This window comes from Talpa occidentalis, unplaced genomic scaffold (assembly GCF_014898055.3).
Source record: "Talpa occidentalis isolate TD23 unplaced genomic scaffold, MPIMG_talOcc4v2.1 talOcc4.3, whole genome shotgun sequence".
Classification (NCBI taxonomy): Eukaryota; Metazoa; Chordata; class Mammalia; order Eulipotyphla; family Talpidae; genus Talpa; species Talpa occidentalis.
The window spans coordinates 35324768-35396856 of NW_023603184.1; the positions used below are offsets into that span (position 1 = coordinate 35324768).

Genomic DNA, 72089 nt, shown 5'->3' on the forward strand with positions numbered 1-72089 from the left:
TCATGATGTTGCATGTCAATTTATCTCAATAAATTTGGAAAACCTGGGGCCTTCCTGGTGGTAAAAATGGTTAAGCACAGCATTATAAAGCAATCTGCAGCCTCTGCAGCACAAGTTCAATGCCCCGCCAGACAGGGAGCTACCCACATGGCGCAGCAGACCTCTCCTGTCTTGCCCACTGCTCCCCTCAGCAGTGTATTTCAGTCAATTCTATTCCCCACTGTCTCTGGCAAATCCTCTCATCCCCAACACACACCTGGCCTGTACCCCAGTTCTAGTATACATCAATAAATAAATATTAAAAAAAATAAATTTGGAAAACCCACCATGAAATATAACTTTATCCCTGTGAGAATGGCCCATATCAAAAAGAATGGAAACAAATATTGGGGACTATGTGGAGAAAAAGAACTCTCCTCCCCTGTTGGTTGGAAAGCAAGTTCATACTGGTTCTATGGAAAAAGGTGTGCAGACATCTTACAAAAATAAAAATGCAAAACTTCCATATGACCCAACGGTATCTCTGCTTAGTAGTTATCCAAAGAATAAGAAAAATCTAATCTGAAAAGATTCATGTCCCCCTATGTTCACAGTGGCACTAAAAACAACAGAACCAAGCTAAGTGCCCATTGACAACGATTTTATAAAGAAATTGTGCAATATATATTTAATGGAATACTACCCAACTATTAAAAACAATGAAATAGTGTCCTTTGAGACAAAATAGGTGGAACTTGAGGTCATTATGTTAAGTGAAATAAGTCAGAAAATGAAAGACGGATATCAGGTGGTTTCACTTATCTGTGAAATATAAATAATAAAAAACATACTGGAATAAACAAACCTTAGATTTAGTAAAAAATTACTGGCTACCAGAGTGAACAGGGGCTGGGGGCGGGGGCAGGGAAGAGGAGTTGGGGGAAGGAACAGAACAAGGCATTGGCACAGGGGCTTTGGTGGAGAGTGGGTGAAACGTGCATCAATGAAGGAGTAAGAACCAACCCCAAAGTTATATAGACATCTGAACAACTGATAAATTCAATAGAAGGAAAAAGGGAAGTCAATCAGACTTTTTTTTTTAATAGTAGAGTCCTGCCTGTGTATTTTATTAATTAGAAGAGTAAATAATGAGAATGGAACACTTGAATTCTAACATTGAAATGTAACTTCTGATCTATTTCTTAATATTTGCTGTATCTGTTTTTGAAAGAAAAAATTCTTGGATAATAACATATGAAACAAATTCTGCCATTTTCTATTGATATATAACAAGCACATTTAAACAGGACTATTCAGTACTATTATGATGAAAAAAAATTACTTCATATACATTTATAGATATTTTAGCATTTTTCCTAGTCTTAGAAATATGTGTTCTTTTGTTTTAAAGAATATGATACAATAAAAATCGAGAACACTTTTTGCACTCATTTAGCACACTAATATTTTTTGCTGATGTGAAATTCACATGCCATAACATTGTCCATTTAAACCATCTAAAAAATATGCCTGAATGACCTTTAGGATACCCACAATGATGTTCAATCATTAGCACTTTGTAATTCCAGAAAATATCCATGTTCTCAAAAAGAAAATCTATTACCTATAATCAATCAATCAATATCGACCTGTCCCTACACCCCCAAGAAATAACTAATTTCTTTTCTGAAACAGTGGATTTACTTATTCTGAGCATTCCATACAAATGCAATCATACAACATGTATCTTTTGGGTCTGATATTTTTCATTCAGCAGAACCGTTCTTAAGTACAGCCATATAACGCACATATCAGTACTTCATCCCTTTCATGTATGAATGATAATTGCTTGTATGGATATGTCTCAATTAGTTATTCATTCAGCAACTCATTTTAGTATTTTTCCTAGTCTTAGAAATACATGTTCTTTTGTTTTAAAGGATATGATACAATAAACATCGAGAACAATAAACATCATCTGGGTTCGTTCCCTTTTTTTGGCTGATAATACTATTATGAACATTTGTGTACAAGTCTTTTTTTGTAATATCTTCTTTCAATTATTTGAGGAATATATACGTAGAAGTTGAATTGCTGGTCACATGGTAACTAGTTTAAACATTTCTGGTACTAGCCAAGCAGTACTCCTGTAATATTTTAAATGTATAATATATACCAGCAACCTACAAGGAGTCCATTACATGCAAAATAGGGTCTTTTATTGTGGTTTTGATTTTAATTTCTGCAATGATGTTTAGCATTTCTTCATGTGCCTGCTTGCCATTGGACTCTCCTTTAAAGAAATGCTTACTCAAGGTCTTTATTTTAAAAAGACATGACACATTAGAAAGCAAAAGGCAAATGAAGCAAGTCCTGTACTTTCAGTAATTACATCAATGTACATGGATTAACTCTCTAATTAAAAAGAAGAGACTGGCAGGCCTCCCTGGAGGCGCAACCTATGAAGCTGTCTGCAGCCACCGCAGCACGAGTCCGATCCCCGGCCAGCCAGAGAGCAACCCACATGGCGCAGCAGACCTCTCCTAACTCTACTGCTACTCCCTTCAGCAGTGTATTTCAGTCAATCTGCTTATTCTGTCTCTGGTGACTCCTCTCACTCCCCACATCTCTGGCCTGTACCCCAGTTCTTGTATGCATAAATAAATCCTAAAAGAAAAAAAAGAGACTGGCAGATATACACCCTAATAATCTCTGTTCACCATTGTCTGGAAGGTTCAGCAAATGTAAATTAGGTAGAAATGATAAGAGTTTTCCATTTGTCCTTCCTCTAATTCCTTGAGACAAGAGGCATCACTGTATTTTCTTTTTGATGATGATCTTTCTTATCAACGATGATTACAAACAGTAATTTCATCACTTTTCTGAAGTTTCCTTTTTTTTTTTTTTGCCACAGATTCCTTACACTCTTTGAAAAGCTGCCCCGATGTCCATGTTCCTTAGTTCTTCTGCCATTTGCAATCATTAAGGAGTATATTGGATAATATGTGAGGATATTACAAAAGTGAACAGCTTCACTATGTTAGTCGCCCTTGGTGTTTAGCTTCAGAATTTTATACAAACCCTGCCTGAGCTCCTTGTTTTTGAGTGCATACACCATGGGGTTAAGAGCAGGAGGAATGACATTGTGTAGCACATTGAGGAGAACTGGGACCAGGGGCACTGTCATTGATGCACTATGAGTGATGGAAATGACAACAAGGACAGTGTAAAAGAAAAAGATTAGGATGAGGTGGGATGTACAGGTACTAAGGGCCTTGGATGCTGCTTCTGTTGACTTCAGCTTCAGCACAGAGTGAAGTATCAAAGCATATGATAAAATTATCAAACCGAGGTCACTTCCCATGATTGTCCAGGCCAGAAGTATCTGGTAGATGCTGTTGATTTTCCTGTCATCACAAGATAGGCTAGTGACTCCAAGATTAGAGCATAGACAGTGCTCAATTTGGTTCTGGAAGCAGTAATGTCTCTGAGCAGCCAACACAGGCACCGGAATGGTAAACAAACTATTCCTGATTGTCATGAGCGTGGCTGCTTTGACCACGAAAGATACGGTTATTATAGATGGATAGTGTAGTGGTCTACAAATGGCTACATATCTATCTATAGCCATGCAGACAAAGATACCTGACTCCATGCCCACAAAACAATGTATGACATATATCTGAGCAAAGCACTCCGGGAGACTGATGGCCTTAGCATTGAACCATAAAATGGCCAAGATCTTGGGCATGATGGTGGTAGCCAGGCCCATGTCTACCACGGCCAGGATGGCTAGGAAATGGTACATAGGCTGGTGCAGTGCTGCTTCTTGACTGATGATAATCAGGATAAGGATGTTGGCACTGAGAGCTAAGAGGTAGAGCAGAGCCAGGGGCAGGGAGAGCCAGTGCTGCCAGCTGTGAATGCCTGGAAATCCCATCAGAATGAATTCAGAAAACTGGAAATTAGAGCTGTTGGAATCTCTAAGATCCTGGAACATCCTTTAATAAAAAGAAAAATATTCAAGTGTATAATTCTTGACAATCTCTCTGACATAGTTTAAAAATATGTGAACCTGGTCCATGTTTAAAGAGGGAGATTCTTCATTAGTTTCATCTCTCCACTAACATTAATCAGATATTTCTAAGGAAGCTTGAACTGTGGGGGCACATACTATGTGTTAACTCAGTTCATCCTCACGAAAACTCTATAAGGCAAGTCAAATTCTCTATTCTATTTTGTGCCTTCCCATACTTACTTCAATTATCAACTTCTTCAGGAACAATCCAATTCTTGTTAGAGAGGATAAAGAGCCTTACTTGAAATTTTCTTAATATGGTGTAATTGGAAAAGTGACAATCTTTGTTGGTAAAGATGGGCCTTTTTTCAATATAGCATCATGTTATAAAAACCTATTTATATTATCGAATAAAGCATAGCTTAACCAAATATTTAATATTTGGGTTTATTTATATGTGTATTTGCAGTGTGTAGGAAGACATCATCCATTTATTAGCTATTAATAGATGTTACTGAGTGGATGAACTCAGTATGAAATTAATGAATAAGTGAATCAGTTTAATAATAGGTTTCAAGGATTGTTACACTATATTCCAAATATCATTTTTTTGTAAAGCATAAAGGAACTACCAGAAGAAACAAAACTATACCTATTTTATAAATCAAAATAAAACTTAAGTTTCTATAAGAAAAAACATCTTTTATCATAAAATAGAAAAATTTAGCTCACTCCAATTTAGCTTACTACTAATACTAACAATGAAAACCCTGTCGCTAGTCCCACTTTTTATATCTTTAATACCTTAGTTTCTTGATACAAAACAGTGAACTGCATATAATGGGGTCCAGATATTCTGGATTTTGGTCCAAAAAATCACAAGTCGACTATATGAAACATACACTTATGCATACACTTACATAGCGTCCAGTCTCTAAATCCGTCGATATTTGTACTACTGAAGAGAGATCTTTAATAAAAAGTGTGCCTTATGTATCCCAAGGGAATATTGCACAACATTGCAGACACAGATGTGGGTGTGTAATCAACTTAGTCCCTATGGAGGAGGAAAATGAGTGAGAGCTCATTCTTACCACCTGTAAAGACATATTTAAGAGAATCATTTCATATAAATGTATCTATGTCTGCGTCTTTGCATGCAAGCAAGTATATACAGAGACAAGAGTGAGCACCACAATATTTAATAAATATTAGCAGTTAGGACTCTTTATTGAAGAGTTTGGTTTCTTTCTGTCAGTTTCTGAAGAGACAAGTTAAAAGTACTTATAAAGACTCATAATGTTTCAATCACTCTCAAAAATATTCATCCATATGTTCCTTTATTTGGTTATTTAGTTTTTCATGTGAGAATGATGAATATATTGACATTGTAGAATTTCAAGTTTATTTTGTATATATATTGAGTTAGGAATATCTGGGACCCCAAATTTTGAGCTAATTATAGTGGTGATAATAACAATAGTAATAGTAAAAAACAAACAAGCACAATTAGTGAGTTTAGTTTTATATTCCTTTATTATATAATAAACATGATGTCTACATATTTTTAGTAATTTAAAAATAAAAATGAGCTTTGAAAATGATAAATTGAACCTTTAAATAAAAAAGGGTTAAACAACTACATATACTTCACATATATTTTCTATATGTTTTTGAAAAGTTTGGACAATACCATATTAAAACATAAATTCTGCAATTCTCAACTGACATTATACAATAAGTACATTTAAATCATATGATTAGTGATATCATTTTCAACCACATCAAAAAGAATGAAACACCTAGGAAGAAACTTAAATACACAGCACAAAATAAAACATGAAACTGATCATAAGCATAGCCAGGAATGTTCATAACCAGCAGTGTCAACCCAGTGAAACAGCCAAATTTAGTATATTAACTAAACCTGTTGCTAAAGCACTATTAGACAAAATTCAGGCATAGGCCAAATGGTTCGATGCAAGGCCCACTTAGACTCCATAGTTCTCTGATCTATGCTTTAGTTCTCTGATTTAACTATATCCCTTTAGTTCACAGATCTCTGACAACATGAGAATAAAAAAACAAATTAAGAAAATTAAATCCAAAAATTATTTGGTGTTTTCCAGGGATGGGGATAGGAAGCAAAGGGAAGTCTTTCAGTGGATCTAGAGTGTCAGTTGCAAGATGAAAAGTTCTAAAACTGTTCCACACCAGTGTGAATATAATTAACTATTATACCGCATACTTAAAAAGTTAATATGGGGCCTCCCGGGTGGCGCAGCGGTTGAGCGCTAGGTTGCGAAGCTGCCCAAAGCCTCTGCGGCGCCGGTTCGATCCCCAGCTGCTCCCCAGTCACCAGAGGAGGGTCCCACATGGCGTGCAGACCTCTCCTGCCGCCCGCTGCTCCCCTCAGCAGTGTACTTCAGTCCTTCTGCCTGCTCTGCTCCCCGCTCTGGCTCTGGTGAATTCTCTCACCCTCCCGCCCTTCTGACTATACCCAGCGCTTGTATAAATAAATAAATAAATCTTTTTTAAAAAGTAGTTAATATGGTAATTTTTATGTTATTCTTTTTTTTAATGCTTAATAGACTTTTCCAATGAAACTACCTTACTGTGAAGAGTGCATTTTTAAGTAAAAATTCCCTTTTAAGACTATTCAGATTATATCTCTCCCTTGAGTAATTTGTGGTAGTTTTTATTTTCTGAGGAATTGGTTCACTGCATCTTAGTTATCAAATGTTTTTGGTTCGAGTCTTCCATAGTATTCTTTTATTATTTTTTCATGTCTTCATAGTCCAATATGACATTCCATTTCATTCCCAGTATCATTAATTTGTTTTTACTCTTTTTTCCTTGTTGCTATTGCTAGAGGTTCTAATAATTTTTTGAAATAACACGCTCTAAGCTTTAAGGTTTTCTCTTTAGTTTTCCATTCTCAATTTCATTGATTTCTGCCCTATTCTTTATTTTGTCCTTCTTTTACTAGCTTTGTGTTTATTTTCTCATTTTTCCCAAGATTTCTTAGGTAGGAGTTTAGATTATTGCTTGGAGACTTTCTTTCTTTTCTAATATATGTAGTCAATTCTCTAAAGTACTCTTTCAACAATACTTTAGTGTGTTCCAGAATTTTTCATGTATTTATTTTTATTCAGTCAGTGTATCTTTTATTTCCTTTAAGACTTGCTCTTTGATTCATTTTGATCTATTTATAGTGTTTTTACAGTGTATTTCTTTGCACAGATTCTTCAGGAGTTGTGCTATATCTCATATTTATATCCATAACTTATTGAGGTCTCCTGAAATCATTAATTTTCCAGTGCGAGTGATGTATGAAAACTGTATCCTCTGATATATCTTTTCATTCTATCTCATTTGCAGTTCTCTTAAATCTTTCAACATACATTGGAGCCATATCAGCAGTTATACTTATGCTCCTTCAATAGTAAAACATGACTTAGAAAATTGAAAATGAGAAGAAAACTTCCTTTTCTTTATCCACTTCTTATTGCTTACTATTTCTCTTCTTTCTAGATCCCAAGCTTTCTTCTTCTTTTTCTTTTTTAAGATTTATTTATTTATTAATACAAGAACTGGGGTACAGGCCAGATTCGTGGGAGGGTGAGAGGACTCACCAGAGACAGAGCGGAGAACAGAACAGGCAGACTGACAAAATACACTGCCGAGGGGAGCAGTGGGCAAGACAGGAGAGGTCTGCCGTGCCATGTGGGACCCTCGCCCGCCAGCCAGGATCAAACCCGCCCTGCAGAGCCTGCGGACAGCTTCACAGCGCTGTGCTCAACCACCTGCGCCAGCAGGGGAGGCCCACCAAGTTTTCTTCTTTTATCCATTGACTGTTTATACAATTTCCCTTGACCATGTAAGCAGTTCTCTAAAGGAAACATGGCCAGATGACTAACCTATATGCAAATTACAATCCTGAGACTGAAACCTAATTAGATTAATGACCTCATGGGGTATTCACTAGCTTCTCCACAAAGAAAATGATACTGAGAAATTAGAGAAATTTTGGTAATATAGCCATATTTTCCAGAGAAAAGTAACAATTGTCTTTCAGACTGAAAATTTCAATCACTATTTGGAATAAAAAAACAAACAAGTGAAAATGTGACAACAGATAATTTCTTTCTGGTTTGTTCTTTTTTTTATGATTTACTCAGTTTCTGATTATTATTATTTATTCTGGAAACTTGCATTAATGATGAGACTTAGTCCACAGGGATGAGGAGGATAGAAGAAAATTCACAGAGAGATTTGGGGCAGGGGCATGTCCATGATTTGGGGAATCTGAAGACACTGAATGCCCCGTTCAACACCTTCCATTGTGCTGAGCAAAATGAGTCTCTTGAAAAGGCATCACTACTTGGCTATTATGAATAATGTGCTATGAACTTAGGAGTACATAAATCTTTTCATATTAGTATTTTTTATTCTGTAGGTAGTAAATACCTAACAGTAGTGTTGCTGGATCATATGGTATTTCAATTTTTTTTTTTTGAGGAATCTTCATGACACTTTCTATAGTGGCTCCACCAAATTACATTCCAAGCAAAAATTGGTGGGTGAGCAAGCCATGTACACATAAGGAGCTGTGCAGTGGTCCTCCCAACATTGCATGGTTATGGAGACTAGTGGCAAATCATTAAAACTTAAAAAAAAAAAAGGCATCCTTAGACTCTTATAAGATAGGCAATAGAAATATTACCTTTTCTTTTCCATTTCTTCCCTGGAAATTATTCTTGTCATGTACTACGTGATTTTATATCCTTAGAACCAGAAAGCATTCTTATGATACAATCACGTATCTGCTTGGTTTTAACTCCATAGACAATAGGATTCATAGTGGGAGGCAAGAGAAGATAAATATTGGCCACGATGATGTGGCAAGATGGAGGGATTGTGTGGCTTCCGAAGCGGTTAAAAAAGAAACAGAACAAAGCGGGGCTATAGGAGAAAACAATGGCACAGATGTGGGCAGTGCAGGTGCTGAAGGCCTTCTGCCGAGCATCTGCTGAGGAGAGGCTGATCACTGCCCGCAGGATCATGGTGTAGGAGACTGTGATACACAGGATGTCAAAGCCCCCAATCAGGAGGACAACCGTTAAGCCATAGATAATGTTGGCCTTGATATTTCCACAAGATAACTTGGCTACAGAGAGCTGGTCACAGTAGGTATGGTGTATTATATTACCTCGGCAGTAGGGCAGTCTTCTGGTGATGAAAATCAAGGGGATGACAAGCAAAACTGCTCTCAGGAAAGTGGCAAGGCTAACCTTGGCAATGACTGGGTTGGTGAGGATAGTGGAATAGCGCAGAGGGTAACAGATGGCCATGTAGCGGTCCAGAGCCATGAGCATGAGCACCCCGGACTCCATGCCTGTGAAGCTGTGGATGAAGAACATCTGGACCAGGCATTCTTCAAAGCTGATTTCCTTGAGATGAAACCAGAAGATGCAAAGAGTTTTAGGTATTGAACAAGAGCACATGACGAGGTCAGTTAGGGAAAGCATGGCCAAGAAGTAGTACATGGACCTGTGCAGGGAGTCCTCATAGAAGATAAGGTAGAGGAGTCCACAGTTCCCTACCATAGCCACCACATACATGGAGCAAAATGGGAAGGAAATCCAAAGATGAATATCTTCCAGTCCTGGGATCCCATTAAGAATGAATGAGTCTGGGGTCACATCTGTTTGGTTCCGCATTCTCACCACTAGGCAGGTAAAATCATTAAAAAGCTTGTAGAGTTTTAGTTGTGTTTCTGTTAGTTTTTGACTCTCCTAGATTTGAAAAAAATAGAAAAAAAGTATCTCAGCTAGATTCTCTTTGTGTCTCTTTTTCTCGCTGTCCCTCATATCTGCTAAATATTTCATCTGATTATTGAAGCACCAAAATGTTAAATGCCAGAAAATGTTTACTTAAGCATTGTTTAAGCAAGTATGGATTTTTTAATTCATTAATTTATCAATCTATTCAATAACTACACATTTTGCACCTATTATGTTCCAGATTCTATCACTGATATTTTGCTACATCATTTTAAAGCAAAAAGACATAGATTTTTTTTTTATTTATAACCAATTGTAATTACCCTATGACCTTTCTGACTAATTTTTGTTATAATATCTTGTTTAAAAATAAATTACTGTGCACCTCACCTTTGGGTGGTTTCTTATGGGAAATCTCATTGATAACCACTCCAGTGATACAATCATTAAGTTTAATATGCATTTATTAATGTTCTTCTTCATTAACACATAATATTTGTTTAATATATATACCAGTTACAGTTTAAGCATTTTATAATATTAACTCATTTAATCTCACTACAAGCCCAGGAAGTATTCTTATTAACCTGTACTGTACAATTAAGTAAATGGAGGATATATATAGATGAGGTTTCTTCATATATGAATTCCAGAGGCACTTCAATTTCCTAACTGTGGGTGGATACAAGAAGGGGACCATTCTGAAGATAGAGTGCCAATCTCTAAAGTCTCATAATAAAATTTGCAAATTTTTAAGCTTATAAAGAATAAGTTATTGATAAAATCAATTTCTTTCACTATTTTAACATCATGGTATGGAAATATTATGTTATTGAATTATCCACATTTAATGAACCATTACTACTTAGGACAGATTGTATTTTAAACTTGTAGTATATAGAAGACACTTCGTATATGTTAGATGTAAATAAGTATTTTTGGATGAATGAATCATGTCTTATTCTTGCCTGTACTGTGGTCTAAATATCCTTACTTGGAAAGCACAGAGGAACCATAAGAAGAAATAAATCTATAGTGTCTACTTCATGAATCACCAGAATTATAAATTGAAGAAAACCATCATGAAAAATGTACTACGGATATACAACATAAGAGTTCTGTTTCCATTGACATCAAAAATGCCACCACGGTTCTTTCTATAGGTGTGTAAATGTATTCACTATATTGAAAACAGTATTTTATTGTTCAGATTAATTTCATAGATATTATTAAAAGAGATAAAAATCATAATATGTATATATGTTCCTAAGCCTATATGTATAAAATTATTGAAGTAAATCAACATTTAAAATAATTTTTGATAAATGTTTGGCCATAATACACTAGATTATCATAAGTTATTTAAAATATGGTATTGCTATTCATTTCTCCTTCATACATTTGAACTAAACATGACTTTTTTGTTACATAATACATTTAGATCCTATCTTTATTACATATGTGAGCATGATTAAATATCCATGTTTATACCAATGCAATGTAGTTTTAACCACAAAATAATAAGACATTTTCTTAAAAAAAAATTAGATGACTTCAATGCATCATAATTCAAATTTTCTTGCATGGAAATTGAGGTTGTGAGTAATGACAAGTGGATAGGAATGGGAACATAGCACATGAATATCATCATTTAAAAGGCACAACTTTGATATACTCTGTTACATGTTTCCATTTTCAAAACCCATATATAGGGCCTCCCCGTTGGAGCAGTGGTTGAGCGCTGGGTTGCGAAGCTGCCCAAAGCCTCTGCAGCCCTGGTTCGATCCCCGGCTGCTCCCCGGCCACCAGAGGAGGGTCCCACATGGCGCGCAGACCTCTCCTGCCGCCCGCTGCTCCCCTCAGCAGTGTACTTCGGTCCTTCTGCCTGCTCTGCTCCCCGCTCTGGCTCTGGTGAATTCTCTCACCCTCCCGCACTTCTGACTGTACCCAGTGCTTGTATAAATAAATAAATAAATCTTTAAAAAAAAACAAACTCATATATATATAGTAAGTTTGTTTCTTACCTCCTAGTCTTCAATTTTTAACCCCCATCATCTTTTCACATGACAGAGAGTTTTTCCAGGTAAATGTTATCTAAAATTGATGAAATGAAGTCATCACTAAGTCTCTCTGGAAATAAACCAGAATCATTGGATTCTCATTTTGAGCAACAAGTAGAGGGCAAATAAGGAGGAAGAAGTTTCAAGAACAACAATCAAGAATTACTTTTTCATTATCCCTCTGTTTCTTCTTGTTATGGAGGTGATTGGTATTTGATTTCCACTAATGATCCTCATTTGGTTACAGAAATAGCATACACATTCACAATCATCATGGAAAGTAAATTAGAATTATAATTTGATAATTGAGGGAATAAACATCTTCCAGTCTCTAATCTCCCACATTTCAATGGCCTGAAATCTGTATTTCTAAGAATATAATGTCTTCATTAAGATATCAAAACCTCTCTCCACCTTCCCTCAATTCTTAATAAAAAATCCTGTTGCTAGTCCCAACTTTTATGCCCTGTAATACCTTAGTTTGTGGAGAATAAAGCATTCAGTTGAAATAAATCTGGTTCACTTGATCAGAATTTGGTACTAAAACATCACAATTCTACAGTATATATATATATATATACACACACAGTCCTCAGCTTCTAAACCCCTTAACATCTGTACTACTGAACTGGGAATTGAAGAAAAACAAGTGTGTTTCATATCTCAGGGGGATATTTCAGAATGTTACTGGCACAGGAGCTATAGTAGTGATCAAGTTAACTTCAATGGGTGGAAAAACATGGAAGCCTTCCATTCTTACTCCTGCATGAAGATATTTAAGTGAGTTATTTTATATGTATGTATCTACATGCTGTGTTTCTGCATGAGCATGTATTTAATGGAGAGGAATTAAAATAAACACAAGTTGATTTTAATGAAAATGAGTGATTTTGTATTTATTACATAGTAATTCTTTCTATGTAAAGGCTTTGTGGGACACATGTTAAGTACAGGATGATTCAGTCATTCACACCTCTTTCATTTTTCCTTTCATTCATTTATCTTTTCATGTCCCTAAGTAACATCATTGAGTATCTTGGACTCCCCAAATTATTGTTGGAACTATACAAAGATGATCAGATGACATGGAGCCTGGTTTTCAAGAAGCATACTTTAAACTGAATTAGAAGATGAATATTATGGTATTCTAGAAAATCATCGAAAGTTCATACTTGTCATATATATTAGGTTAGGAATAGTTAGCTATCTAAACCATGCTATGATGATAATCATGATGATGATAGTAGCAGTAATAAAACATAACCAATTTCAATTTTATATTTCTTTAATTAGATAATAAAAATAATACCTACATATTTTGATTAATTTGTAACAATAAACATTTCTAACAATAAAATAAAATTAATATGAAGATAACATGTTTTTGTTATCTATGTATCTGTCATCTATCTAGTAATCAATCTTTTAATATATAGTAGTCATATATGTTCTTGAAAAAAGCCTGGATGAAAACATATATACTATTATTTTTTGGAGCATTTATGTTTCTTTCATTTTACACGAAATGATATGACAAATATACACACTGGAAAACTTTAGCACAATTGTTTAACCGTTATTTTTTTATTGAGACTCATAAAATTAATAATTTTGATAATGGGAGAGTGTACAATTCAGTGAATTTTACTATATTCACAACTTTTGTAATCATTGCTTCTACCTAATTCTGAAATACTTCCATTATATTATCAGGATTCAGTAAGAATCACTTTGATTGCCTCATCCCACTCCCGCCACTTGGCAAACATTAACTTGCATTCTCTTGGAATCTTAAATATGTATCTTTTTGTGTCTGACTTTTCTCATTTAGAATGTCTCAAAGTTCATCCATGTTGTTGCAGGTATGGATCCTTGATAGCTTTTTGCTAACTAATAATGATCCATTTGATGGGTATGTCTCATTGTGATGTTTAATTTTATGTGTCAACTTGAGTGCCATGGGGTACCCAGATTAAATACTATTTCTGGGTGAGTCTCTGAGGGTATCTTGAAGGTTTAAGCTACTTCATGGTATTGCTGCTTCTGAATTCATTTTTTGGTCTATGGAGACCTGAAACCACCACTAGACCCCTAATGCAACTGTCCTAGATAACAACAAATTTAAGTTGTTAATAATGACTTTTCCAGTAGTCCTTCCTTGTGGTTAACAGCCTCTGCCATTACCCAAAACCTCATCCTTGTGCTTTTCTTAGAAAAGACCCCTGTGTAGCTAGCCAAAACCTCATTCCTTTTGGTTGAAATTGCACCCACGGACCATAGTAGAGGCATGTGCCCCAGTATTGCTTTTCTCTCTGCCTACAGCATCTTGACTTCCCCAAGTGGCCCCTCAAAATGTGCTGTGTACTTCCTACAGGACTGGTGAGCCCTAATTTCCTGTTTTACCTTCCTTGTCATTTTTTATTAAACAGTGACTCACCATCTAGCACCACAGGGTTTTTCTTACAAATGGTAGTTTAACTACATTATAACGAGATATTTTCAGAGGTTAGCATTTGAATTGGTGGACTCAATTATATAGAATTTCCTCTCCACTGTGTATTATCCAATACATCAAGGATCTGAGTCCTTGATCTCAGACTTGCATTTGCATCAGTGGCTGCCACTGTTTTTCAAGCTTCACACTTGATTGAAGCACAACACTGATTTCCCTGTTTCTTTAGCTTATCGGCAGATTGTGGGACTTTTCATCCTCTGTAATCATATGATACTCATTTGGTTTATCCACTTGGTAGTTAACAGTCATTTAAAGTTTTCCACTTTTTGGCTATTAACGCTACCCTGAACATCTGTACACAAATTTTGCTGGAAAAGTCACCTTTAATGTTTTTTATATAGTCCTAGGGTTGGAATTGTTGGGTCATAGGGTGGTTCTGTTTTAACTTTTTGCCACACTGTCTTCCATGATGTATGTACCCATTTATACTTCTACCTGCAATGTGCAATGATACCAATGTATTCAGCTCATTATAAACACTTGTCATTCTCTGCTATTTAATTTATATTTAGTCATTACAGTGGGTGTGAACTGATATCTCATTGTGATTTTGATTTGAATTCTTTAATGGCTAATGATGTCAAATATAGTTTCTTGAGCTTGTTAGTCATTGGTTGTGAGTAAAAATATGTGTACATATATATTCCAGGAGTGAGCAACAATGGACTTACAATCTGAAATTATAATTACTACTTGGAAACAGGATGAACTCCATTTCTTTTTTTCATGAAAATAAGCAAATACATTTATTTATCCTACTAAGTTATTTAGGCTGGTACGTTTGTTTTAGGCTAATCCTTCACAGCAGTTAAAAGGAAAAAATTCATAGAAAAATTGGCAGTAATGCCAATGATATTGAAATTCTCAAAACATGTACCTAGAAGTAGACCATTCAACAAACTCCAATTTCTGAGGCCAGAATAGTAGTGCCAGAATGATTGGCTTCTGTTTAACAGCTACCTAGAAGCATCATTCCTCATCTCTTCTCTCCTGGAAAATCTCTACTCATATGCTATGGGATTTGGAATCCTTAGAACCTGAAAGGATCCTGATGACACAGTCTCGTATCTGCTTGGTTTTCACTCCATAGACAATAGGATTCATAGTGGGAGGCAAGAGAAGATAAATATTGGCCACGATGATGTGGCAAGATGGAGGGATTGTGTGGCCTCCGAAGCGATGGGAGAAAAAGGAAAAGAAAGCAGGGCTATAGGAGAAAACGATGGCACAGATGTGGGCAGTGCAGGTGCTGAAGGCCTTCTGCCGAGCATCTGCTGAGGAGAGGCTGACCACTGCCCGCAGGATCATGGTATAGGAGACCGTGATACACAGGATGTCAAAGCCCCCAATCAGGAGAGCAACCATTAGACCATAAATCGCATTGACCTTGATATTTCCACAAGATAACTTGGCTACAGACATGTGGTCACAGTAGGTGTGAGGTATCATATTACCTCTGCAGTAGGGCAGACGTTTGGTGAGGAAAGTGAAGGGGATGACGAGCAACACTCCTCTCAGGAAAGTGGCAAGGCCAACCTTGACAATGACTGGGTTGGTGAGGATAGTGGAATAGCGCAGAGGGTAACAGATGGCCACGTAGCGGTCCAGGGCCATGAGCATGAGCACCCCGGACTCCATGCCTGTGAAGCTGTGGATGAAGAACATCTGGACCAAGCATTCTTCAAAGCTGATTTCCTTGAGATGAAACCAGAAGATGCAAAGACCTTTAGGTATTGAACTAGAGCACATGACGAGGTCAGTTAGGGAAAGCATGGCCAAGAAGTAGTACATTGGCTTGTGCAAGGAATCCTCATAATGAATGAGGCAGAGGAGTCCACAGTTCCCTACCATAGCCACCACATACATGGAGCAAAATGGGAAGGAAATCCACACCTGTATGTCTTCCAATCCTGGTACTCCATTCAGAATAAATGAAGCTGGAGTAACGTCTGTTTTGTTCAGCATTCTGATCATCAGTTAGGCTGAAATTTTATGTGGATTTTCCTAGAATTAAAAAAAAGAGAAGAGGAAAATATGGTACTATCTGCCACTAATCGCCATATTTAATGCATTTTAGTGATGAAGCAATCACATTTTCAGAGAGTTGGGGAGTAACATATTTGTTCATTTGTTGTTTATCTATTCATTGATTCATTTAACAAATTCTAATTCAGCAATCCAAGTCCTTATCACAGATGCCGACTGTACATTACATTTTAAAAAGGCAAGTTCCTATCGTCATGTATTTATCATCAAATATAATTGTGTAGACTTCTAAAGGGACTTTTATCAGGATTCCTTAACTGACAGTAATTTTATGCATCTGAGACAACATTAAGCCTTCTAATTTATGCTAAAGAAACACTGTAGACTATAGAGAAAAAAAATTTTGATAAATATTTCTGGATTAGTGAGATCTATATAAGGTAAAAAGAAACACATCTTATTCCCTAAATCATAACATACAAAAGGCCAATTTTAGAATATTGTTACAGCTAATTATGAAATGCAAGTATGCGTTCCCTTTGATATTTTGAGGAGATCAAGATTATTTAAAAACGGGAAACACATCCATTAAAAAATGACAGATTGAATCATTTAAATCAATTAAATTAAATTTATGAATGAAAAGATATAAAACAAGAAAATATAAGCTGCAGACTAGAAGATACAATGTATGTCTCCAACAAAAATGTATATCAAAAGTGGATAAAATGCTACAATATTAAAAAGAAAAAGGGGGGCCTCCCTGGTGGTGAAGGATGTTAAGATGCAACCTTATGAAGCTATCCGCAGCCAGGGAGCTACCCACATGGTGCAGAAGACCTCTCCTGACTCGCCCGGTGCTCCCCTCAGCAGTGTATTTCAGTCAATCTTCCTGTTCCGTCCCCCACTCTGTCTCTGGTGAACCCTCTCACCCCTCCCCCCGACACCTCTGGCCTGTACCCTGGTTCTTCTATGCATAAATAAATAAATATTAAAAAAAAGAAAAGGGAATAGAAAGGGATGGATTATTTAAACCTATATTATACAAAAGAGGAATAAAATTTCAATAAATGCAAAGTCACAGACTTTCATAGTCATCAAGAAAATAAACACAAGGGCCTCCCCGGTGGCGCAGTGGTTGAGCGCTGGGTTGCGAAGCTGCCTGCAGCCTCTGTAGCGCCGGTTCGACCCCGGCTGCTCCCCGGCCACCGGAGGAGGGTCCCACATGGCGCACAGACCTCTCCTGCCGCCCGCTGCTCCCCTCAGCAGTGTACTTCGGTCCTTCTGCCTGCTCTGCTCCCCGCTCTGGCTCTGGTGAATTCTCTCACCCTCCCGTGCTTCTGACTGTACCCAGTGCTTGTATAAATAAATAAATAAATCTTTAAAAAAAAAGAAAAAAAACACAAGAGGAAAAATAAAAGAAAATAAACACAAATTAAATCTTCACAACATAGCACTACACACCAAATTAACAGCTAAAATTTAAAAAATGGCAAGTATTGATGATGATATGGAACAATTGTAATTTTCATTTGCTGCTGGTAAGACCATAGAGTTGAACGATTCTTGGCATAACTTGTAATGATCAACATGTATGACTGTCAGTTTCATTTGTAACAAAACTCCCAACACTTTGTCACCAGAAAACACCAATTACAAAGTTTAGAGCAATATATGCAGCGCTATTTATAAAAGGTAAAATCTGGAAACAACCCAAATGCCCAAAAATAGACGATTAGATCAAGAAGATGTGGTGTATATACACTATGGAATATTACTCAGCAATCAAGAAGATAACCTCATGACATTCGCAGCAACATGGATGGAGCTAGAAGGAATTATGCTCAGTGAAATAAGTCAGAGGAAAAGAAAAATATCAGATGGTTTCACTTATAGAGGAATATAGGGGAACCAAATAAGACATAAGGGTAAAAAAATAATAACAGTACAAAACACAACACAACAAAATAAAAACAGACAATTATAAGCCAGAGACATCCTGCAGGGGAGGAGGAGGGAGAGGGATGAGAAGGAGGGAGGGAGGAGCATAGGGGACTGAGGTGATGGTGCACAGGTGCATTGGTGTAGGAAATTCTACAGGGACCACATATGGGGGGGAAGCAAACATTTAAAAATGAACAATGATGTAAAATATATATAAATAAATATATTTTTAAAAAAAGTTTAGAGCAATATGATCTATAGTATTTTAGTAATTTAATACTAGAAATTACTTAAATGTCCATCCATTCATGTCAGTTGAGTAAATTTTGATTTCTTCCCACAAGTAAATTCCACATAACAATGAGCATAAACAATTTACAACTACATCCATTTTATGGATAAATCTCACAAACTTAATTTTTTAAACTATATGCAAAATAGTAGTTAATTCTTGATGCTGTTTATATACAAAACATGAACCAAATTAATTAAACATTTAGGAGAGTGTTTTTCCTAAGTAGGAGACTGAAAATTGGAAGGAAGCCTGAGATAAAGAGGTCTTGTGAGATATTGGGGCTATTCCCTTTCTTAATCAAGTTCTGAAGATTATGGCCTTCTTAGTTTTCTTAGTAGGGGCCACCCATATTTAGTGATTCTGGTTTTTTTTGTTTTTCAAATCTTTTTTTTTAGATATTTTGTGGAATCAAGTGGATGCATTTGTTTTCCTCATATCCGTCTCAGTCTTGCTTGATTCAGATTCTATTAATTAACAATGAGTAGATTTTTTTAATGCAGAATTATCAGAAAGTAAATTTTATAGCTTCATAATTCCAAATTATTATCAATAGATGCCCATTAATATTTTATACAGTCTTCAAAAAATTTGATATCACAGACTTAATTTAAAGATTTACAGGAATAAATCATGTAGCAAAGAATAAAAAGAACAGGTTTTCTCTGATCTACTTTGTATGGACTTCTGAAGAAGTCACACAAGAGTAACTCTAAAGGAAGTTAAGTGATCATGAATAAATCTGTCAATGAAGGAGTCATATACTGGAGACAACTGTAGCCAATTATTTTTCACTTGAGTCTTAGAGAACTTGAAAGATATATAGGGTAGGGCTAGGAGATGCTTTTGATTTTAGTTAATAAACAAAAGTTACTTGTTTGTTATATTGAAGAAACTGCCATTGTATATTTATGTTTAAATCTAGACTCATAATCTCTCCTACAACTAGATTGTTTTTCAAGTATTTTTTTATTTGGATAGAGATCCAATCAGTCAAACCAGAAACTAATAAACCAGACTCTACAGCCACAGGCATTTGTTCCTTATTGTGCTGATTTCTTGCCATTACTCATTCAAATGGCCCTCCTCTCCTTCCTGCTATTGCCTTAGTCTTGTGACCTAGTCTGTCTATCTCCCCAAGTACTTTTTTTTTGCAAGTAATCAGATCTTCTTAAAATTGTCATTTCTTTGCTTAAAATAACCCATCTCCTCACACTTTCTTTGTAATAAAGTTCAAATTCCTTCCTTTAGAGAACAAAAAACACTCTTAGAGATAAACAAATCCATTCAGTATCACTGCTTGGTTTTAACTTCCTTGTATCCTGCATTACAAATACACACAAGTATTTGTAGTTTTTGAGGTGTCTAAAGTCAATATTTTTGTCATGGTAAAAGCTATTGTAGATTTATAAACAAGAAAAAAATACACTGAAAATTATGTTTTAAAACACAAAGCATGAAAATTTTAAATGGAGAATTTTAAAGTAGAATTATTAAGAATTTAATTATATTGGAGGGATTTATTATTACTATAACTACTTATAAATAAATAAAAAAATTTATGGAAGAAATTAAAGCTCTACTGTGGCATCAACAACAAAAGATTGATATTAACAACTAGAAGCATATTTTTGCTGCCTCAATGTCTGAATAAACATATACTGCCTAATAATCATCCTTTTTAAATGGTGTATATAATTTGATAAATAGTAAAATCATCTAAATTTATTCATAGAAAACTTTATTAAATCAAAAATACAAAGAGTTAGAAATGAAGCTAGATTAACACTGGACTTTTATATGAGTGTTTTAGAGGATCTCAGTACAATAACTCCATTTCAAGAACTTCAAAGTATGTAATCTATTTGACCGCACAAGGCCTGGTATTTCTGCCAAACACTTACTTATTACTATGCATCCTTATATCAAATAGATAGCCTTGTATCTTTGATATTTCCCCCCCCCCCCTTTTTAAACTGCCTTTTCTTGATTGATATTTGTGGTAAGAGAATAGGCAGGTTCGAGCTCATGGAAAGAAAAGAATCTTATTAAAACTTTTACATAATTAGAAGTTAGCAGTATTGAAAATGTGAGTCTAGGATGTAAAAGAGTTAAGATATTAATCCTGAAGAATCTGGCAGTTATTTATAGATGAGGTAACTTCTAGAGCATCTTAAGAAACTTATATTTTCTAATTCTAACCCTAATCCCATTGAAAAGTCTCTCCAAGCTTCCATGCCCTGCTAGGGCAGAGGAGAAGGCCAGTCTCTTATGTAGAATGTTGCCAAAACAATATAATAAAGGGTTAAGGAAGAACGATTGGATGCTTAAGGATTTAGCCAATAGAACCACTTCAAGGTTTTAGTACTTACTGTGGTTATGAGCAGACACTCACATCCAGGGCTAGTGATGGCAGAGGTTTCTACTGAACAAAGACACAACTTTTTGAGAAATGATCTTTCACATGAGATGAAGATGACTCCTCAGCTGATTCACAATATAGAAACTATGAGCTTCTGGAATGTATGGAGAGTAGTAAGCAGTTCAGTGATCTAAGGAAAATAAACCTCCTTTGGAGATATGAAGAGAGAAAGGCCCACAGAGAAAGCCGAATTCCTAGGATGTTAAATCCCAAAAGACAGGGAAGGAGATTAAGTCTGAGACATCTTTCCAATTGTGTAAGCTGAGAACTTACACAAACAGAAAAATATGCTCATTTATGAAACCAAGATGGACCAAAAAAAGCCAGGCTGTTTTATTAGGGTGTTTGTATTATTGCTGAGTCCAAAAGCTTAGAGAATTCTAAATTCTCTGGTTAGAGGCTGTTTTTTTAAAAAACACACTCTCCGAAAGGTGAAAGTATTCACTCATTCTGCTATAGAGCAACCCCGATATTAAACGGGTTCCTGGCTGTGGGTCCTCACCCGCGCGCTTTAAAGGGACTTATGAATACTCTACTACAGACACACGCAAAAGGGTTAATAAAAGGTTTATTTACAAGAGAAAAAGAAATAAGGAAAATGTGCAACTCAGGGAGAAAATAGGGAAATAAAGTCTTTAATGCGTCCTACCCGATCCGACGACCTGGAAACCCCAAAGTCACTCTCAGAGCTAGACGGACGCCGCAAGCTGGCCGAGGGCCCCAAAATGGAGAGCCCCCCAAAGCCCACGTGTCTGCCTTTTGTATCCACCTGGCTGCTTAACCCCACCCTCAGGTCCCAGCCACCTTCCCTTTGGTGGTGATGGGATTTGGAGTTCCCAGTGTCTTTGGCTTTGACCTGGGGTGGGGGTGGAGTCCACAAAGCCTGTATGGAATTTGCTTTGGGACTGCCTTTTCCCCCTAACAATTCCAAAAACATATTTAGTTCCTACGTGGAACACATAAAATGATCAAAAAAACTGTAGTGGTGCTTGTCTTCATGGAAATTGAGGTCTAGATGGGGTATGGAGATAAAATACTAAATAAACAAAAGTCATTATAGCAGGATAAATGCCTTGAAGCAAAACTACCAAAAGATATGACAGCGTAAAATGGGAGAGTCTGTACAGTCTTGCTGTCCGAGGAGGATTTCTTGAAAAAACAGCAGCTTGTGGTTAGGTCAAATGTTTGAGTAAGAGTTAACTAAGGTGTGTATTTGGTGGAGGAAAAGGGGAAGAAATGCGAGCGATCATGTCACATTTGATGTAATAAAAGAGAATCTGGCTTAAGTCCTAAAGTGTGGTGGAAAATGACATATGACAGAAAATAGACCTGTTGCAGAAACAAGTTCATTGGAATCCAGCTCACCTCCAGAATGCCCAGACACTGATAACTACCTAAACGTGTGTGTGTGTACACATGTGTGCACGTGTGAATGCATGTGTGCACGAATATATTGATCAAAATGCGTGTACGTGTATGCAGAAAGACGGCTGGATATAGATCAGAAAAGAGTTATTTTAATGGAAACTAATACCACTTTAGAGCTTGGTTCATTTCCCAATAAAGTTTTGCGAAGGTCCTGGGGCAACAAGTTGAATACATTTATTTAAATAATGTGAATGATTTATTCACACAGTCATTCATTAAGTTACTATTTTAAAATTAATTTTCATAATACATTTTTTGGTTTTTCCTTGCAGTAGTATTTATCAGTGTATCTTTAAAATTCATTAACATGAATATATGTCCAGGTAAATACATTAATAGTAATAAGATGATATGTCATTATTCACAAATTACACAATTAATAATAGACAACTAGCATATTGAATGTTCTTCCAAAGAGAATTTATAAGACCACATAAGTGTTTATTAAATAGATGGAGATTTTATATTTTTTTTCTAATTTTGATGACCAGATTATTTTTTTATAATAAATATGTAACAATAAATGTATTTTTTGTGAAAAAGTGGATATGATATTTTACTGGGTAAAAAACTAGCCAACCCTTTCCTCAGGAGAGACACATAATATTTTTCAAGTTTGTTCCCTTCACAAAGATTTTTGAGAAGGTCTTATATAAAGCAAATTCCTTATAATGTATAGAGTTTCCATTCTGTCATGCTTAGAGCAATTTTATTTTTTAATTTTTTTTTTTTTAAATATTAAATTTTATTTTTATATTCCCCCATACAATTGCAAACGCCCCATTCTGACCCCAATCCTTCCCCTCCCGCCCCCCACCCCCCAAAAAGTGTCTCTGGTTCATAGTTTTTTGTTGATTTTGATTTTCACTTTCTTATATTCATTTTCCTGGTCCCTTATTTAAGTTTTCTAGATTCCTGCTATGAGTGAGACCATCCGGTATTTTTCTTTTTCTTTTTGGCTTATTTCGCTGAGCATGATCCCTTCCAGTGCCATCCATGTTGCTGCAAATTGCATGTGTTTATCTTTTTTGAATGCTGAGTAATATTCCATGGTATATATGTACCACATCTTCTTGATCCAGTCATCTATTTTTGGGCATTTGGGTTGTTTCCAAAGCTTAGCTATTGTAAACAGTGCTGCTATAAACATAGGAGTGCAGGTGCTCTTTGGAATTGATGTTTCTGTGTCCTTTGGGTAAATACCTAGGAGTGGAATTGCTGGATCATATGGAAGCTCTATGTTTAGTAGGTCCAGAAATCTCCACACAGCTGCTTAGAGCAATTTTAACTGGAGAAGTCTATACCAATTTTATTAGAGATATTTATATATCATTAATATTTGTAATTGTTTATTATCTAGAGAGTGACTATGTTTTTATTGCTAACTTTATTGCACTTAATTTTGGAAAATTGGTTTTATTATTTCTTCCTCGTGGACTTCAATAAAGCTTTGTTTTTGATCTAATAAAATTTCTTTGAGTACAAGAAGGAAAATACAGACATAGAAGGAGAGCTAGGATTGTGTAATACCACAGAAACTGCAGCCAATATAATTTGGAGTAGATATGTCTTGCTATTATGCAGTGCATTGTAAGGTAGTCCAAATGAAAAAGATTCCAGGTGACTTTGATAACAGATATTTGACTTTGACAATGGACAATTCCCAATCCCAATCCCAATTTATGATTTAAGTCAGATTATAATGAAGACAAGGAGTAGAAATCAAAACAGAAATAATTGGCTCCAAAAATAATTTCAGGAAACTGAATAAGGAAAAGTCCTTAAGGTCAAGGAAAATCTTGCCATTGGCTAAAAGTGCCAATAAAATCAAATAAGCTGTGACACAAGAAATAGAAGTAAATGATGGTCTGAGCGCCAATGAATATGATTTGAAAAGCGCTTCATCAGAAATAAGGAATTTGTAATAGATGAATGCAGTGAGTCTTCACTTAATGCCATCAGTAGCTTTTTGAAAACTGCAACTTTAAGTGAAATGACAAATAACAAAAAATCCGATTGATTCCACTTCAGTTGGAATTTACTGTTGTAAGAAATGATGTTATCCAAGGGCCTGCTATACAGGAAAGGAGGAAATAATGGCTGCATATGTCACAAGGACATGTGAGGAGTAGAAACGAGAGTGTTTACTTCCAATAAATTAATTTTCCTTCATGGAATGGAAATTAGGGCAATCTGGAAACCATGATGCACAGGAGATCTATAAGTATACCAATTTATTTTTTTTAAATAATAAATTTTATTTTTATATTCCCCCATACAATTGCAACCCCCCCATTCTGACCCCAATCCCTCCCCTCCCACCCCCCATCCCCCAAAAAGTGTCTCTGGTTCATAGTTTTTTGTTGATTTTGATTTTCACTTTCTTATAGTTATTCATTTTCCTGGTCCCTTATTTAAGTTTTCTAGATTCCTGCTATGAGTGAGACCATCCGGTATTTTTCTTTTTCTTTCTGGCTTATTTCGCTGAGCATGATCCCTTCCGGCGCCATCCATGTTGCTGCAAATTGCATGTGTTTATCTTTTTTGAATGCTGAGTAATATTCCATGGTGTATATGTACCACATCTTCTTGATCCAGTCATCTATTTTTGGGCATTAGGGTTGTTTCCAAAGCTTAGCTATTGTAAATAGTGCTGCTATAAACACAGGGGTGCAGGTGCTCTTTGGAATTGATGTTTCTGTGTCCTTTGGGTAAATACCTAGGAGTGGAATTGCTGGATCATATGGAAGATCTATGTTTAGTAGGTCCATAAATCTCCACACAGCTCTCCACTGTGGTTGGACCAGTGATTGCAAACCATGTAGAAGGTAAAACCACAGCCCTTTAACAATGAACTCTAATTAAAATGAGAAATTATGAACAAATGGTTTTCCAAATCATTCCACACTTTGAGGATGACACGGAACACAGAATTGATCCAGACTTGGGGACAGCTGAACTATGATATTTAGAATTTTATAAAACTATTTAAAATCTGCTAAGAATAATTCATTTTGAGATTAGAATGAAAACCAGCGCTGTCAATTTTTCTATAGAACAGTGGAATGCTTGTTTTTATTTTGAAAATTAAACAATGTTCATCATTTCTGATTGAATTCTAATATTTTCAAACTATTCCCCCATGTGAATTATCAGAATCAAAATATTTATATTTCTGAGAATAGAAGCTTTGAAAGCTGGCACTCAGTGTTCTGTCCTGAGAATTAATATTCTCCAAGCGTGACAGGTCTGAATTTCCAGCAGTGGGTTCTGTGTCTCCTCCACCTAACAACATGGATGGCATGGTGAGTGGAGGACAAACAGATAATGTATGTGTCAATATGTTCAAAATTAAAACACTAAAATTGCTAATGAAATGTATTAGGGTCATTGTCCAAAGCTTTTCTTTTTGGAAAACAGAAGACTCAGAACATAGAGCAACAAATTTCCAATCCCAGTTTCACAAACACAGTCAACAACTTTGCACTACAACGTGTTAGCTAGAATTAAGAAACTAAGATCAATTTGGTCCTCTTATAAATAAATTGTAAAATCAATGAGACCTCCTACTCTGGTTTGAGAAAGTGACTGTCTTTTATAGGTTCAGAGATAAGAGTCAAATGACTTTTAAAAGGTACTTCCAGTTGTATGTACACTGCTTGTCAGGGACTGATAGGATTATATTTGTGGGATGAATATACAAAATTTAGAAGCAGAGTTATTCTTGACCTCTCCCATGCCCTTACCTGTTGAAGTCTTATTCTTCTGAACCACAGGATATTAGATTTCAAGCCCTTGCACTGCTATTTGTTAATATTGTGGGTATTGGTGAATCCCTTCCTCTTTTTGGTTTCAGGTTTTGATAGAGAAATACAGGACTTATGCAAAAGCATGTAAATGCCTTACAACTTCATTTCCTTTAACTGTGACTGTATGAGCCCATCTTCTGATCTTTGTAGAGGGTAACACAGCAGCTCTAGCCTAAAGCATGAGGTTAGAAATCCATGCCTGGAGTTTTGAGAGGGCCAAGAAATGAGGAAATCCCCTAGGATTATTCAGAGACACTTTTAACCTAGATTGCAACTTAAACATGCTGAAATATCTTGACATCTTCCGTGATTTATTATTCTTGGAAATGACCTAGGACATTCTATGGAGGACATAATCCCCCAATTGAAATCTCTTTCCAGTCTCAAATACTGAAGATTATACAATTTGGAAAGCCTCTTTACTGTTGCACTAAGTTCCTTTTATCTTCCTGAATCATTCAAATGCCTTGACCCCAGCTCCCTGCCCTCTTTGAAACACCCTGACCACCTTTTCCCGAATCTCTTTGGTCTTAACTCCATACACTACAGGGTTCAGAGCAGGTGGGAAGAGCAGATAGACATTGGCCAAAAGAATATGAATATGGAGTGGAACATGGTGGCCAAAGCGATGGGTGAAAAAGGAGAAGAGGGCTGGTGTATAAGAGATTAGGATGACACAGACATGGGAGCCACAGGTTCCGAGGGCCTTAGACCGAGCTTCATGGGATGAGAGGCGAAGGACTGCTCGAGCAATGAGGACATAGGACAAACCAATGCAGAACAAGTCCACGCCAATGACCAACAGGGCTGCTGTCAGCCCATACACACGGTTAGGTCTGGTGTCTCCACAAGCTAGCTTCACCACGGCCATGTGCTCACAGTATGTGTGTGGGATCACATGACTCTGGCAGAAGTTCAAACGCCTTATGAGGAAAGGACATGGAAGCATGAGCATGGAACCCCGCATCATCGCTACCACACCAATGCGTGCAATGATGGTGTCAGTGAGGATTGTGGCATATCGGAGTGGGTGGCAAATGGCCACATAGCGATCAAATGCCATGGCAAGCAGCACAGTGGACTCCATCATGCAGAAGGCATGAATGAAGAACATCTGTGCCAGGCAGGCAGAGGCTGAGATGTGTCCGGCTCCACACCAGAGGATGGCCAGAAGCTTGGGGACAGTAGAGAAGGAGGCAGCCAAGTCAATAGTGGAAAGCATGCACAGGAACAGGTACACAGGCTTGTGCAGGGCTGGCTCAGTAGCAACAACAATCAGGATGGTTATGTTGCCCACAATTGTGGCTGTGCCCAGGCAGCACACGGGGAGTGAGAGCCACAGGTGGAACCGTTCCAGACCTGGGATGCCCAGGAGGAAGAAAACAGAAGGATCCAGGTTAGTGTGATTGGGAGACTCCATGACGTGGCCAAGGGTTTTGAGCATCTTCTTTGTCAGAAGCCCCCACACAGTATCACAGAGAACTGGGATGTGAATGAGAGTAGAGAGATGTTCAGTAGTTATGTAATAATAAGCCATCCGTGTCATCTGTAAAATAAGGGTGATAATAATACTATCCTGTAGAGTTATTAAGAGGATTGTAAATGATTAGTATTTGTAAAGAGCTTGGAATAGTGCCTGACACATAATACTAGCAAAATAAAGTAAATGAATGTGACAAAGGGCTCAAATAAGCACTTAAATAAGTTAGGATTGTCTTCTACCTGAGATCTGGCCAACATCTAAGATTGCCAAGAAAGAGATAGCCCCTGTTCATTCTCAGAAATATACTTCCCCCACATATTCACACACACACACACACACACTTTCACAGAGTATGAGAAGATATTAGGTGGAAACCTCAGTACTGCCAACAGAGTTCACTAGGTGAAGTTGGAATTCTTGTTTATCAAATTAGAGTGTCTTCTGGTTTGGGAACTAGTGCTTGGTAATTATTTCTGATATTATTACCATCATCATTTCCACCCCTATTACTAACCAAGAGACATTTTCCCATATCTCCAATGAACCAATCTGAAATTTCATGAGATACTTCATTTACTACTTCAGGTGGATTTAAGAGAAGAAACAAAGCCACTTTCCATTACCCCAAAATGTTGGCATCAACCCTCTTTATACTCCATTCTATTTCTGAAATAGAAATTTATAACTTTTTACAGTCCATCGCTGGGTTAATACATCCATTGTTATATCTGTGTCTGTTAACAATTTCAAAGAAAAGCATCCTTTCCCAATGTCAAGAAGTGATTTTATAAGATGACTGACTCCTGGCTGGTTAATGATGACTCATCTCTCCTTGTGGAAAGATCTTATATTCCTCTCTCCCCTGTGCCATCTTTTCCATACCTCCACTTTCTAACATGACACAAACTGCCAACAAGGATTACTTAAGCTAAAAAGAATTATGCAGAACATGTGAAATTATGATGGTAATTAAACAAAGGTGATGGTAATTAAACAAAAGTTTAATCATTAAGATTAAAACTGAGGGCCTCCCCGGTGGCGCAGCGGTTGAGCGCTGGGTTGCGAAGCTGCCCGCAGCTCTGTGGCGCCGGTTCGATCCCCGGCTGCTCGCCGGCCACCGGAGGAGGGTCCCACATGGCGCGCAGACCTCTCCTGCCGCCCGCTGCTCCCCTCAGCCGTGTACTTCGGTCCTTCTGCCTGCTCTGCTCCCCGCTCTGGCTCTGGTGGATTCTCTCACCCTCCCGCGCTTCTGACTGTACCCAGTGCATGTATAAACAAAACAAACAAAAAAAGATAAACACATGCAATTTGCAGCAACATGGATGGCGCTGGAAGGGATCATGCTCAGCGAAATAAGCCAAAAAGAAAAAGAAAAATACCGGATGGTCTCACTCATAACAGGAATCTAGAAAACTTAAATAAGGGACCAGGAAAATGAATAACTTTAAGAAAGTGAAAATCAAAATCAACAAAAAACTATGAACCAGAGACACTTTTAGGGGGGCGGGGCCGGGAGGGGAGGGATTGGGGTCAGAATGGGGGGGCTGCAATTGTATGGGGAGTATAACAATAAAATTTATTATTAAAAAAAATAATAATAAAAAGCTTTTATAGAAACCAAAAAAATAAATAAATAAATAAATAAATAAGTAAAACATGCCTCTAAAAAAAAAAAAAAGATTAAAACTGAGAAATCACTGTAGCTGGAAGTATTCAAGTGAGAAGGAGAACATTACTAGTGTAAATTCATGTCTATCACTTCAAACACAAATATTCACAGTGAACTGCTTCTATAACAAGCCCTATTCTAGAAGCCGGATAACAATTACTATAAAAACAAGTATGAAAAGACACTGATTCCAGGAAATTGAGTTATAAAATAGTAATCAAATGGGAATCAACTCTTTACCACAACTCTTTCTTTATTCTGGGTGTGTGTATGACAGCTAAGAAGAGAGGAAAACTCTCCTTTTCCTTCACAGACCAAATACTGTGCGCACATAGTAGCTTGGGAAAAAAAATAAGAGAAACTTCATTTTGGGATAGCACAGTCCTTCCTTATTGAGTAGGTGGATTTAAGAAAAGAAACAAAGCCAAGATAGTTCAAATGTGTTGGTAAACAAGATTAACTTTTGCGTTTGTCCTCACAGACATAGTGACCTACAGGAGGAGAGGTTTGTGACAAGTGCTATTCTTTTTTTTTTTTAAGAGTTATTTATTTATTTATTTGCTTGTTTGTTTATTTGTTTATTTATAGAAGAACAGGGGTACAGGCCAGATTGGTGGGAGGGTGAGAGGATTCACCAGAGACAGAGTGGGGAACAGAACAGGCAGACTGATGAAATACATTGCTGAGGGGAGCAGCAGGTGAGACAGGAGAGGTCTGCTGCGCCATGTGGGTAGCTCCCTGGCCAGGGATAGAATCCGCACTGCAGAGGCTGCAGACAGCTTCACAGAACTGTGATCAACCACCTGCACCACCAAGGGAGGCCCACAAGTACTATTCTAACACAGCTGAAGACCAATAAACCACATAATCTCCACAGAAATAGGAGAAATGTGGCAATACCACTACATACAGATGAAGAGTCTTATGAATGCACTGTTCTGTGAGCTTATATCTGGAAAGGCAGAGGTCTTAGGCTCTGATAAATTTGAGCTAGCATCATACTTCTCCTATGGAGAAGAATAGCAAAGTGGAAGTTTAGACTTGTCTGAAAACGTGACCATTGCTCATGTGATTTGAGCACTCTAAACTTTCACCTCATATTCAGACAAGTGTGTGCTCCAGATTTCATGTTTGCCTTCACATAATCTTTGAAGAAGCAAGATATTTTAGAGCTGCAGAATTTGGAATTTTTAAAAGTGGGAAGGTATGATGGTAAAATATAGACACTGGAAGTCATCAAACTGGGAACAAGTTTTAGATGTATTTGCATCTTACTGGCAATATTGCCTTTGATAAGTCAATTTTCCTAAGATTTAAAAGTTTATGGATTTGTAACATGGTGATAATAATGTTTTGTTTGTTGAAATTTAAAGAGAAGTACCTAGTATAGTGTGTATCCCAGAGAAGGGCCTCAATAAACACTACTTACTTTTATTATTGTCTTCATTTTAATAGGAAAGTGATCTGTCCAACACAGTATCATCACACAGTTCCCTGAACCAACTAGAATTTAGTCTTAGCTTGAACTTTTCTGTAATGAAGACTGTCATTGTGGAGCAAATTTGCTTATAAAATAAATGTCCTTTACAATTTTTTCCTATATTTTCTCCCGGGTCACGTGCCAATCATGCAGAGATTTGGAGAATAGCTTCCCTGGTTGTTCTCAGTCAAAGTAGATGTACTCAGCTGTATTTCATGACAAAGGTTTGCTCAATGAGATAATATGGTTGTTTGGTAAAATGAGTCAACACAGATCATGGAGCTAGAGTAAGAGATGGAAGCAGCCAAACCCTGCTCTCTACCCCACCCAGACATTTATTTTCCTTTAGACATTCTCACAGTTTCCCTTCATCTCACAAATTTACTCACCCATAGCCAGGGGGGTTAACTTGATTCTTCACTGAGGTTTCTTCCTGATCTTTAGATATCTGACTCTATACTTTATGACTTTTTTCCTGTAGAAGCTGGACTAAGCAGAGATGACCACATATCACTCGGCAAAATTGACTTTAATTTTTTTTTGCTGTAAGTGAATATTATTTATAGTTCTTATAGTTTCATTCTAAGGCAATCCCAACCCCTTCAAACACCCCAACCCCTTCATAAAATTATGTCCTCTTATGCTCTCACTCCCTTCACCATTCCATGCAGTCACTAGGAATAAGCGCAGTGTCAAACCATCCCTTACAGAAAATATTTTATGATATTGATGAATATTTGTGCCCATTTTTTACTTACAAGTCAGCCTGAAACTGTCCCTCTGACTTTATCTCTAATCCAAACTTTTTTGTGCCATTAAATGTAGTACTTTCAGTATGCTGAAAATTCCAGCATCATAGTTTGAGGGAAAGACTAAGGTGGATAAAACTTTCTGTGTCTGAAACTGCAGTAAAAACTAAAGGCTGTATCCTCTCTGCACAGGAGCATAGCTAAACTTGGGTTATCTGCACCCATTTTGAGAACAACAGACCATAAAAAAGCTTAAATTAGTCTTTTAGAACCCTGGATCATGAAAAAGCTCAAGGTAATCATTAAGGTTCCGCTGATTCTCCCTGCCAAGTTTCTTGCTGTTGATCTCTACAGCGTCTGTCTAGCTCATAGGCACACACAGTGCTCTTGATGCCTCGTGGATAATTATTTCTTGTTAGTAACTTCAGGAAGATCATAGTACATGTTTTGAGCTTTCCTCGCAATGCCTCCCACTGGTCTGGCTAACATATCATTTATTTCTTCCTTTGCTGTCAGCTCCTCACTCTGCTCCTCTTTCCAACCATTGAATCTAATGTCAAATTAAAACTCCTGTTGTTGGAATTAACTAAAACTCTAAATCAGACTACATGGATGTGTTATTTCACAAAATCCCCTTTATTGGCCTCTACAACTCATTGTTCCTGCCTTTTAGTGAACTTCCCACCCTCAATAGCACAGATTGATTTATCTTAAGGACTAAGAAAAGTCTTTCCCAGGCTCTTTCTTTAATCCAAACTCACATGACCCCAGGACAGCAGACATAAGAAGGCACAGTGATCTTGAAGCATCCTCAGAAGATCAAAAGAGCATTTCTGAATACTGGGCCAAGACGCTGTTATACTAGTGAGACCTATCTTATAGCCCCACCTGGGAGTTAGGTGGGTGCCACTGGGCTGTGGCTAGTGTCATCTAGGGAGTTTCTACGTTCCCTAGGAAATTGGGCAACCAAAATTTTTCTCGTCTAGTTGACCAAATGAGACTATGGAGATGAAGATGAGGGCTTTTGTTAAAGAAAAAGAAAAGAAATTCATAGTCTACCCCCCGAAATACTTTATTTTCTTTTTTGGTCTAAAATCTGCACATGTTGGTGCTAGCACTATTTATCAAAGGGCACCTAACATTTTGAGGACCACTGAGGATCTGGATTCCTCTGTTCCAAATGCAGCTCCATCCCCAAGGATCTCAGGACAGTTTCCCCTCCCGTTCCCTTCTGTGGTCATCTCTGGCTTCTTCTGCTATGTTTATTCCTTCTTGTGACTTTAATTATTTTTTTCAGATTTATTGTTATTTATTTATTTATACATACAAGAACTGGGTGTTGGGCAGAGGTGCAGGGGGTGAGAGGATTCACCAGAGACAGAGTGAAAAGCACAACAGGCACATCTAATGAAATAGATTGCCCAGGAGAGCAAGGGGTGAGACAGGAGAGGTCTACTGTGCCATGTTAGGTCAGCTGGCTGGTCGGGGATCACATTCAGCAGCTGGTTAGCAATAGCTTGATAGAGCTGAAACTTTAACACTTGCACCACCAGGGAGGCCCTCTTGGGACTGTATTATAGAGTTTGCTGCTTATGTTCCAGAGCAGCCATTGTTGCATAGCTGCAGAGTGACTGGTTTTGTGAGAGGCATCATTTTTTAATTAACTGTGTAAAAGGTGGCAAGATGGTAATGGAACTCAATATGAGATTATACCTGTATCTAGATGTGCTTGAATTCCTGCTTGGCCCTGAGGACTGTGCCTTGCCCCACCCCCTCCCCAACAGCCTCCTCATCACAGGGTGTGACCTCCAGTGAGATAGTCAAGAGCAGGGTGGCTGCTCCATGAAGGCCTGGAGGGTATGGGGACAGTTGCTATAGCAGCCCTGGGGAGATCACCCACCTCTGGTTCCCACCATTGTGAAGTTATCACTGACTTGCTAATGGAAGCTGCTTTCAGGATCTGCAAAAGGGGACCTCCCTGGGTGTGGGTGTGGGCAGCCAGGACAAGTTTGACCCTGGGGTGGGGGTGTGGGGGACACACAAATCGAACTAAATAAAATGAAGTTAGAATTGGGAAAAAAAGGATGCACATCAGATACAACAAATATGAAACAACATAATGTTACTATAAAAATCCAACAAAAATAGGGCCTCCCCTGGTGGCACAGGCGGTTGAGCGCAGCGATGTGAAGCTGTCCACAGCCTCTACAGCATCGGCTTGATCCAGGCGAGTGTCCCACATGGTGCAGCAGACCTCTCCTGTTGTGCCCCGCTGCACCCCTCAGCAGTGTATTTCGTCAGTCTGCCGGTTCTGTTCCCACTCTGTCTCTGGTGAATCCTCTCACCCTCCCACGCATCTGGCGGGTACCCCAGTTCTTGTATAAGCAAATAAATCTTTAAAAAAAAAATCTAACAAAAGGGCCTCCCCAGTGGCGCAGCGGTTGAGCGCCGGGTTGCGAAGCTGCCTTCAGCCTCTGCAGCGCTGGTTCGATCCCCGGCTGTTCCCTGGCCACCAGAGGAGGGTCCCACATGGAGCGCAGACCTCTCCTGCCACCCGCTGCTCCCCTGAGCCGTGTACTTCGTTGGTCTGCCTGTTCTGCTCCCCGCTCTGGCTCTGGTGAATTCTCTCATCCTCCCTCACTTCTGACTGTACCCAGTGCTTGTATAAATAAATAAATAAATCTTTAAAAAAAAGAAAATATAACAGAAGCAAGTGGCATCAGATATTGCAAGTCAAAAATTAGAAAAGTGTAATAAACTGTGAAAAAATTTCAAAGCAACTTCTAAAACAAAAACAAAAGGGAGTCCACTATAACCCCAATCTTTCCATGTGGACCATCGTACAAGAAGTCACAATCATGCAAAAAGAAAGAATGATAAAAGAATTGGGAAATATAACGATATTAATATCTGTGTACAAAACATTAAGAGAACCTGCAGAGAACTGGTTAGACTACTAAGAGCTTCAATGAGATTAACAAATATAAAATCAAAATAGTAAAAAGAAATAGAAAGATAAAATTCATGAAATTCTTATCTTAAACCTAAGATATCTAAGCATCTAAGACATTCTTATATTAAAGAGAATGCTGCTACATTATCTTAAATGGAAGACTTGATACCTAAAATACTCTTTTTTTTTCAAAAGAATCTATAAATTGTAACTTCAAATAAACTGAGAGGAATTCTGCAGATATTGTTAAGCAGTGGCATTTATATGCAAAATAGAAATCTAAGAATAGCCAAGGAAACTTGGCTAGTGAGGAGACTTGCTCTAGGAGAGCTTAAGACATTATTATTAAAAAAAAAAGATGTTTGTATAAAATTGTTACTATAACAGCAGATGAAAATAACAAAAAACCCAGAAATAGACCCAAATAACTAACATATATACTATGAATAATCACAACGGATAGGACACTTCTCCAAAGAAGACATTCAGATAGCCAACAGAAAAACAAATAAATGAGAATAAGGACTGTGCCCTTCTGGTATTTAACGGGAAAGAGACAGATGATGGAATTCACTTTATTTTCTTTCATAGATATTCATGTGTGTAGAAAATAGTTTGAAATGTCTTTTGTCACATAATAGTGATACCGGAATTGTCAGGCCTAGTCTCCCAGCCGGGATCGGATTTCAGGCTGCAGGGCAGCGCTGAGCCCCAGCCGCTAGACCCCCCACGGGTTGGTGTCTCACGAAGCCACAGCAGGAACTTCGCAGACGCTCAGGCAAGCAAGCGAGAAGAGGCAGGTTTGTTTAGAAGAAAAAGTTCATTGAGGAGAAAAAGAGCAGAAATAAAGTGGGACTCCCAGGCCAGGGAACCAGACCTGGGAGGGGCAAGGAAGCCAAAGTGGAGTCGTGTCTCAGGGAATATATACCTTTTTTCCCTCATTATTCTAAAACTTCACCAGTCTCTTTGTGATTGGTTAGTTCTCCGCTGTCTCACTCAATTTGTTACTGAGTGCGGGATCTTCACCTTCCTTATCTAACAGGTTTCTCTTTCCCCATTTGTTGCATCTTTAAATTCATGGCCCAGTCTTCTGGATGGGCATCCCTGCATTGAAGTTAAACAGCTGTCCTTTTTTTTTAAACTTTTTTTTTTTTTTTTTTTATAGAGGCATGTTTTATTTATTTATTTATTTATTTGTTCGTTTGTTTCGTTTATACATGCACTGGTACAGTCAGAAGCGCGGGAGGGTGAGAGAATTCACCAGAGCCAGAGCAGGGAGCAGAGCAGGCAGAAGGACAGAAGTACACTGCTGAGGGGAGCAGCGGGCGGCAGGAGAGGTCTGCGCACCATGTGGGACCCTCCTCTGGTGGCCGGGAAGCAGCCGGGAATCGAACCGGCGCTGCAGAGGCTGCGGGCAGCTTCGCAACCCAGCGCTCAACCGCTGCGCCACCGGGGAGGCCCTAAACAGCTGTCCTTCTAATGTGTCCATAAATTAAACCACTCTCCATTTCTCCAATCTCCGCCTCCCTTTACCACCTGAAGGAAACCAAGACCAGCATTAACAAAGTTGTCCTTGGTCCTGGCATGTTTGTTTTTCCTAATGGAATTGGTTATATTTCTTTGGTTGTCCTTATCTCTGAAGCCTCCCTAAATTCTTCAGAGGTCCCCTCCTGCACTGTCCCTAAAACTGCCTAATAACCCTAGCTTGCCCTGTCTCAATAGGAGTCATTATGTTTTGCTATGTTATGTTCCTCCGGTTATACTTTACATAATAAAGCAGCCCAAAACTCCATGGTTTACATGATAGGCAAAAAAAAATGATCCTCTTCCCCTTCCTCAAAGACTTCTAAGTGCTAATCCCTGGAATGTGGTAGTTATATGGCAATAGGCAATGAAGGTTAAAGGTAGAACTAAAGTTGGCTAGGGGCCTCTGGTGGCGCAGGCCATTGAGCGCAGTGCTGTGAAGCTGTCTGCAGCCGCTGAAGTGCTGGTTCGATCCCCGCCGGCCTCAGAGCAACCCACATGGCCAGCAGACCTCTCCTGTCTCGCCCGCTGCTCCCCTCAGCAGTGATTTTCATCTGTCTGCCTGTTCTGTTCCCTGCTCTGTCTCTGGTGAATCTTCTCACCCTCCCGCGCATCTAGCCTGTACCCCTGCTCTTGTATAAATTAAAAAAATAAATCTTTAACGTTGGCTAACAGCTGAGTTGAGGTGAAGAGTATTCTGAATTATCCAGGTGAACCCAATGTAATCCACAGGGTCTTCATAAGTGAAAGAGATGTAACAGGCCAGAGAGAACTAGAGAGATGGCAGGATGAGAAGGACCTGACTGGCTCCTGCTAGTATTTTGTGTTTTTGTTTTTTTTTTTTTATTCTTGTTTTTGTTTTTGTGGGACCCTCGCCGGTGGCCAGGGATCAAACTGGCGCTGCTGAGGCTACAGGCAACCTCGCAACCCAGTGCTCAAACGCTGCGCCACCAGGGGAGGCCCTGGTTCCTGCTAGTTTTATTAACAGGAAAGAGGACCAAAAGATGAGAAGTGAGAGTGCCTTTGCAGTCTGGAAAGATGAAGAAAACATATCTCCCCTAGACTCTTTCAGAAGGATCTTGATTTTTATTTTCATCCAGTGAAACTCATTTTGGACTTCAGATCTCCAGAACTGTAAGGTAATAAATGGGTGTTTTAGCCACCTGGTTGGTGATAATTTGTTATAGTAGCAATAGGAAGCTTATGCATCTTGTTTGAGTTCTACTTTAGTTAGGCTGATTCAAAATTAGGCTCAGGGCCTCCCCGGTGGCGCAGCGGTTGAGCGCTGGGTTGCGAAGCTGCCCGCAGCCTTTGCGGCTCCGGTTTGATCCCCGGCCGCTCCCCGGCCACCAGAGGAGGGTCCCACATGGCGCGCAGACCTCTCCTGCCGCCCGCTGCTCCCCTCAGCAGTGTACTTCGGGCCTTCTGCCTGCTCTGCTCCCCGCTCTGGCTCTGGTGAATTCTCTCACTCTACAGCGCTTCTGACTGTACCCAGGGCTTGTATAAATAAATAAATAAATCTTTAAAAAAAAAAAAAAATTGGGCCCAGCTGGATGGCTCTATAGACGAGGTAATGTGACTGAGCTGGGCTCCAGGACTTGAATTTATGTAAGCTCCAACTGTTCACTCTAGAGCCCAGGCTAGGGATTCAGGGTTATCTGGGTCCTGCTCTTCTCAGAACAGGCCCTTAGCTCACAAAGAATCAAACCCAACAATAAAACACATTTAGGGCCTCTGCTTGTGTGATGCCTACCAACACAGCAATGTTCAAAGCAAGCCATAGTCAAGTCCCACATAAGTGGGATGGAAAAGTACATTCTACCCAGCGAGAAAGAGGAGTCCAGTTTGCTGGATAACAAGCCTCACTATCACTCATATTTTTAATATTCACTAAAATATCTATTAATTTATTCAGAACTTTATCAAGAAATGCCTAGTCACTAATAGTAGTACAGCATGTTTTGTTTGAGTCCCTTACACCACTCACCTCTGTCTGTGTTTACAACTGTCCTATTTACAGAGACTAATTTCAGTTTCGTTATTTTCTTTTTCTTGTCATGCCTAAATATTGCATATTGAAGAACACGTTGGTTGTTTTTAAGACAACATGTGTTGTCTTTTTTGTAAATGTGCATTGTGTACATTCATATGCATAATATACATGTCACATTTACATTAGACATACAGGCACTGTACTACAGTTATTACATCAATTGCAGATACTTTTTATTTTTCTATTGGCAATTAGGATATTACAGAGATTTTATATCTACTGAGTCGATTATGCATACCATTTCATAATTAATCCTTATTTAAAGGTAACATTAGGCTTGATGGGAATAGAACTTCTGCCCAAAAGCCCACATTAACACAAAAGAGCAAAATTTGCTCATTAATACTCAGATATCCACAGAATTGTAACCTTTACCCACCATCTCAAAATGAAGGATATTACTTAACGTCTTCATCAAGAGGAAGAGAATTTAATTGCAAATTCTAGAATTCTCTAAGGAGTCACTGACCTTAATAGGGTAAATGTGCTCCCAGAGACTAGTCCTTGTTTTGGCAGATATAGGAAGAAACACAACGACACAAACATGAAGACATATCTTTTAGACATGGGGTCTTAAGAATTCGCCTTATTATCTCCAATCAGCTGCAACTATGAATGTGTTTGTGTTATCAGAAAAAACTTGTAAATAGGCCCCATTTGCAGTGCTCAGAACACATCTGGTCATGTCCTTACCCAGTTCTTCTCAAGGTAGGGCTCAGACAGGGGACCCTACCCCAGACCCACTGAATATGCAATCAGTGATTTCAAAGCCTTCTATTATTTTTGAGAATAATTGCTACAGTCTTTTTTTCAACATTAGTAACACAGACAAATTCATTTTGGATCAATTGTGATACAAAATAATTTTCTCTGTATCTTCTAAAATTAGTGTCAGTTTAGAGAACTCTACTCTCATTTGATAGGAAATTACCATTTGCTGAATCTGTGTTTTGTGTTCCTCTTAAAATGGCAGAGATCTCTGAAGTTTTTCATAAGCAGCAATTCTACCTTTGCATCAGGACTGTAGCTTATTATCTACCGAAGCATGACCTTATTCAAAAAGCCTGATTAAAGGGTTAAAGCTACATCTACAGGTATCCACCAAAGAGAGAGAAGTCATATAATACCATCATTACATGAAAGCTGGGAATGGTCAAAATTATCCTTTTCCTCTGAGAATTGCCTTTCAGTTTATGTTGCTCTTTGAGCCCCAGTGGGCTCCCCTAACGAACTCCTTCTTACACCCTCCCTCTTTCCTTGACCTCTGGAGAGTCATAGCTATGCCAGAGTTTTTGGACTATGAAGTCACAGAGTTCAACATTTCCCTTATATAGTGTGAGAGTCTTGGTCCTCTCAACAAGGAAGATTATGTGTTGTATATCAGGAAAAGACACAAGAGGAGAGGCAAGATAAGCTGGGAACCCATTCAGGGTCTCAGATCTGCTCAGCAAAAATGAAAATTAGTGTTCCATGATCTATGAGGTAGGCAGTTTCAAGTATGACTCCCAAAGGACAATACGAGAGACAGAGAGAGACTGGTAGAAAAACACATCAATAGTAAAACATTTCCAGGTAAGTTCTGATTTAGGTAATTAAAAGTATCCCTTCTTTCAATCAGATTGTTTCCCCTAAGTGCTTTTTCTTAGTGTTTTCTATTTGCAGCCCCCCTCATTCTATTTAATTGGCATTTATTTGCTAGCCACTCAGCAACTTCTACCCTCAGACACTTTCAGATATCTGCCTCACTTCTGGAAATTGAGTAAGTTAACAGAGACTCTGTGTGTGTGTGTGTGTGTGTGTGTGTGTGTGTGTGTGTGTGTGTGTGTGTTGGTAGTGGGGTAGGGGAGGATGAGGGTATAAAAGATTTAAAATGTATGTGCTTTTGAAATAATGTTGAAATATCAGCTATGACAAAGTGCAGTGAATTTATGAATCCTGACTCATAATAAGCACTTGCTAAATATTGGTTAAATGAGAGGAAGTGCTTTAAGAGAGCAAGTTTAGCTTAAATGCAATGCGCTAGAGCACAGTCTTGGACAGAGTCATGAGGGGACAGGCGCAGAGAAGTGAGGATAAGATTGAGTTTGTCAAGAAAACAAAGAAAGAATGTGAAATATGTCAGGCATGGGTTCCCTTCTGATCTTGTCCCAAACCATGCATTTGATAACAAGATCACACTGAATTTTTCGCTATAACCTGAACATGGCTACATTTTCTGTCTTCACCTGTTGTTTCTTCTATTCAGAATGGCTTCATCTCAATCTGTACTTTATTAAAATTTTCCTTGACTCCTGAACAAGGACAAGTCCCTTCATCCTCTATTTACTGTCTTCTAAGTTAAAGGAGGACAAAATGACCAAGAATAAAGTGTGCAAATGGGAAGTTGGTAGAAAGTAAATTGAAGAGGTGAGCTGAAGCTAGATGGTATCTTGTATACCATTAGTTAGGATTATTCATGATCAGAATGTCTTCTGAATTATGGTTAAGGCTTTTGATTTTATTCCTTATTAAAAAAAAACAAAATGGGAAGTTATTATTGATTGTGATATATTACTTTTATTTTTAAAGATAATATGGACACTCTTTGGGCAAGAAGCAGTATGGAGGCAAAAGAGTAGAAAGAACAATGAGGAGGTTATTTATTTCTCCAAATGAAAACTATTTCTCTAGGTTATTGGCAGGAATGGTGGTGGTGCAAGTGGGAACAGAAGGAAGTGTCTATAACAGATAAAAAATCACTTTGGCAGGAGAGAGCAATATAATTGGCAGAACAAGTTTTTGTATGAAAAAAAAAAAGGAGATGTGATTCAGACCCGAAAGAGTCGAGAAGCTGTAAATAGACACAAGGCAGGTCATCCAGCCCAATAGAAACATGCAGTACTTGGGTTCCAATGGAGACGTTGCTATTTTGGTGGTGGGGAGGTAAGGAAAGCATGATTTAGTTTCTACTGCTTTCTTATGAAAAAGAAAGATCATCTGGTTTTGAGAAGGGAAGTGGGTGTGTTGGGATATTAAGAAACATAAAATAACTAGTGGGATAAAAGTGTGAATACAAATATGTTATTGTTTGTGCTGGAAGCTCACCTAAGGCAGTGGATAAGAATCAGTGATTGTGTTGTCTTTCATAGAAGTCATGTTCAGCTGCTCACATGTAAAGCAGATAAAATTGGATTTAAAAAGGATTAGGTCTTTACTATTAGGTAAATAAAGGAAAGAGGAACAGAGAAGTGGAATTTAAACACAACCGATTATAACAATGGAACACATATTCTAACCTGATGAGGGGATAGATGATAATAGACAGGAAAAGATGGTAGCTTTGATGGATTAGAAAATCTTATGATGTCAAAGAATTGTTGAAGTGGAATGTATTAGGAAGGGCAAATGGATCCTTAAGACAAGATTTTAAGAAGGGAACAGTTATTCTAGTGTATCACTTATGATGTTGTGAGTAGCTAAAGTGGGATGAGTACTGGAAGTAAGGAGGTCAAGAAATAAAATATTGAGCTTTTATGAGATTTTTTATGTGTGCAAACTACAAGCAATAATTATGACAGTGGTGATAGAAGGAAAGGTAGTAAGAAAGGTATAAAAATTTAACAATGGGGAAAGGTGACAGAAAGCAGCACTGCATAGGGAACAGGGGAGAGGGTCGTGTTGTCTGAAACCAAAGGGACGTCACTTTCTCAGATGGAAAGTGCAACAAAGATCTAGAAAGTCCAAGGAGCAAGAGGACCTAACTGGTAGCTCATTTCTAGACTCTGCAGCATGTGAACCATGTTACTTTATAAACAGCTTCTACTTGACATTCCGGACAGATGCTGGATACTCAGAGTACACACTTCTTTCCTGTTAGAGGGCAAAAATAAAGTGAATTTTCAACAAAAAGTAATTTTTGGACAACAGCCTACAAATTTTGAAAAAGCACAATGTAAATATTTTGGGGGTGAGGGGTAGGTAGGGAGTTAACTGTATTTAGGAGATTCTAAAACTGGTGATAAAAACAGTGATTACAGCACTGCCTAGGAAGACGAGATTTTCTTAGGAGGACAGTTGTAGAGAAGGATGTGAGATGTGTTTCGTTTGTTCTGAATGTGTCTGAGGGGGAGAGAGGTGCTCAGATTCACCTTAAATTCTGTTTTCAGATCTAATATAAATTCCTTTGTGGTGTCCTTCTACAGTCTGTGTTGGCAAACAGGACAGGTGGATTGATGGCGGAATGTGAGGGGGGTGCGTGTTGTTTTGCCCAAAACACATGTAGGTCTTGGGTCTCCTCTAATTCCTGTCACAGACTGGACAGGTTCTCTCTTTACAGGAGAACCCTTCAGTCTGATTGTTGCCTAAATGCTCCAGAGGCCAGTGTCAATACTCTGGACTAGGATTACTTAGCCTAAAGACAAGAGGACAGACATCTTGATGTTGGGGAGGAAAAAAGACAGGCTTAGTCAAAGGGGGGAGAATTAGAATAATAGAAAATATTAGGGTGCATGAGATGGTGATGACAGTTGGAATGGAAAATTTTAAGGAACTATGAAGTCAGCTCATCACTATAAATATTTCATTTATCCAACAGGATGATAGGGAAGAGGGTAGAGAAGAAATATATGACCCTGCAATTCTTCTATTACTTTGATGCTACCCCACCCCATCTTTCTATCTTTATTTTCCATACTCATTCTTCTTCTAAGTCTTGTTAGCTCCAGAATCAATATAGAAATTAGTTAGTGGCCCATTGGTTGTTTTCTTCCTTGATTACTTATCCCAAAACTAGTTTAGTTTGAGCATATAAATATACCTCGCTGTTTAAATTCTGTATAATCTTTTATAGCAACTTTAACAAGTAAATCAATTTTTTTAAAGATTTATTTATTTATTTATACAAGCACTGGGTACAGTCAGAGGCGTGGGAGGGTGAGAGAATTCACCAGAGCCAGAGCGGAGAGCAGAGCAGGCAGACTGACGAAGTACACTGCTGAGGGGAGCAGCGGGTGGCAGGAGAGGTCTGCAAGCCATGTGGGACCCTTGCCTGGTGGTCGGGAATCGAACCGGTGCTGAAGAGGCTGTGGGCAGCTTCGCAACCCAGCGCTCAACCGCTGCGCCATCGGGGAGGCCCAAGTAAATCAATTTTGTGAGTAACACATTTTAATGAATTTAGGTATGTTTAAGAGTATAAGAAATGAAAAGGGAATCTTTAAATAGAGAATGTATATAAACAGCAAGAGTAACAACCATGGGTGAATGTGAATTCCTAGTTTGAGAACTGGAATGAGGCACACTTTTATACTGTAAGACACAAGTGATATGCAGAAAATACATAGTGAGAGCAAACAATGTTTATGTCACAACACATGAGGCAAATCTTGAAGGATCCTGGTGTGTAGTATGGAGTTTAAGTGCAGAATTCATTTTAATAGCACTACAGACAAACTAAAGATGCATTTCTAGAATCATTATGTTCTACAGGAATGCATTAAATATTCAGGTATTGTCCCCCAAGTTGTATGGTGGGAACAATATCCTGTGGCAGAATTCTCAGGATAAATTCCTTGCAAATGTTATGTGTGTTTCTTACATAATTAGGAAACTCCTATCACATGATTACACAAATGTCTGCTTTCATTTTAAACTCTCCTCCTCCATGTTAAACTCATCTTAAATTCTATTTCATATAGATATTCTTCAGCAGCACATCCTGGAATGCTGCTTACTTGTGACAGAGTTAACATTTCTCAGTGTCTGTGTGGGCGTGGTACAAAGTTCTGTCTAAGGTGCATCCTGTATCACTATTTTCCAAAGAGGATTGTTCCCTCTGTAAGTTCTATGAAGAGCTGTTACAGAATTAACTTTATTCACATAAAAGATTCTTTTCTGTATGTTGGTCCAGGTTCCCTCTCTCTCTCTCTCATAAAGATTAACTTCCTGTTAGAAGTCTAAGTTTAATAGGTTTCCCTCATTTTGCAGACATATGCACACTGACTTTTAGCAGGAATCATTAATCATCCCCATGACCACAGTAACTCAGAGGAATTTTAAAATATAATTTTGCATCATAATTTTAAATTCCCTACATAGGATCGTGAGTGGAAGCGACATGCATAAATTGAACGTATATGACCAAAAAAAAAAAGAAAAAAAAGGATAACATGGGAGATGGAAGAAGATAAGACCATACAGACAGGCATGAGGAGCAAGGCTCTTGATTGAATTACTTCTTAGAGTGCCTGAAAATCTCTGGAAAGAGAGAGAAATTCTGCTAATTCATGATAGAACCAAAGAATCAATGAGTACAGAAGAAAAAGTGAATGCACTTCAGTAGGCCAGCTGACTAATCTGAAGTGAATGTGTCATGATTAAAGACAATTAAATCTGCATAAGAGGCCAGTTGTAGTGAGAGAGAAACTTGTGTCATGTAAAAAAAACAAACTCAAATAACTGCCCATTAAGTACATAAAATGCATAGCTTGAGTGGGAGGCAGCCACCTAATGGTGTCCTAAATATCTTTCATATTTTGTCCAAAATGTAGAGAATCCCAGAGGGGAGAAACAGATCCACCATCAGTGAGTGGATCCCTCAAAGATGGACAACACATAAAGGTGAAGTAACACAAGAGATTTTCCCCAGTTTTGTCCCAAATCTCATAAAATTATGATAATGTTGTGGTTCATCCTTTAACCAAGGTTTTTCATCCTTTAATGAAGGACAAAAATATCTTCTCACCTATTCTTACTCAAAAAAAAAAAAATACTTTGAAGTTCAGAGTCTACACTGGGAGGGGAGAGAGATCCACTATATCATCCCTTATACAGAAAAGAAGCCCAAGTCTCGTCGAAAAATAAATGTGAAAGCAACAGCGGTGCCTACTCATAGGTCTGAATTCAGATCATGGACTCCATGATCCCAAGGAGGTATTCTTCCATCATTTTCTGAGTCCCATCTAAGCAAGTCATTAAAAGTCACCAGTAAAAACAACCCACAAGCCACCTCTCATTGTCAGGCATTTAAACATTAAAAATCAACAGTTTCTATGATGCTAATCTTCAACCATTCCAGTTTCGTGACCTTCACTCTGTTGGGCATACCTGGCTTAGAGTCACAACACTTGTGGCTATCTCTGCCTTTTTCTTCCATCTTTTTGGTTATTCTCATCGGCAATTGTGCTATCCTCTTCCTGGTGGCCACAGAACATACTCTTCACACACCAATGTACCTGCTTCTGGCCCTGTTGATGGTGGCTGACCTCATGTCCACTTTGAGTTTGTTGCCGAAGCTCCTCTCGTTCTTCTGGTTCAATGATCGGAATATATCTGCCAATGCCTGCTTCACTCAGATGTTTTTCATCCATGGAGCATCTGTGGTACGATCAGCCCTGCTTGTTACAATGGCCTTCGACCGCTTTGTGGCTGTGTGTGAGCCATTACGTTACAATATAATTCTGAACCATTCTTTAGTTGCACGCCTGGGACTGTTGGCTCTAGCTAAGGGTGTGATTCTTGTCCTGCCCATGCCTCTTCTACTTCAAAGGTTGACCTTCTGCCACTCAGTCATTGCTCACACCTACTGTGACCACATGGCTGTGGTGAAAATGGCCTGTGGCCACACCAGACCCAATCGTATCTATGGGCTCTTTGTGATTCTGCTTGTGGTGGGACTTGATCTGCTGCTCATTGGTTTCTCTTATGGGCTTATCCTGAAGGCTGTGATACATCTCAATTCTCGAGATGCTACTTTCAAAGCCCTCAACACCTGCTCAGCCCACCTCTTTGTCATCCTCATCACCTACGGACCTGCACTCTTTTCTTCTCTTGCCCACCGCATTGGCCACAATATCCCACCTCATGCCCATATTCTTCTTGCCAATCTCTATCTTCTCCTGCCCTCAATGCTCAATCCCATTATCTATGGAATAAAGATGAAGGAAATACGAGACAAGGTGGTCAAATGCCTGTACAGAGGAACTGCATAGGTTGTGGGTCACAACAATATTAACTGTGAGTAATAAACAGTGAGAACAACTGACAATGTCTTCACCCAACCGTGGAAGACTCAGTTGCATCCCCAGATGATCTGTGCATAAAATAAACAACAGAGGAGTTTTCTTTTGTTTTGGCACAAAGGACAAATGTATCAGTACTTTATTGAACTTTGAACAAAAACGGGAGCGCCTAAGATGTCTGTTTCTGTCTTACAGAAACACCCTTATGACATAAATCTGATGACTCTGACATCTATGTTCATGTTTTTTAACTGCATATAATTTCTCTGTAAATAACCCAATAATCATCTTTCCCTGTCTTGTTGGAAACTTTATATTGGCATTGTTTGTCTATTCAATTCTCAGTCTCTTTCCAAATAGTATCTTATTGCTGAAAGGCACTTGACATACTTGCTGTTTTTGGAGACCACTTCAACATATAATAATTCCTCTGGCAACTAGTCTTTTCTTCTAGAATTTTTTAATGCAAAGGCAAAGTAGCATGTTTCCAATGCCAACTGAATGATTGTGGTAATATGGACGCTTACGACAAAAATGAAGGAACTTGAAGATGACAGCTATAGACTTAGAAATCAGGGGCTATAGAAAAAAACAGTGCAGAAGGTTTCTTTGCAAGAGAAAACATGTGTCCAGATGACTAATTTAAAAGAGTGCTGTGTCTAAGAATTCTATCTTAAAAAAGCATATGTTAGCACAAAGCCACCTATCTCTGAAAGTGATACTCCAATTCCAATGTGACTCAGATTATGTACAAAGACTAATTTATATGGTAGAACATTGTTTTGTTTAAATATTTTAAATCATTGTAATATTTTAAATAAAAATTTTCTGTCTAATTTAAATACATAGATATCAACAGATCAATAAATTGCACAATGTGGGCCTCCCCGGTGGTGCAGCAGTTGAGCGCTGGGTTGCGAAGCTGCCCGCAGCCTCTGAGGCGCCGGTTCGATCCCCGGCTGCTCCCCGGCCACTGGAGGAGTGTCCCACATGGCACGGAGAGCTCTCTTGCCGCCCGCTGCTCCCCTCAGCAGTGTACTTCTGTCCTTCTGCCTGCTCTGCTCCCCACTCTGGCTCTGGTGAATTCTCTCACCCTCCCGCGCTTCTGTTTGTACCCAGTGCTTGTATAAATAAATAAATAAATAAATAAATAAATAAATAAATAAATAAATAAATAAATAAATCTTTAATTTAAAGTAATTTTTTAATAAATAAATAAATAATAAAAAATAAAAAATAAATTGCACAACATAACAAGACAGATACACGTTTGGTAGGTAGGCAGAAATGACCTCAATTCTAACAAAAGTCAACCAATATTAAACCATGGAGTATAAGAACTATTGAAAAGTAGAAGAGTTGATTTTAACACAATTTAAATAACTTTTAAATTTTAAATATGTTGATTTAGATTAAAATTTTCCAGCTATTTATAACTGACAAAATTCTAAGGTATTTAAAGTATATATGATTTGATATTCATTGAAAATCACAATTCTTTATCATTGCATTCAAAACGCAGCCCCTTCTTTCTTATGCAAGTGTGATTATTGAAAAATAGGAAGTAAGAATCTTAAAATTCTAAATTTTCCTTAAATCTCTGTTACTATCTTAAGATTCTTAAAAGGACAATAACATTAAAGACAAGAGTTGTGTATATACTACCTATCCTGAGCCAGATAAATCTTGACCTCCTCTGTACTCCACAAAACTATCTTTAATTCTTGTGTCCTAGAGCAGAGAGGGTCTTCTTTACTAAATTCAGGGTTTCATTTGGTCCCTCACAATAAGTTTACTACTACATAACAGAAAAAAAAAAATCACATTATTTATATGAGAGGAAAGAAATCATTCTCCCTAGTCTGTTCTGCTGTTAGTAAGGAAATGTTCTTATTTACTGTTAGCTTGGAAAATGTTAGAGGAAGTTTGCCCTAGGAGTGAGGAAATAGGTCAGAGTCAGACAATCTATGAGAACCTCTTTGTTACTTTTTGCTCTTCATAAGCTAAATTTCCATTGAAAGTCATTGCCTGGAGAGAGGTCTATGCCTAACACTGTCAAACACCATCATGATCAGCAAGCCAGAACTTAAAGAGATACTAAGAAGATTAAGCACTGAATATTCTACTAGAGTCAAAATAATCTCACTGGTGGAGAATTGTAGCATTCAAATCTTGGATAAGCCGGTGAGGTTACTGGGCAACAAGAAACAATAAAAGTCCCTGGCAATAACTAAGGTTGGGGTAATTCTGTCCTAACAAAGGAGTGAACTAAAGAAATATTTCACAAGAAATATCATCTGTTGAGGTGACTCACTGCAGGTTATTTTAGAAATTCTTATATATAATAGCACATGGAATCATTTTAACTTCAACTCGTTACATATTAATATCCACTTTGCAGAAACAAAGGTCAGTTTCTTTGTAACTTTCCCATCATCAGACAAGTAGTGAGTAGCTACAACCAACTTCAAATCTCAATCTACCTGATCATAAAATATTTTCCCATGTTGTTTCTCCAAAGACAATCTAGAATAAAGAAGTTTTGCAGGAAGATTATGTGGAGTATTTAGCAGAAATGGCTTTAATCATTTTTTCAAAAAGGCAATTAATGCCCATCTTACTCAAAGTACTTTTTAAAATAAAAATAGGTGAAATATCTAGACAATGAGACCCACAAGACATTAATAAAGAACTAAGTGATGTAAAGAGATGAAACAGTATTCCATTCTCATGGATGGGAAGAAACAATATAATCAAAATAACTATTCTATATGAAATGATATATTTAATGCAATCCCCATAAAATACAAGCAATATTTTCCAAAGAAATTGAATAAAAATATTGAAATTTATATGGAACCACAAAAGGTCTTGAACTGTAAATGCAATCCTGAATAATAAAGAGAGAAATAAATGGAACTATCCTATTGCTTGACTTCAAACTCTACTATACAGCAACAGTGATAGAAACTATAGGGTATTGGCACAAAAATGATACATGCATGGGCCTCCCCAGTGGCGCAGTGGTTGAGCGCTGGGTTGCGAAGCTGCCCGCAGCCTCTGCAGCACCTGTTGGATCCCAGCCGCCGGGTGAGGGTCCCACATGGCATGACAGACCTCTTCTTCTGCGCCCACTGCTCCCCTCAGCAGTGTACTTCGGTCCTTCTGCCTGTTCTGCTCCCTGCTCTGGCTCTGGTGAATTCTCTCACCCTCCCGCGCTTCTGACTGTACCCAGTGCTTGTATGAATAAATAAATAAATAAATATTTTTAAAAAAATGATACATGAATCAAAGGACTAAAATCAAAAACCCAGAAATAAATTCTATACCCAGTTTATGCTAAAGGAGTACTGCCCATACAGTGGGGAAAGGAGACTTTTTAACTATGGGAAAATAGAAAAACCACACATAAAAGAATGAATTTGGATCACTCTCTAACTCCATACACAAAAACTCCAAATGAATTGAAGTTAGACATAATGTCTACAACAATTATATGTATAATATATATCAAGTTTTTATCACACACTTTATATTGTAATAGTTACATCTTGTGCAACGTATTTTGGTGTTTAAGCCAAAAGGATCACAAAAAGAAAAAAAATGTATACCCATTCCTTCCGATTCCATTTTTACATATTTATACTTCAATAACACTTGCCACAGGCAGAATAAAAAGTCAATATAACTAAACAACAAAAGCCTTACTCTAAACAACAAAAGTGTGCAAACAAACATTTGTCCATCAGTAAGTGACTTCTCAAATACTGACAAACACTCAAAGGAATAAATTCTCCTTGAATGAGAATAATATAGGTCAATTTGTGATAATACATGTAGTTTCTAAGAGATGCCATTAGACAAATGAATATATATATGTGTGTGTGTGTATTTTCATTTCTGTGAATTGTAAACCACAATGCTTTTTGCCCCCAGAAGTCATTTCTTGCTTAACTTTCACTATTTTTCTTGTTCCATAGAAGACATGCAAAAATAGCTACCTTAAGGATGCATTTTCCTTAAGATCACTTAGTAATTAGTGCCGGGGACCAGCCTCGGCAAACTCTTGTGTCAGGGGTTCCCGTAAGGATGAGATGGCATGGATGAATCTGAGGGATTAGAGGGAGGGGAAGTGAGGAGAGGCAAACACTTGATCAGGGTGCAGACATTGTAACAGGGTGGTCCCCAGGAAAGGGGGAGGTTCCAGGTTCCCTGCCCCACCCAAAAGGAGGGTGGAGCTGAGCAAAGAGAGAAGAAGCTGAAGAGGAGACTGAGGAAGGAAGAAAGCAGGATGGAAATCCAGGAGGAGACTTGGAGGAGGCACATGGGGCCTAGAGACACATGAAGAAACTGCTTGACTTTTGGTCGTGGACTGGGTGACACAGATGTGGGTGAGAGACCCATGGGGAGGTGACAATGGCAGCTTTTATCTTGATTTTGATTTTGCTCTTTTCCTTCCAGACTTATCTGGTTGTTTCTGACCCTTTTCTGTGGGTCCCCATTGGAAGATGCTTTAGACCTGTGGCAGGCTTTGGGGCCTTGCTCTGGGCCAATCCCATTTGGATGGAGTTTTACCCATGAGGGGACGGGTAACTTTGGGTGCTTGATTTAGAAACTAAATTCTTTGCCTTTCCTGTATTGTTTCCTAGTTGTATTAAAGTTCCTTCCCATTAAAGTCTCATATGTTTTGTGTTGATGCGGTGGATGGCAGAACCCAGTTAGAGTAGGCAAGTTTGCAGGGTTTGGGCTGCCCCTCTCCCTGCCCTGTAACGACATCATCCTGCTGAGGGTCTCAGCAGCCCTTTATTTATACATTTCAAGCAAACCATGAGTGCATAAGCATATGCATTAAGGCAGGAAGATAACAATCATCACATCTTTCTCAAGAGCAACCAAGGGTCTATTTGCCCTCCTGCAGAGGTTGTGTTATAGGGCAATCCTGGACATCCTTTTCCCCCAACAGTCATGACATTTATTATTCTTTGTTTTAAAGAAGGCACAGTTGCTAAACAAAAGTGTTCTTAGAATAGTCATTTACCATAAACAGTCATTTTATTACTAGCAAAAAACTTATGTGACTGAAATTAACATTTCTATGTTTGCCATGGTGAACGATTAACTAAGGGCTAGGGGAAACAAAGCACAGGAAGTTACCTGGGGGATGGAAGATGCATTGACTCTTCCCTAGCCCCAAGCTCTCAATTAAGGGAGGAATTTTCTTAATCTAACAAAAGAGTTTTTCTACCTATTACTCCTATACTTATCTCGTAAGCCTAGTTTGTAAGCCTAGTTTCCGTATCTAACTTTAAGATCAAGGGAAAATTTCTTTCTCTGTAAGATTGCTGATTGTTGTTTTAAGGAACTACAAACATTTCATCGGAGGCAGGGCCGGAGATGGTTATAGCTTTAAGGAACTACAAACATTTCATCGGAGGCAGGGCCGGAGATGGTTATAGCTTTTGGTTCCCAGAATGGTTAATACGTGAAGTATCAGTAGTTGTAACGTTGACTATTTCCAAGTGCATTATTTGTGCTCCGTGATGTATCAGTAGTTGTAACGTTGACTATTTCCAAGTGCATTATTTGTGCTCCCGTGGTTATTAGCTCAACCCGTCACAAAATTGCTATTGACTTATTCTTGAATGCACACTCTAACAGCTACCATACCAATTGTCACCTCCATGGGAATCAGCCCTAAACAAACAAGAAGAATTGAGCAGGAACCGGCTATGGCTCCTCCTGGTTTATTCGGAATTTTCTTACACTTGGAGCATGACTTGCATCTGCCACCCAACTGCTATCTTTAACTTTAAAGTAAGAGAATTTCCTTCTCCATTTAACCCTTGCCTCAAAAGACCACATCTCCATATTAAAGACTTGGCCAAGGGATGTTTACAGCCTTTTGTTCCCAGAAGTTTTTTCACTTGTTAATAATGTAAGGCCAAATGTTGAATTGCTGCCTTTTGGCAGAGAGTTACTAACTTTATAAAAAATGTAATGTTTGTATCATGCAGTGCCATTTGCCATCAAATTGGTTATTCATTAATTGATCAAAAAGCATTTGCAGTTTTACTTTTAAATGCGTATTTTAACAATGGTAGAAACTAGCCATAAACAAATGAGGAGAATCTAGCAGGAGTCAGCTAACGAGATTCCTGACTTTTCAGGAACCTGCCCCATACCCGGACCTTTGTCAGACGACATGAGTAGCATGGCTCCCAGCAAATTAGCTAAAAGTGAGCAACTCGACCACTAGCTATATAGTGGTTCCAAGCAATAGCATCCATCCATATGTTAATGTCCCAACCCTACTTTTCAGGATTTCAGGCTAACAGACATCACTTTTTTTTTGGCATTGAGCTTTATAAATTTAAATAAATAAATCTGTCAAAATCAGAACTACTGACCCCCTGAATGATAGGTGCTTAGTTGGTTACACTTATTAAAAGTACCAGACCCTGAGATTTAGATTTAAGTACATATTTCTAATAGCAGACATCAGTACCATAGAATCAAACATTGAACTACAGTTGCTTGCGTGTTAGACTCTAAGACCAAAGAACATGATATTTCAAAATAAAGAGGCAAAATGCACTAAGAAATACTTAGCTATGTAATTGCCTTTTGTCTGCTAATGTTAACTACAGTGAAACTGAGCGATTGTGAATATGATAGCATATGCTCAGATGTATTGGTCTATTAAAATGGTCACAGAGATTATTTGAAAAAGAAACTTCAAAGAAGTATTTAAATAGAGGCAGCAAAACAAAACAAAAAACACCTAAATCGAAATCAACTCCAAAGGTTGGTACATTTGGGGAAAGAACATTGAGTTTCATAACATGCAGTTTTATGTCACACAGGCAGAAATAAACTAGTATTCAAAAGTATAAACTAAAGAAAGTAACTCAGGAAGATGCCATTGTCACACAGGATATGGAGAATGCAAGCAAGATTCTAACAGAGAAGTCAGTTTTCCTGCACAAAACAGGGGACTCTCCGTAGAGGGGTGTGTAGGGGAACTTTTGATCAAAATGCTGTGGAGGGGAGGAAATCAGTTAAGACACTGTGCACAATATGGTAAGAAATCTGCACACACACATTGTTTATGGCCTGTCTGCTGGCAGTGAATTTTCCAGCCCAAGGACATATCTGAAGGACACTCCAGGGACTGGACATTACACCTCCTGGCAGCAGTGAAGTTCCTGCTTACTTTGTTCAACTCACTATAAAAAGCCAACTGGAAACAAAATGATAAGTGGGGGTTTCCTTAGGGTGTTAACCCCCATCTTCTTTCTTCCAGCTCTCTGATTAAAGAGCACCTTGAAGATTCAATTCCTGTCTCTATTGGCATTCGGTGGTGACAGGAGGCACAGCTCTGGTCTTCTGATTACGGAAGGACAATGCAAGAAACACTTTAGGTAAAGGTGTCCTGCAGTGGGAGAGGAAACACTGTTTCTTTCAGGACTGAGGACAGTGACTGGGGACTTGGTGATTTAAAGGGAAGGCAAACAAAGCTTCATGCGACTTTATTTTTCACTTCACTTGGGACTGTTTTTACCTTCTTTGCGGTGGAATTGTTATAGGACAGGGAGAGGGGCAGCCCAAACCCCACAAACCTGCCTATTCTAAATGGGTTCTGCCATCCGCCGCATCAACACAAAACATATGAGACTTTAATGGGAAGGAACTTTAATAAAACTAGGAAACAATACAGGTAAGGCAAAGAGTCTAGTTTCTAGATGAAGCACCCAAAGTTACCCGTCCCCTCGTGGGTAAAAGTCCATCCATATGGGATCGACCCAGAGCAAGGTCCCAAAGCCTGCTACAAGTCTAAAGCATCTTCCAGTGGGGACCACAGAAAAGGGTCAGAAACTACCAGACAAGCCCGGAAGGAAAAGAGCAAAATCAACACCAAGATAAAAGCTGCCATGGTCACCTCCCCACGGGTCTCACCCACATCTGTGTCACCCAGTCCACGACCAAAAGACAAGCGCAGTTTCTTCACGTGTCTCTTGGCTCCATCCTGCTTCCTTCCTCAGTCTCTTCTGCAGCTTCTCCTCTTCCTGCTCAGCTCCACCCTCCCTTGGGTGGGGCAGGGAACCTCCCCCTTTCCTGGGGACCACCCTGTTACAGAATGGGAAGTAGTATCTCTTGAGGGAGGTGTTACTTACCAACGAGTCAGTCCAAGACTGAGTGAATTAAGTCAAAACAAAGAAAAATACCCCTTGGCAATGTCAAGGACAGAAAAGGGAATTCACAACCAGCAACAAGGGAGAATGACAATATCTGAAAATTGAGGATTAAAGCTAAGTGAATGTCTAGGAATATGGTCAGTGTAGTCATCTCTGTGAAATAAATGGAAATATTTATAGATACATACATGCACACATTTATATTTTAGATCTGTAAAGTCATTAGGAGAATACACATAAAACCTATTTAAAAGGTTTACTTCTAGGGACGGGGATCATATAGAAGTGGAAAACCTTTATATTTCATGATTGCATTATACCACAATTGATTTCTTCCCCATGTATATATATTATTTTAACAACAAAATAAATATGTAATTTTCTTATGTAAAAAAGAAGACTCAGAAATGAAGGATTGGGAGAGCTATTCACATCTATGAAAGCTCTTTTCACTCTAGAAGCCCTTTTGAATATTTTTAAAATAATATAGTCTAAATTCCCTGAGTTAGTTATGATTGTGGGCGGGGTGGGGGGGATCTCTACAAGAATAGATGATGAAACTGAAGTTAAATGGTTAAATTGCTCTCAGGCCTCAGAGCATAAAAGAAAGAAAAAAGTGTCTAACTTTCCTTTTGAGTCTAACCTACAAATTAGGTCCTTAGCTAGCAACAGAAGCAACTAAACTTGAGCCTAGTCCCAGGGTGTTCAAAGCCTTTGAGGAGCCAGGGGTAGAAGGGGTAAAAATGGGGCACACTGGTCTGTGGGGGGGAGGGAGATTGGGGGAGTCTGCCAACATGGAAGATCTGGTTATTTGGGAAAAAAAAACTCTCGATGTGGACCAATTTATAAATAACCCAATGAACGTCAATCAGATCCTCATTTCTTTGGCCCTGCTTGTTAACTAATAAAATTTCCCCATTTTTTTTCAACCCCACTCCCCCAACTCAATATAATCTTGTCCCCTTTGCTGGATGGGGACGCAGGTTTAAGATTTCCTCCTGATTTCTTGCCAGTTGATGTTCAATAAAACTTCTCAAAGCCTGATGTCATAGTAATTGGCTATGGCAGCAGCCCCCTTGCTACGTAACAATGATTTTAGTACTAAAAGTTGAAAAAATATTTTTTTGATAGGACCAAATTATAAACTTCCTACTAATCTCAAAGACCACAGGCTCCTGTAGAGCTTTGGTCACACTGATTGTTACAACTGACGCCACTTCACAGTCCCCTGGGTCACACATTTCATTCAGCCACTGCTGCTGTGACCAGCTCCATGTCGGTGTAATTAGACAATCTCAGGTCACAACTAGTACCTGTAGCTTCTCACCATGCAGCTCCCCAGATCCCAGAATGGGACACTCCTAAAAATCAGCTCTGCCCTTATGCACACACCATGCAGTTGCGGGAAGCTGACACCAATTGGGTAGACTATGATCCCTGTGTGAGCCGTTGGGTTTAATTCTTTCATGCCCATAGAAAATGATTCTGAAATGTATTTCAAAGTTTCTTGGGATAGTCCCAGCAGTTGAATATCAGCATCTAATAGCAGTGTACAATAGGTGAATAAAACCCCTGTATTGCCTTTCCTTCTTCCCTTTTTATTCCACATGTTTCACTCCCGGTGATGACATAGGCAAGTTTTTGTCTTATGTCCTGTTTTCTGAGGACCCAGGTATAGTCTGTCAATGTTGAAAAATCTTTTACCTCCACAACTAGACCTTGTCAAAAGTGTTGCCTCCCTGATAAGTTATTAGAAATCAGTCATTTATAAAACTATGATTACATTACTATCTGTATGTTTATAATTTATTATTTGGGGACTGGAAACCATTTCCTGTTCTCCAAGCTTAAAAGAGTGAATAAAAAGTGGTCCCTGCATTAATGTAACCTCCAAAAAAGTAACAAACCAAGAGAAAGTGATTTAAACTTGACCAAAACATCAAACATTTGAGCATACTTCTAGCTTCTGCATAACTACAAATAATTTTCTAGAGATGAAAAGAAAAAGTAAATATTTTCATCTGTCACATTTTCAGCCAGCACACAGGTATCCAGTTCATCCTGGAGTTACAACAGTCACAGATTAATAACACTTTTGGGAAAGAAAAAGTGCAAAAAGAAAAGACAGAAACAGTCAGGATTCCTTGTCATGTTTTCTCCAATTTTTTCCCCCGTTCCCTCAGTTTTCCCAGGATCAGCAGCACTACCAGCTTTCCTGGAATGATTTTCCATGTATGTACAATGTTCAGGTATCAAGTAAATCTTTTATCAATAATTTCAGTAAAAATAGACATTTTTTTTTACAAAATATCTCACCAAAAATTAAAAGGAAAATAAAATAAGTGAGAGGTAGATGATATTTTCTAGCATGTGGATTTTGCTCTGGACCTGAAATCCCATTTGAATCAGATGGAAAATAATCACTCTCAGATCTCACAATAAAAGTAAGCTTTGTGCTACCACCCCTTGGCATGCCTTGGACCCACTCACAATCTGCTAATATTTTGTCAAATGATAAATGACAAAACTTTTTGCAAGAGTTGTTTGCTTGTGTTGTGTTTGTGGTGAGTTAAATATCTATTCTTGGTATTCATTTCAGGGAGGCAGTACTCTCTTCTTTACCCGTTACTGCTTCTGCAATTTTTCTCCATTTAAGGTATTCCCTAGTCAAACCTCCTTTTTTTATAATTTTCTAAAATTTGTGCATTTTATTTCAAGCTCTGAAATAGCCCACCTTCCTCAGCATTGTTATTAAATTGTTCAGTGTGATGGATGTCTTCACTATTGTTTTTTATACCTGGTGTCACACTATGTAGAAGTTTCATTCATTTCCCTAAAGTTGAAATATTTTAAGTCTCTTTTAAATGATGATCATGTGGCCCCTAGATTAGTTATCTTTTCATCTAAATTCTGCCTTTGCAAATTAGTTCTCCAATATGTTGAAAAACTTAGGATTTTTCTGGCTTCAAAAAGCCAGAAAAAAAAAATTCATGCATCTTAAGGGCCTCCCTGGTGGCACAGGCAATTGAGTGCAGCACTGTGAAGTTGTCCCGGCCAGCTGGGGAGATACCCACGTGGCGTAGCAGACCTCTCCTTTCTCGCCTGCTGCTCTCCTAGCAATGTATTTCAGTCAGTCTGCCTGTTCTGTTCCCCACTCTGTCTCCGGTGAATGCTCTCATCCTCCCACACATCTGGCCTGTACCCTGGTTTTTGTATCCATAAATAAATCTTTTAAAAAAAAATTCATGCATCTCAAAATATTGCCACTGTGTCTTAAATTATTATCTAGCTGGGATAAATAATATCTTCTGAACTTGAGTTTCTATAGCTGGGCACAGGACCTGAGCTCCATAAGATGCCCCAAACACTTGCTCATATCTCCTTCCCAAGCTCCCAGAGAAATTGCCTGGGAAAGGTGTGTAGCCAAGCGTTACCAGTAGAAAACTGTCTTCTATAGCCACAACCATTAACAGAATTTCTCAAAATTGCTTCTTTGTAAAAGATCCTGTTAGACGCTGGGATTAGTTGAGACAAGGAAGAGAGTTGACTCTAGAAATTTTTACAAGTTTAAAATTGGTTACTATGCCTATCAACCTTTAACATTTAAAAGCTTCCCATTTTCTTGAAATTTCTCTAGGAATAGGAGGTTATGTTTTCTGCCCATATCTCCTAGACCTACAAAGAAGCAACAATTTGTGTTCCCCAGCTGTAAGACTTCTGTAGCAAGGATAATAAAGTAATGACTCTAAATACAATTATCTACTTTCATTTCTCTCTCCCCTCAAATTCCACTTACATTTCTCCTTCAACACACAAATACAGATATACATCCTCACCTACACATACTTAGGTCTTGCCATGGCAAAGTGGCAAAAAGCAAGTTATTATTTGCTCTTATGTTCTCTCCATTTGAAAACATTCCACCAATTTTACATGCATTCAGTACAGTTGTTCAAGTGCTTTCAATATATTCTCACATATCATTTACCCAATTACAATGTAAGACATAGAGAAAAGATATCATAGTTCTCATTTCATGCTTTCCTTTGGAGTTAGACAAAGGAAGTTCTGTGTCGTATCCTCTCCTTCCAAGGATTTGGCTGTCAATCTGCAATGTGACATTTTTCTATTACTAGTCACTTTCCCCAGGATCTGTATCCTCTCCACATTTATTCTTCATTCCCACCTCTGCTGGATGGATGATCAGACAGGTTTCTGACCCCAGCACACATATTTGGTCAATTTGTCCCGAAACTCCTTGGTTTTCACTGCATAAATAATAGGATTGAGCATTGGTGGGACAAGGAAGTAGAGGTTACCAAGAATGGTGTGGACGTGGGGTGGAATCCCCCTGCCAAAGCGGTGAGTGAGAAAGGAGAAAAGTGAGGGCGTATAAGAGATGAGCATAACACAGATGTGCGTGGTGCAAGTGTTCATGGCTTTGTGGTGGGCTTCTTTACAGGACAGCCGCATGACAGCACGGATGATTAGCACATAAGATGAGGCAATTGCTGAGAGATCTAGCCCAACAACAAATAGCGCCACCACCAGGCCATATATCCTGTTGATCGTGGTATCCACACACACCATCTTCACCACTGCCATGTGCTCACAGTAGTTAGTGGGGATAACACGATTGACCCGGAAGGGCATCTGCTGGAGGAGGAGAGGCATGGGGAGAATGAACAGGATGGCTCTCACTAAACTCACAAGGCCAATGAACCCAATGCGGCTGTTGGAGAGGATGGTGGCGTAGCGCAGGGGCTCACAGATGGCCACGTAGCGGTCCAAGGCCATGGACATCAGGATGGCAGACTGCATAGCAGAGATGGAGTGGATGAAGAACAGCTGGACCAGGCAGCCCTCAAAGCTGATCTCACTCTGGTCAAACCAGAAGATGCACAGCACCTTGGGGATGGTGGTGGTGGACATGCCCAGGTCTGTGAGGGCCAGCATGCCCAGCAGCAGAAACATAGGCTTGTGCAGGGAGCGCTCTGTGCAGATGGTGAAGAGGATGGTGCAGTTCCCGAGCACCGTGACGAAGTACATGGAGGAGAAGGGGATGGAGAGCCATCTGTGGATATCCTCCATCCCAGGGATGCCTTGCAGAATGAAGTAAGAAGGGTGGCCCTGGGTGGCATTGCAGACAGTCATGGTAGCACCCTAGCCAAGTACCTGAGAGATGAATGAAGAAACCATGTGAATTTCAATTCTAAAATTAATCAAGATTTTCAAAGTATAAAATAAAAGAGACTGATAAGATGCAAAAGTGATTCTGGAAACATGCTAATACATACCATATAGTAAGAGTAGTATGCTGTGATATTGCAGTAGTAATAATGTGGCATAACAGTAGTAACAACTGAGAGATATGTCTTATTAAAAAAGTTTTATTAAGGACACACTGATTCATTATACCTAAACGAAACTATCATTAAATAAGATTATATTGTGTATAATTTTGCATATGCCTCCATTTAAAGAAAATAATATGAAATGGGTGAAACAAAAGTGGATATAAAAACAGAGAAATTGACAAAATAGAGCATACCTCTTTCAAAAACCAAAATGTCAACTAGGTTGAAAACAAAAAAAAAAAAAACTTTTTTAATAAGCTAACTTAAGAACTTATAATAGAATCCTTCCAGAAATTGAACACACATTTAAGGACCTGTGGGGGACTTTTTGATAAGAACGTACAATGATGGCCACGAATGAAGCACGCAGTGCAAGCTGGGCAACTGAAACTCAGTGACAAGACTACCAGAATGTGAACTTAACGCCCCCCTCACATAGAACAACTTACCTGCATGTGAGGTAATGAGAAAGAGGGAGACTGGCCCCAGGCACCTTCTTCAAACATGCATGTGTGAGTATGTGCAGATGTGTGTGGGTGTATCTTAGTAAACCCCCATGTGACTCTTGGAGAACACGCTCATGGCCCTGCATCTCCCCGCTCCTCCCTTTCAGACACCCAGAATCCATGGTGGTGTCCTTTAAGTAACCTAAGTAAAGGACCCCAGGGTGGCCAGAATTAGCTCTTGCTATTCCCTCCTCCCCAAACTCATACACACAGTTTCACTGCTATTAAGTTTAAAATTCACCCTGGAGGTTTCCCTGAGCTCCTAAGAGATAAGGCGAAGGGACTATAGGGATTCCAGGAAGGTTCCAGTCTTTTTCAGTGCTGCGGAAGCCTGAGTGAAGAGGGGTAAAGTTAAAACTGAGTCTGGGACTACTTAGAGCTTGGCAGTTTGGGTACCAAAGACCCTCTTTCTGGAGAAAGTGTTTGAGTGCGGGCTGGGGAGGAACTTACTGCTAAGTAATCATGCTCGTGACAGCAACAGAGGCACATCCCCTGTTATTCAGAATCCTGTAAAATGGTTGGTCACCTCAAATTTTGTTGCTCCCTCTCCTCTTCCAGATTTTCTTGCTCTAACTCTTTCATGGCCATTGCTTTACCCCAGACATCCCCCAGAGCATATTCTGCAACACCCCTTACCTCCTTTAGACCCCATGTCCACTCATGCCCCAGCATCCTTTCAACTCTGGGTTCAGATGTGGACATATTCTATTCTCATCAGTTCAGAGGAAGCAAGTTATTAAAGTCTAACCAAATATATCTTCCTAAGTCCACTTCAAAATGCACAGGACAAAATGGAAGTATAAAATTGTGCAAGGACTAGGGCCTCCCCGGTGGTGCAGCGCTGGGTTGTGAAGCTGCCCGAAGCCTTTGCAGTACTGGTTCGATCCCCGGCTGCTCCCCGGCCACCGGAGGAGGGTCCCACATGGCGCGCAGACCTCTCCTGCCGCCCGCTGCTCCCCTTAGCAGTGTACTTCGGTCCTTCTGCCTGCTCTGCTCCCCACTCTGGCTCTGGTGAATTCTCTCACCCTCCCGCGCTTCTGACTGTACCCAGTGCTTGTATAAATAAATAAATAAATCTTTTAAAAAAAAATGTGCAAGGACTAAACAGACATGGGACTCAGAAAGACAGATTTTAAATTTTGGTAGTGCAAGTTCTACCAACAAATGGGCTCTTTTGGGAGACTATGTTCAGAGTCAGGTGTCAGTTAACGGGAAGCAGTGGCAGAGGAAATTGAATAAACGGTCTGAGATAACCAGAATAAATGGTCTGAGATAACCAACACATCAACAGGAAGAATACACACAGTCTGCTTCTGCAGAGAGCTGTGTGCAAACAGCAGGAATGCTAAGCTCAGTTCTCCTTTCCTCTGTCCCAACATGGTTCTCATGGGTGGTGACAGGTAGTAACAAAACAGAATTCTTTTATCCTGGCCCTGCTCTCCCATTTTTACATCTATGACCTTATCAAACACTTGAATATATCCTAAGAAGCTTTCCTTGTCTTCTACTATGGCCCAGAGGACTTTCATCTCTCAATCATCATTTTTGTTTTTTGTTTCTTTTAAAGATGTATTTATTTATTTATTTATACAAGCACTGGGTAGTCAGAAGCTCGGGAGGGTGAGAGAATTCACCAGAGCCAGAGGGGAGAACAGAGCAGGCAGACTGAAGAAGTAAACTGCTGAGGGGAGCAGCGGGCAGCAGGAGAGGTCTGCACGCCATGTGGGACCCTCACCCAGTGGCCGGGGATCGAACCGGTGCTGCAGAGGCTGTGAGCAACTTCGCAACCCAGTGCTTAACCGCTGCGCTACCAGGGAGGCCCACTCAACCATCATTTTAATTTCTCCCTTTGGATAATCATACTACTTTGGGATAATAGCCCTGGTCAGATTTCTCCCCTAATCCTGTATCCCTACCACTAGTATTATGTTTGGCACATGGTGGAATCTAATAAGTGTTGAATAAATTAGCAAATGAATAAGTAAATAAGACAAATAAGTTCATATAAATATGAAGTAAATATATATCTTTGTAAATCTAACTTTTGATGATAGATATGTTCTCAGTGGTGATAGATTGGTGAGTTTTAATAATTTCCATCAGGGAAGTTAGGTATAGTTATTTAATTCTCACTTCCCCAAAATGTAGGAAGCTCCATATAACAATTAATTTCAATTGTATGTTTCCATGAAATGGCTCAGTTATTCAACCTGGGAACCATAGGAAGACTACAATACACTCCAGTCATGGACAGGTTGTTCTTCTTTGCCACCACCCAATGGCAAGAAGGCTTAGAATCAGGATGAATCATTAATTAAATATTACTTCACTGTAAGAAAAAATACAATTAATGATTGTCATAAGAAAAGAAAAGAATTATCTTAACATGTAGATATTTTCCTCTTTATTCTAATAGAATCTTTTATACCTGCCACTGCAAATACCATATTCTGTTGTAATAACTTCACTTCTCTCACAAGATTGATTTTCCTGAAGCCAGGTATTGTGTCTTATTCAACAGTGAAATTCGATGCCTACTATGAAGTATAGTAGTGCATCATTAATACATACTTCTGAGTGGATGTTCAATAATAAAAATAAATAAATGAGTAATATTTCTGAAATTCTTACAAAAGGCTGGTTCTCTTTAGAAAGTAGATTCAATTTACAATGACTGGGAAATGATAGAAACAATGAGATGTTGCTTGATGGTTACTGAGTTTCTATTTGTGGTGATGAAATTTTGGGGAATGAACAACGCTGATGGTTGCACAATAAAATGAATTGAAATTGCAAATGTTTTTTATGAATATTTTACCAAAACACAATAAGGTTCTTTTTAATCTCTTTATGTATCCATATTCTTCAAACATCACACGACAAACTAAGTCACCTATGCATAGGCTGAATCTCAGACCTTAGAAACAGAAAGATTGGTATAAGAAGGAAAAACCTGGCCTCCCCGGTGGCTCAGCGGTTGAGCGCTGGGTTGCGAAGCTGCCCACAGCCTCTGCAGCACCAGTTCGATCCCCGGCCTCCGGGAGAGGGTTCCGCATGGCACGCAGACCTCTCCTGCTGCCCGCTGCTCCCCTCAGCAGTGTTCTGTCTGCTCTGCTCCCCGCACTGGCTCTGGTGAATTCCCTCACCCTCCTGAGCTTCTGACTGTACCCAATGCTTGCATAAATAAATAAATACATCTTTATTTAAAAAAAAGCTAAAAAAAAAAAAAAGAAGGAAAAACGGATACTGAAGTTGAAAAGTGGCAGGAATGCTTAGAAGCTTGAAAGTGTCCAATAATAGACAATCTATAATAAAAATTTTACCCTGTGGAATATTGATATAAGGTTAATGTAGACAAATTGTGTAAGAGGGTAGACAGGTTACTTCCTTTAATCTCTTCCAATATACCCAAACACAAGCAAGGAGACTCCTCATCTCTTATGGAAGGTAAAATTGTGCTAAGACAAAAGAAGTTGTATGGAGACAGATATTTGTCAACCCTGGCCATCCTGGATTATCCTGCTTAGCTTTAGCAAAAAAATCAGTGTCCTAGGAATTCTTATACACCTAAAAGTCTCTTTATTACATGAGGTAAACACTGTCAGAATGAATCTGCAGTGACCTGCAAGGTATTTGTATATAAAGATCATCGCTCTGAGAATATCAGGAAAAATGTAGATTTTCAGGCATGAGGTTCATATAGTAGCTACAAAGTATCATCTTTGTAGTGATTTATTGAGGAACCGGTGTTATGAATTTCCCATTGATATATGTTATCCACGCCCTCAAAATAAGTCACCGAGAAGTCATTTTCATTGATTTCAAACCTATTTCAAAGTCCAGAGGATCCTGAACTCTCACAGCCATCTCAGCCCTGGGGCTGACATGCTTAATAAAAATACTATTGGTATAAGAAAGTGCTAGCAAGCAAGCAATGAGCGCGAGTGTGTTTGTGTGTGTGTGTGTGTGCATGCGCCCACGCACTCATGCTCACTCTCTTGAAGTTACAACTAAATATTTCTATGACCACTTTCCCACTACTGCCAGCATACAGGATTTCTGCACTAAGAGAGACTAAATTCTCCTAGCCACTGCTTCCTGACCTTTTCCTAGTAAAAATAAAGAACCACACGCTCATTAACAGTGTGTGCTAGCTTTCCAGGAAAATGGAATTCTGCACATTTAGCAGGTATAAGTGATTTGTACTAAATACTTCAAAAACTCTCAGATAATACATGATGCTGGTTTGCTAGGTTTGCAAAAACATGAACCTCTACTCCAAAGGTAAGAGGTGCTAGAAAAGGTGGGAGATGAATTATAATTTCTCCCATTGGACTTCAAGGGTATATTGAGGACATAGCTACCTCCTCCCCACGAAAAAGCCAAGTATCCTCTGGCGGATCTGTTTGGTGTTAATACCATAAACCAGGGGATTAAGAACAGGGGGCACGAGGAGATAGAGATTTGCAAGAACTATGTGAATATGAGGAGGTACTTTGTGACCAAAGCGGTGGGTGAAAAAGGAAAAGAAGGCAGGTACATAGAACACAAGAATCACACAAATGTGGGCACCGCATGTGCTAAATGCTCGAAACTGGGCATCCTTGGAGGGCAGGCGCAGCACAGTCTGCAGGATGAAGCCGTAAGAGGCAGCAATGAGGACCACATCCATGCCTGTGACAGAAAGTGCCACCGTGAGACCATAAATGGTGTTGGGCTTGATGCTGGCACAGGCCAGCTTGGCAATGCCCATGTGCTCACAGTAGGTGTGGGGGATGATGTGGCGGCCACAAAAAGGCAAGCGTTCAATGAGAATGATAAAGGGGAAAACAAAGATTATGCCACGGACCACACAGGCCAGACCTATCTTGCCAATCACCGCAGCATTGAGGATGGATGTATAATGAAGAGGGCGGCAGATCGCTACATAGCGGTCAAAAGCCATGGCCAGCAGGACAGCTGACTCTGTGGCAAACACTGCGTGAACAAAAAACATCTGGGTGAGGCAGCCATAGTAGGAAATCAGGTGGGCCCTGAGCCAGAAGATTGTTAGCATTTTGGGCAGTGTGGTCGAGCACAGAACCAGGTCGGTGAGCGAAAGCAGGCACAGGAAGAGGTACATGGGCTCGTGCAGAGTCCTGTCCGTCGTGATGATGTACAGGATGGTGCCATTCCCCGCGAGAGCGAGGATGTACATGCAGCAGAAGGGGATGGCAACCCACACGTGCTGGTCTTGCATCCCCGGGATACCAAGCAGAAAAAATGTCGACGGATGAAAGGCAGTGTGGTTGGGAACTGCTGTAGAAAACATGGTGATGCAGGGAACGGAAGGCTCTGTCTTCCTGAAAGTGGATAGAAAATGAAATGCAGTCATCCTAGATGCCATTTATTCTTCCAGCATATATCCATGCCATTCCTGCCTTTCCTTCATTCCCATCAATTCTGCTCCAATTCACGATTTTCTCATTTCTTGTTTAGGTTATCAAAATACCTGTGTAGGGCCTCCCTGGTGGCACAGGGGTTAGGATGTAACCTATGAAGCTATCTGCAGCCACTGCAGCACAAGTTTGATCCCCCGGCCCACCAGGGAGATACCCACATGGCGCAGCAGACCTCTCCTGTCTCACCTGCTGCTCCCCTCAGCAGTGTATATCAGTAGATCTGCCTCTTCTGCTCCCCACTCTGTCTCTGGTGAATCCTCTCACCCCCTCACACCTCTGTCTTATACCCCATAATTAAATAAATCTTAAAAAATAAAAAATAACTGTGTAACTAATATCCTCACTTCTAGTTTCCATCTACCAGGGACACCTCTAATTACTCTCTAAATATTCTAATGTGAAAATATTCAACTATACTTCAATCTTTCTACGTATACTGTGCAGAGTATTTTTCATTATCCTCTTTCATTTTACCTTCTTCCACTTTCCATTTTGTCCTGTTATCTGGGACACAGGATTTTATCAACAGACTCCCCATTCCCTTCGCTTCTGCTTGGATTTGGAATAAGAAACACCAAGAGAATGGAAGCTTGCCAGGGCTTTATTCCTTCAGCTCCTTTCCTGCAAGGTTGTTGCAAGCTGGCGGCATCTTTCAGTAAATAGCCTTTCTTGGCTCTGGTTACCTTTCATAATCATAGCATCTCTCTTCCCGTTAATCAAAGGACTATGACAATGACATTTGTCACTAATACAGGAACTTCACAAGCACTTTGGTTTTCCTACACTTAACCCATATCTTTGAACATGATTTCTGTATTATATGCTCCTGAAATCCCCAAATTTGGTTGTGCATCTGTTTTTTTTTTTATACATCTGTTTTTTGCTAAGGATCTTGAAATGATGACTACCAAAGCTCTTGTTGATCTTGTTCTTGCTCTTACCCACCTGTCTCCATGATTTATTCCAATCTCAACCACATCCTTCATGTCCAGACCATATTTAAGAGTTTTTGAAATGTATAAAAGTGTGTTTTATCACACCTGCATGCCTTTTATATGGGTTTTTAACATTATTTTATATTTTTTTAAAACACAGTATCATTGATTTACAACATTGTATATAATTCAGAGGTATACAGTCACATTTTTTCAGGTGCAGACCTCTTCTGCCTGGCCCGCTGCTCCCCTCAGCAGTGCTTTCAGTCTGTCTGCCTGTTCTGCTCCCCACTCTGTCTCTGGTAAATCCTCTCACCCTCCTGCACCTCTGCCTTGTACCCCAGCTCTTGTATAAATAAAAACAAATCTTTAAAAAAAATCTTAGCTTTCCACAAATGCTTTAAATATCTCTGGTACCAATTAATTCTCAGCATTTCCCCCTTTTTATGTGGTCCACTCTGGAATATAAGAAATAAGTCACTATATTCTGGCAGACTGAGCTCAAAAAGTGACCTGAATGTACTTTTTTGCTGCCTGTATCAACTTAAACAGTTATATTCTTCCATTCTGTTCTCAGTTTCCTGATATAAAGTTCAAATAACAATACTCACTTCATTGAGTTTTTGGACAAGTAGATGAGAAAATCATGTATAGCATATATTACAGTCTCTGCATTTTAGTAAATATTTTTTATAATACTCATTGCTACTTCTCATGTTTATGGAAATCTCTGAGTCCATTGTTCTTCCCATGCCTTTACCTCTCAAGAGGAAACTTTATTAAGTTATTCAATTTGAAATACTTATCAGTACTTCTTGAACTTGTATTATAATTCAAGGGTCAAGGTACTGTGGTTTCACCCCCTTAAATCAAGAGCTACTTCAGAGATAACCAGACTGGTCCTCACTTAACTGGGTTAAGTTGATTCTTACAAGATGCAAGAAAGAATGACTCCTACTGATGCAATTTCATCAAGATGCCAATGTCTTTGTGAGCTTCTCATTAATTTCTCATGGGACCATAAATTATCATGATATTTGGGGTCCTTCAATAAAAAAGGAGCAAGCATGTTCTGCACTGTCACTTAGAGAGAGTGAAAGTGAAGAGATATGAATCTTATTTCTGTTAATGGGAGAAATTCTATTGGCCTGAACAGTAAGACATTCATCTGATTTTGCCCTGGAAATAACAAACCTTGCTTGGTGGACTTCTAAGTGTTCTGCATGTGAAATTACAGGATGAATTAGAGATTCTTCTAGATTATTCCAGCTGTACTCACTCACACCCTGGTAAGGTTGGAAATCAGATTAGGTTGCTGATCAACTAGAGTAGGGGATGCTGTGAAAGTCCTAGTACTCTAGAAATTAAATATATGATGCTTGGTTGACCTAATCACTATGAATGCATGTAATTATTGTCAGGAAATTCAAACTTCATTACTGCTTTCTGAAAAGCTACTCCTGAAGATCTGACAATCTGGCTTGTCTTGAACAAGAAAAGTTGAAAGAGACAAAATCTCTAACTTCAATAGAAGGGATTCAGGTGCAGAGAAAAGTTTTTACTTATGATTAATTTGGGTATGCAATAAGGCTACCCCAAATACCTGAGGGAGTCAATAAACGATACTTCCTATAGTGGAGTCTGGGGACAAAATGAAATGACCTCTTAAGTAGCCAAGGACATCAGGATATTTGTATGATTCATCCCTCCATATTTTCCCCTATGTCTGCTCTTGACTTTACAGAACTGTCCTCAATTTTATTTTCTGTCCATCTAATCCATTCAACACTCACCCCAGTCTCTGTATTCAGCTGTGCAGGAGAGATTTTGATCCAGCACAAGTAACATAGTTCCTGGAGCTAAGATGTGGTCCCATTTATCTCCACCTCTGAAGACTGTTTTGATCCAGAGAGACTGTGGGATGGCTCAGAGCACCAACGGTCCCAGCTATTAAAAGTACAGGGGAATCTGCAAATAAGTCTCGGGGGAGATCATCATTTTATGTTGGATTTGCCTCTATAACTGGATAATTTTAAAACCCCAGTAGGTTAGTATCTACCCATTCATTGGACAAAAAAAAAAAAATTGTGCTAAACTGTTTAGGAGGGAAACTCAGGGAGAAAGTAAGTGAAAATGGTATGAGGATAGACCGGGAAAAATTACATCTCACATTAGAATTTGCATGGCTTCCTTTGGTTTCCAAATCCAGCATCACATGTCACCTGTTTTCAAGAATATGATCCTGTGTTTGTTTTGAACTTCTTTGTTTGAGCTAAAGCTGGAGTCTATATTTTACTTTAACATTTTGTGTATTCATTAGAGTAATTCTTTTTCTTTTCTCCATCTAATCATACCAGATGATAAACTACTTACTGAACTAGCTATAGTCCAATGTGAATGCATGTAATTCTCATATAATGCACTGATGGAATTACACATGGACTCTTTGAAATATTTTTCAGTATTCTCTATCAAACTCTCACTCAAGCCAAGTATCTAGATATCCAGCAATGGAGATACCAAATTATATTTTGGATTAATAAGGACAGAAGAAGGCCTCCCTGGTGGCACAAGGGTTAAAGTCTCAGCACTATCAAGTCATCCCCAGCCATCGTGGCATGAGTTCGATCCCCTGCCAGGGAGCTAATCACGTGGTGCAGCAGACCTCTCCTGTCTCATCTCCTGATCCCCTCAGCAGTGTATTTCAGTAGATGTGCTCCCCACTCTGTCTCTGGTGAATCCTCTCACCTCTGGCCTACACCTCTGTTCTTGTATGCATAAATAAATAAAAATAAACCTTTTAAAAAAATAAGGACAGAAAAGACTCCAATAACTAAGGCCACATTGTAAGTGTGTATGGGAGAAAGGTGTGAGAGGGGAAAATGGCATTTCCTCCAGGAACTGGATGGTTATCTAGAGTTATCTAAGAAGAGGGTATATTGAGCCATGGGAAGACAGCTTTCCAGTAAACAGGGATTCACAAAGTGGATTCAGATTCTTTTTCAGTGATTCCACCATGTAGAACTCACACAACTGTAAACATCTCAGTTGTCCTGTTACTGCTCTTCCCCTTCCTTATTCCTCTGCTCCCTAAGTGTCTGACTCACTGGTATTAAACTTAAACACATATTCAGTGAATGACAATAGTTAGAATTAGTCTGTAATTTTTTGCAAGTTGGTGTGTAAATTGGTTAAGATTTTTTTAAGGAGATTTGCAAATAATATATGAAAACTTAAAAGGTGATTTGCCATAATTGCTGATTTTATAGAAGAAATAAAGCAAATGGAATGAGACAGATATAGATTTGAGTGCCACTTCTGACAATTACTGCCTGAGAAATATTCCTAAAATCGGGCTTATTCATTTCACTTAAACCTGTGACTCAAAACCTTACTGTACACTGAAACTTCCTGGGGCTTTTTAAAAACTGCTGATGTCTCAGTCCTGCCTACAACCATGCTGACTTAAATGATATGGCATGAAACCCGGGCACTGACAAGATTCAAAAAGGCAAGTATGGGGCCTCCACTGGTGGCGCGCAGTTGAGCGCTGGGCTGCAGGGCTGCCTGCAACCTCTGCAGCGCTGGTTCGATCCCCGGCCACCGGCGAGGGTCCCACATGGCGTGCAGACCTCTCCTGCCACCCACTGCTCCCCTCAGCAGTGTACTTCAGTCCTTCTGTCTGTTCTGCTCCCCACTCTGGCTCTGGTGAATTCTCTTACCCTCCCACGCTTCTGACTGTACTCAATGCTTGTATAAATAAATAAATAAATCTTTAAAAAAAAAAAAAAACAGAAGGCAAGTATGGCAAAAACAAGTAGATCAGGGAAACCAAGTAGTGAATGAGGTCAGAGATGCACAAAAAAAATCAAGGTTGTGTTAGATTCTGTAATACAGATTTTTTTTCTTTTCATTATCTATCTATCTATATTTATATATATATGCCCATATAGATAATTATAGCCAATAAGTTTAGAAGTGACAAATGTCTTTGCAGGCTAAGCCATTCAAGAACAAGTGTGAACACTCTTCTCTTCAGGCCCTGCAGGGACTAGGGAGGCTGTGTGCTCTAAGGGCTGAACTGTAAGTTAAAAGTCTCTGGGGTCTTATTTTGCTTAGCATGATCTCTTCCAGCTCCATCCATGTTTCTGCAAATTGCATGAGTTTATCTTTTTTTGATTGCTGAGTAATATTCCATTGTGTATATGTACCACATCTTCTTGAGCCAGTCATCTATTTTTGGGCATTTGGGTTGTTTCCATAGCTTAGCTGTTGTAAATAGTGCTGCTATAAACATGGGGGAGGAGGGAAGGGAGGGAATGGTATCAAAACAAGGGGGTGGGAGGCCTCCCCGGTGGCACAGCGGTTGAGCGCTGGGTTGCGAAGCTGCCCGCAGCCTCTGCAGGGCCGGTTCGATCCCCAGCTGCTCCCCGGCCACCAGAGGAGGGTCCCATATGGCGTGCAGACCTCTCCTGCCGCCCGCTGCTCCCCTCAGCAGTGTACTTTGGTCCTTCTGCCTGCTCTGCTCCCCGCTCTGGCTCTGGTGAATTCTCTCACCCTCCCGCGCTTCTGACTGTACCCAGTGCATGTATAAACAAAACAAACAAACAAATAAATAAATAAAACATGCCTCTATAAAAAAAAAAACAAAACAAGGGGGTGGGAATTGTATGGGAACTATAACCAAGATGAAAATGCACACATTGTGCAAAAATGAAAAATGATGTAAAACATGTATAAAATAAAAACAAAGCATCTGGGGTCTCTGAGTTACTACATGGAGAAAAGTTACCCTACAGGTTTCTCAACTGCTATAAAACACCAGGTACCTAAGAATAATACCACTTGATTTGCCTTTCTAACTTCTCTTCTATTACTTTGACTTGCCTTTCTGAATTTTCTCCTTATCTCTCCAAGTTTCATAATTATAGCTATTCTGAACTCTCCATCTGATAGGAAGAATTTGTCTTCCGTCTTTTGGGGTTTTGATTCTGGACCATTGCTGTTGTCTTGTGATTTTATGTTCACTTGAGGTCTCATACTTTCGTGTGTTATATTTCTTTGCCCTTTTTGCTAGCTGAAGTCTCCTTATTTTATTATTATCTTCAGTATCTTTTGCAGTAGCTTAAGCAATTAGCTATTTTACTTTCCCTAAAAGTGGTGCTGTGGATTTTTAAAATTTTATATTGGCCTTTGTTGGCTTCAGTATGTACTGAGATCTGTTTTACAGTTAGTTGGCAGGGTGTACTAAAGGCTTGGAAGGATCCAGACATTAGTATGGATGAGTGGGATGGGCTGTATCTTGTTTGAGTCAGTAGGTTTCTGGAGGCAGCACTTCACCTTTTGGTGAAGCATTCAGGGTACCATCTGGAATCACAAGACCTTATCACAAGGCCAGTTCAGATAAAATGGGAGTGGAATTAGACTGTGTTTATTGGAGGAAGGCACGATCACATTGCAAAAAACCATGTGGGGTACAAAAACTGTTTTCGTCATTTTTGGGGAAAAAGT

The 72089-nt window shown here is 38.9% G+C and overlaps 6 protein-coding genes across 6 annotated transcripts; all 6 read right to left on the reverse strand.

The window, feature by feature from the left end:
- Positions 1-3019: 3019 nt before the first annotated feature.
- Positions 3020-3979, reverse strand: LOC119254975 (putative olfactory receptor 56B2). Its single transcript, XM_037521999.1, has one exon. It carries the CDS (start codon positions 3977-3979, stop codon positions 3020-3022), a length of 960 nt encoding a protein of 319 aa, XP_037377896.1.
- Positions 3980-8760: 4781 nt separating this feature from the next.
- Positions 8761-10203, reverse strand: LOC119254976 (olfactory receptor 52N4-like). Its single transcript, XM_037522000.1, has 2 exons — positions 10174-10203; positions 8761-9795 (listed from the first exon to the last, which is right to left on the reverse strand). The coding sequence occupies exons 1-2, from the start codon at positions 10201-10203 to the stop codon at positions 8761-8763; spliced, it is 1065 nt and encodes a 354-aa protein (XP_037377897.1).
- A 5074-nt stretch (positions 10204-15277) lies between these two features.
- Positions 15278-16334, reverse strand: LOC119254625 (olfactory receptor 52N4). The gene has a single exon (XM_037521725.1). It carries the CDS (start codon positions 16330-16332, stop codon positions 15364-15366), a length of 969 nt encoding a protein of 322 aa, XP_037377622.1. The 5' UTR covers positions 16333-16334; the 3' UTR covers positions 15278-15363.
- A 10359-nt stretch (positions 16335-26693) lies between these two features.
- Positions 26694-27683, reverse strand: LOC119254626 (olfactory receptor 52P1). Its single transcript, XM_037521726.1, has one exon. It carries the CDS (start codon positions 27681-27683, stop codon positions 26694-26696), a length of 990 nt encoding a protein of 329 aa, XP_037377623.1.
- A 30859-nt stretch (positions 27684-58542) lies between these two features.
- LOC119254977 (olfactory receptor 52E4-like) lies at positions 58543-60151 on the reverse strand. Its single transcript, XM_037522001.1, has 2 exons — positions 60146-60151; positions 58543-59502 (listed from the first exon to the last, which is right to left on the reverse strand). Exons 1-2 carry the CDS (start codon positions 60149-60151, stop codon positions 58543-58545), a joined length of 966 nt encoding a protein of 321 aa, XP_037377898.1.
- A 4411-nt stretch (positions 60152-64562) lies between these two features.
- Positions 64563-65513, reverse strand: LOC119254628 (olfactory receptor 52D1-like). Its single transcript, XM_037521729.1, has one exon. The coding sequence runs from the start codon at positions 65511-65513 to the stop codon at positions 64563-64565; it is 951 nt and encodes a 316-aa protein (XP_037377626.1).
- Positions 65514-72089: the final 6576 nt, after the last annotated feature.

Coding starts and splice junctions, on each gene's coding strand:
- LOC119254975 (XM_037521999.1), bottom strand. CDS start 3,979: ATGTTCCAGGATCTTAGAGATTCCAACAGCTCTAATTTCCAGTTTTCT.
- LOC119254976 (XM_037522000.1), bottom strand. CDS start 10,203: ATGAGATTTCCCATAAGAAACCACCCAAAG. Junction 9,796..10,173: donor CCATAAGAAACCACCCAAAG/GTGAGGTGCACA, acceptor TTTCAAATCTAG/GAGAGTCAAAAACTAACAGA.
- LOC119254625 (XM_037521725.1), bottom strand. CDS start 16,332: ATGATCAGAATGCTGAACAAAACAGACGTTACTCCAGCTTCATTTATT.
- LOC119254626 (XM_037521726.1), bottom strand. CDS start 27,683: ATGCTCAAAACCCTTGGCCACGTCATGGAGTCTCCCAATCACACTAAC.
- LOC119254628 (XM_037521729.1), bottom strand. CDS start 65,513: ATGTTTTCTACAGCAGTTCCCAACCACACTGCCTTTCATCCGTCGACA.